This window comes from Triticum urartu, chromosome 5A, assembly GCF_056163025.1.
Source record: "Triticum urartu cultivar PI428250 chromosome 5A, HENAU_Tu73, whole genome shotgun sequence".
Lineage (NCBI taxonomy): Eukaryota > Viridiplantae > Streptophyta > Magnoliopsida > Poales > Poaceae > Triticum > Triticum urartu.
In genome coordinates, this window is record NC_141877.1 from 335,575,775 (window position 1) to 335,645,336 (window position 69,562).

The 69,562-nt window shown below is 47.3% G+C and overlaps 6 protein-coding genes and 2 pseudogenes across 6 annotated transcripts in view; 5 read left to right on the top strand and 3 right to left on the bottom strand.

The window, feature by feature from the left end:
• The first annotated feature begins 16,669 nt into the window (after positions 1 to 16,669).
• Positions 16,670 to 19,988, top strand: LOC125508822 (uncharacterized). The gene is made up of 2 exons (XM_048673616.2): positions 16,670 to 17,725; positions 18,124 to 19,988. Exons 1-2 carry the CDS (start codon positions 16,820 to 16,822, stop codon positions 19,861 to 19,863), a joined length of 2,646 nt encoding a protein of 881 aa, XP_048529573.1. The 5' UTR covers positions 16,670 to 16,819; the 3' UTR covers positions 19,864 to 19,988.
• Positions 19,989 to 20,001: 13 nt separating this feature from the next.
• Positions 20,002 to 22,597, bottom strand: LOC125508823 (THO complex subunit 4A). Its single transcript, XM_048673617.2, has 5 exons — positions 22,289 to 22,597; positions 22,046 to 22,198; positions 21,626 to 21,694; positions 21,322 to 21,509; positions 20,002 to 20,449 (listed from the first exon to the last, which is right to left on the bottom strand). Exons 1-5 carry the CDS (start codon positions 22,496 to 22,498, stop codon positions 20,239 to 20,241), a joined length of 831 nt encoding a protein of 276 aa, XP_048529574.2. The 5' UTR covers positions 22,499 to 22,597; the 3' UTR covers positions 20,002 to 20,238.
• Positions 22,598 to 22,607: 10 nt separating this feature from the next.
• On the top strand, positions 22,608 to 27,126 carry LOC125508824 (autophagy-related protein 8D). Its single transcript, XM_048673618.2, has 5 exons — positions 22,608 to 22,884; positions 22,973 to 23,028; positions 26,487 to 26,539; positions 26,625 to 26,743; positions 26,824 to 27,126. Exons 1-5 carry the CDS (start codon positions 22,692 to 22,694, stop codon positions 26,913 to 26,915), a joined length of 513 nt encoding a protein of 170 aa, XP_048529575.1. The 5' UTR covers positions 22,608 to 22,691; the 3' UTR covers positions 26,916 to 27,126.
• Positions 27,127 to 27,954: 828 nt separating this feature from the next.
• LOC125508821 (ABC transporter G family member 41) lies at positions 27,955 to 50,404 on the top strand. The gene is made up of 23 exons (XM_048673615.2): positions 27,955 to 28,791; positions 28,875 to 28,960; positions 29,031 to 29,115; positions 29,291 to 29,450; positions 29,578 to 29,654; positions 29,895 to 29,948; positions 30,028 to 30,118; positions 36,282 to 36,583; positions 36,807 to 37,088; positions 38,120 to 38,433; positions 38,782 to 38,942; positions 39,093 to 39,196; positions 39,276 to 39,429; positions 39,646 to 39,777; positions 39,857 to 39,930; positions 40,031 to 40,363; positions 40,749 to 41,039; positions 48,170 to 48,253; positions 48,555 to 48,688; positions 48,912 to 49,145; positions 49,236 to 49,407; positions 49,495 to 49,749; positions 49,835 to 50,404. Exons 1-23 carry the CDS (start codon positions 28,273 to 28,275, stop codon positions 50,102 to 50,104), a joined length of 4,368 nt encoding a protein of 1,455 aa, XP_048529572.2. The 5' UTR covers positions 27,955 to 28,272; the 3' UTR covers positions 50,105 to 50,404.
• LOC147971290 (uncharacterized) lies at positions 30,824 to 36,234 on the bottom strand (annotated as a pseudogene).
• Positions 30,832 to 31,728, top strand: LOC147971291 (uncharacterized; annotated as a pseudogene).
• On the bottom strand, positions 41,584 to 47,756 carry LOC147971292 (uncharacterized). The gene is made up of 3 exons (XM_087522405.1): positions 47,577 to 47,756; positions 45,869 to 47,341; positions 41,584 to 41,942 (listed from the first exon to the last, which is right to left on the bottom strand). The coding sequence occupies exons 1-2, from the start codon at positions 47,754 to 47,756 to the stop codon at positions 46,157 to 46,159; spliced, it is 1,365 nt and encodes a 454-aa protein (XP_087378531.1). The 3' UTR covers positions 41,584 to 41,942; positions 45,869 to 46,156.
• Positions 50,405 to 68,375: 17,971 nt separating the features above from the next.
• The window catches only part of LOC125508825 (ABC transporter G family member 41-like), a 10,358-nt gene continuing 9,171 nt past the window's right edge, over positions 68,376 to 69,562 (top strand). Inside the window, exons 1-4 of the mRNA XM_048673619.2 lie at positions 68,376 to 68,978; positions 69,087 to 69,172; positions 69,280 to 69,364; positions 69,521 to 69,562. The exon at positions 69,521 to 69,562 is cut by the window's right edge and continues 118 nt beyond it. Coding sequence (XP_048529576.2) covers positions 68,439 to 68,978; positions 69,087 to 69,172; positions 69,280 to 69,364; positions 69,521 to 69,562 — 753 coding nt within the window. The 5' untranslated portion in view covers positions 68,376 to 68,438. The remainder of the gene's footprint in view (positions 68,979 to 69,086; positions 69,173 to 69,279; positions 69,365 to 69,520) is intronic.

Genomic DNA, 69,562 nt, shown 5'->3' on the forward strand with positions numbered 1-69,562 from the left:
ATTACTTTTGCTACCGTTACCTTTTACTACCATTACCATTACTATCATATTACTTTGCTACTAAATACCTTGCTGCAGATATTAAGTTTCCAGGTGTGGTTGAATTGACAACTTAGCTGCTTATACTTGAGAATATTCTTTGGCTCCCCTTGTGTCAAATCAATAAATTTGGGTTGAATACTCTACCCTCGAAAACCGTTGCGATCCCCTATACTCTTGTGGGTTATCATCGGTCCTCCGCCTCGACAGCGGCCTACTCTAGGAGGGGCCATTCAACCTCGACCCCGGTGTCCTCCTCGCGCCTCAGTGCTCGGATTCAGGCGGCCAGGCCGGTGGGTAGTCCGGTCCTTCCTATCTCCGAGCAGGCCGCTCTCCGGGCTGCTGCCCGAAACCTCGAGTTAGGTACCACGATCATCCCGGCCACCTCTGCTACATGCTCCTTTTCTGTGTTGGAGTCGGCTCCGCTTGGCCACCTTGCCAAGGTGGCAGCGAACTCAGCCATAGTGTTCAGGGGGGAGGTTGCTCCCCCGCTAGTCCAGATCGAAGCCATCCGTGCACGGGAGATCCTCGATGGTCGTCTCACCAAGGCCCGTGCACGCCCCCTCCCACCGCAGGAGCACTGCTCGGGGCCACCCAAGCGCCCCTCCTCACGCGGCGGCCGCTCCGGCTGAGATCCGGGGCCGCACTCGGTCCCGTACCGCAGCCCTCCGCGCCCAGAGCGCCTCACGTGTCTTGGGGTCAAGTAGCCCCCCGATGGATGCGTGATGTTGATACGTCTCCAACGTATCTATAATTTTTGATTGCTCCATGCTATATTATCTATTGTTTTGGACATTATTGGGCTTTATTTTCCACTTTTATATTATTTTTGGGACTAACCTATTAACCGGAGGCCCATCCCAGAATTGTTGTTTTTGCCTGTTTTAGGGTTTCGAAGAAAAGGAATATCAAACGGAGTCCAAACGGAATGAAACCTTCGGGAACGTGATTTTCTCAATGAACGAGACCCAGGAGACTTGGACCCTACGTCAAAACACAAAAGAGGAGGCCACGAGGTAGGGGCGCGCCTACCCCCCTAGGCGCGCCCTCCACCCTCGTGGGCCCCCTGTTGCTCCACCGACGTACTCCTTCCTCCTATATATACCTACGTACCCCAAAACGATCAGATACGGAGCCAAAAACCTAATTCCACCGTCGCAACTTTCTGTATCCATGAGATCCCATCTTGGGGCCTGTTCCGGAGCTCCGCCGGAGGGGGCATCGATCACGGAGGGCTTCTACATCAACACCATAGCCCCTCCGATGAAGTGTGAGTAGTTTACCTCAGACCTACGGGTCCATAGTTATTAGCTAGATGGCTTCTTCTCTCTTTTTGGATCTCAATACAATGTTCTCCCCCTCACTTGTGGAGAACTATTCGATGTAATCTTCTTTTTGCGGTGTGTTTGTTGAGACCGATGAATTGTGGGTTTATGATCAAGTCTATCTATGCACAATATTTGAATCTTCTCTGAATTATTTTATGTATGATTGGTTATCTTTGCAAGTCTCTTCGAATTATCAGTTTGGTTTGGCCTACTAGATTGATATTTCTTGCAATGGGAGAAGTGCTTAGCTTTGGGTTCAATCTTGTGGTGTCCTTTCCCAGTGACAGTAGGGGCAGCAAGTCACATATTGTATTGTTGCCATCAAGGATAACAAGATGGGGTTTTCATCATATTGCATGAGTTTATCCCTCTACATCATGCCATCTTGCTTAAGGCGTTACTCTGTTTTTGACTTAATACTCTAGATGCATGCTGGATAGTGGTCGATGAGTGGAGTAATATTAGTAGATGTAGGCAGGAGTCGGTCTACTTGTCTCGGACGTGATGCCTATATACATGATCATACCTAGATATTCTCATAACTATGCTCAATTCTGTCAATTGCTCAACAGTAATTTGTTCACCCACCGTAGAATACTTATGCTCTCAAGAGAAGCCACTAGTGAAACCTATGGCCCCCGGGTCTATCTTTATCATATTAATCTCCTACTACTTTGTTATTTCCTTTGCTCTTTACTTTGCCTTTATTTTACTTTGCATCTTTATCACAAAAATACCAAAAATATTATCTTATCATATCTATCAGATCTCACTCTCGTAAGTGGCCGTGTAGGGATTGAGAACCCCTATTCGCGTTGGTTGTGACGATTTATTTGTTTTGTGCAGGTACGAGGGACTCGCGCGTAGCCTCCTATTGGATTGATACCTTGGTTCTCAAAAACTAAGGGAAATACTTACGCTACTTTGCTGCATCATCCCTTCCTCTTTGGGGGAAACCAACACAGTGCTCAAGATGTAGCAAGAAGGATTTCTGGCGCCGTTGCCGGGGAGGTCTATGCAAAAGTCAAACATACCAAGTACCCATCACATACCCTTATCTCCCACATTACATTATTTGCCATTTGCCTCTCGTTTTCCTCTCCCCCACTTCACCCTTGCCGTTTTATTCGCCCTCTCTCTCTCTCTATCCTCCATCTCTTTCTCTATGTGCTTTTTGTTTGCTTGTATGTTAGTTTGCTTGCTTGTCAAGATGGCTCAAGATAATACTAAATTATGTGACTTCACCAATACCAACAACAATGATTTTATTAGCACTCCGATTGCTCCTCTTACCGATGCTGAATCTTGTGAAATTAATATTGCTTTGTTGAATCTTGTCATGAAAGATCAGTTTTCCGGCCTTCCTAGTGAAGATGTCGGTACCCATCTAAATAGCTTCGTTGATTTGTGTGATATGCAAAAGAAGAAAGATGTGGATAATGATATTGTTAATTGAAGCTATTTCCTTTTTCACTTAGAGATCGTGCTAAAGCTTGGCTTTCGTCCTCCCCTAAAAATAGTATTGATTCATGGAATAAGTACAAAGATGCTTTTATCTCTAAGTATTTTCCTCCCGCTAAGATCATCTCTCTTAGAAACGATATTATGAATTTTAAGCAACTTGATCATGAACATGTTGCACAAGCTTGGGAGAGAATGAAACTGATGATACGTAATTGCCCTACTCATGGTTTGAATTTGTGGATGATTATACCAAAAATTTATGCCGGATTGAATTTTGCTTCTAGAAATCTTTTAGATTCAGCCGCAGGAGGCACTTTTATGGAAATCACTTTAGGAGAAGCTACTAAACTCCTAGATAATATTATGGTTAATTATTCTCAATGGCATACTAAAAGATCTACTAATAAAAAGGTGCATGCGATAGAAGAAATTAATGTTTTGAGTGGAAAGATGGATGAACTTATGAAATTATTTGCTAATAAGAGTTTTTCTTCTGATCCTAATGATATGCCCTTGTCTACTTTGATTGAGAATAATAATGAATCTATGGATGTGAATTTTGTTGGTAGGAACAATTTTGGTAACAACGCGTATAGAGGAAATTTTAATCATAGGCCTTATCCTAGTAATCCCTCTAATAATTATGGTAATTCCTACAACAATTCTTATGGAAATTATAATAAGATGCCCTCTGATTTTGAATCTAATATTAAAGAATTTATTACTTCGCAAAAAAAATTTAATGCTTTGATTGAAGAAAAATTGCTTAAGATTGATGAGTTGGCTAGGAACATTGATAGAATTTCTCTTGATGTTGATTCTTTGAAACTTAGATCTATTGCACCTAAGCATGATATCAATGAGTCTCTCAAAGCCATGAGAATTTCCATTGATGAGTGCAAAGAAAAAACCGCTAGGATGCGTGCTAAGAAAGATGCCTTTATAAGAGCGTGTTCTTCTAGTTCCTATGAAAATAATGATGAAGATCTAAAAGTTATTGATGTGTACCCTATTAAATATTTGTTTTGCAATATGAATCTTGATAATGATGGGACTGAATATGATCCACCTTTACCTAGAAGGTGTTCCAAGAATTCGGAATTTTTTGATCTTGATGCTAAAATTGATAAAAGTGGGATTGAAGAAATTAAAACCCTAGATGTTGCTAAACCCACTATTATGGATTTCAAGGAATTTAACTATGAAAATTGCTCTTTGATTGATTGTATTTCCTTGTTGCAATTCGTGCTAAATTCTCCTCATGCTTATAGTCAAAATAAAGCGTTTACTAAACATATCGTTGATGCCTTGATGCAATCTTATGAAGAAAAACTTGAATTGGAAGTTTCTATCCCTAGAAATCTTTATGATGAGTGGGAACCAACTATTAAAATTAAAATTAAAGATCATGAATGCTATGCTTTATGTGATTTGGGTGCTAGTGTTTCCACGATTCCAAAGACTTTGTGATTTGTTAGGTTTCCGTGATTTTGATGATTGCTCTTTAAACTTGCACCTTGCGGATTTCACTATTAAGAAACATATGGGGAGAATTAATGACGTTCTTATTGTTGCAAATAGGAATTATGTGCCCGTAGATTTTATTGTTCTTGACATAGATTGCAATCCTTCATGTCCTATTATTCTTGGTAGACCTTTCCTTAGAACGATTGGTGCAATTATTGTTATGAAGGAAGGAAATATTAGATTCCAATTTCCATTAAGGAAAGGCATGGAACACTTTCCTAGAAAGAAAATTAAATTACCTTATGAATCTATTATGAGAGCCACTTATGGATTGCCTACCAAAGATGGCAATACCTAGATCTATCATTGCTTGTTATGCCTAGCTAGGGGCGTTAAACGATAGCGCTTGTTGGGAGGCAACCCAATTTTATTTTTATTCCTTTCTTTTTTCTCCTATTTGGTAATAAATAATTTATCTAGACTCTATTTTGATTGTGTTTTTTGTGTTTAATTAGTGTTTGTGCCAAGTAGAACCGTTGGGAAGACTTGGGGAAAGTATTGTTACACTTGCTGTAAAAAAACAGAAACTTTAGCGCTCACGAGAACTACTGCCATTTTTATTTGAAAAGTGCTATTTAGTTAATTCTTTTTGAAGATGATTAATAGATAAATTCCTCACGTCCAGAAATTTATTTTAGAATTTTGAGGTTCCAGATCTTGCGCTAGATACAGATTACTACAGTCTTCTCTGTTTTTGACAGATTCTGTTTTTTGTGTGTTGTTTGCTTATTTTGATGAATCTATGGCTAGTAAAATAGTTTATAAACCATAGAGAAGTTGGAATACAGTAGGTATAACACCAATATAAATAAATAATGAGTTCATTACAGTACCTTGAATTGGTCTATTGTTTTCTTTCGCTAACGGAGCTCACGAGATTTTCTACTTTAAGTTTTGTGTTGTGAAGTTTTCATGTTTTGGGTAAAGATTTGATGGATTATGGAACAAGGAGTGGCAAGAGCCTAAGATTGGGGATGCCCATGGAAAACCCAATATAATCTAAGGACACCTAAAAGCCAAAGCTTGGGGATGCCCCGGAAGGCATCCCCTCTTTCGTCTACTTCTATCGGTAATTTTACTTGGAGCTATATTTTTATTCACCACATGATATGTATTTTGCTTGGAGCGTCTTGTATTATTTGAGTCTTTATTTGTTAGTTTACCACAATCATCCTTGCTGTACACACCTTTTGAGAGATCCATACATGATTTGGAATTTTTTAGAATACTCTATGTGCTTCGCTTATATCTTTTGAGTTATATAGTTTTGCTCTAGTACTTCACTTATATCTTTTAGAGCACGGTGGTGGATTTGTTTTATAGAAACTATTGATCTCTCATGCTTCACTTAGATTATTTTGAGAGTCTTAAATAGCATGGTAATTTGCTTAAAATCCTAATATGCTTGGTATACAAGATTAATAATAAAACTTTCTTATGAGTGTGTTGAATACTATGATAAGTTTGATGCTTGATAATTGTTTTGAGATATGAAGATGGTGATATTAAAGTTGTGCTAGTTGAGTAGTTGTGAATTTGAGAAATACTTGTGTTAAAGTTTGTGATTCTCGTAGCATGCATGTATGGTGAACCGTTATGTGATGAAGTCGGAGCATGATTTATTTTTTGATTGTATTCCTTATGAGTGGCGGTCGGGGACGAGCGATGGTCTTTTCCTACCAATCTATCCCCCTAGGAGCATGCGCGTAATACTTTGCATTGATAACTTATAGATTTTTGCAATAAGTATATGAGTTCTTTATGACTAATGTTGAGTCCATGGATTATATGCACTCTCACCCTTCCATCATTGCTAGCCTCTCTAATACCGCACACCTTTCGCCGGTATCATACACCCATCATATACCCTCCTCAAAACAGCCACCATACCTACCTATTATGGCATTTCCATAGCCATTCCGAGATATATTGCCATGCAACTTTCCCCCGTTCCGTTTATTATGACACACTCCATTATTGTCATATTGCTTAGCATGATCATGTAGTCGACATCGTATTTGTGGCAAAGCCACCGTTCATAATTCTTTCATACATGTCACTCATGAGTCATTGCATATCCCGGTACACCGCCGGAGGCATTCATATAGAGTCATATTTTGTTCTAAGTATCGAGTTGTAATTGTTGAGTTGTAAGAAAATAAAAGTGTGATGATCATCATTATTAGAGCATTGTCCCAGTAAGGAAAGGATGATGTAGACTAAGATTCCCCCACAAGTCGGGATGAGACTCCAGACGAAAAAAAGGGGGAAGAGGCCAAAAAAAGGAGAAAAGGCCCAAAAAATTGAGAGAAAAAAGAGAGAAGGGGCAATGCTACTATCCTTTTACCACACTTGTGCTTCAAAGTAGCACCATGATATTCATAGTAGAGAGTCTCTCATTTCGTCACTTTCATATACTAGTGGGAAATTTTCATTATAAAACTTGGCTTATATACTCCAATGATGGGCTTCCTCAAAATGCCCTAGGTCTTCATGAGCAAGCAAGTTGGATGCACACCCACTTAGTTTCTTTTTGAGCTTTCATATACTTATAGCTCTAGTGCATCCGTTGCATGGCAATCCCTACTCACTCACATTGATATCTATTGATGGGCATCTCCATAGCCCGTTGATACGCCTAGTTGATGTGAGACTATCATCTCCCTTTTTGTCTTCTCCACAACCACCATTCTATTCCACCTATAGTGCTATATCCATGGCTCACGCTCATGTATTGCATGAAGATTGAAAAAGTTAGAGAACACCAAAAGTATGAAACAATTACTTGGCTTGTCAGGGTTGTGCATGATTTAAATATTTTGTGTGGTGAAGATGGAGCATAGCCAGACTATATGATTTTGTAGGGATAACTTTCTTTGGCCATGCTATTTTGAGAAGACATAATTACTTTGTTAGTATGCTTGAAGTATTATTATTTTTATGTCAATATTAAACTTTTGTCTTGAATCTTTCAGATCTGAATATTCATACCACAGTTAAGAAGAATTACATTAAAATTATGCCAAGTAGCACTCCGCATCAAAAATTATGTTTTTATCATTTACCTACTTGAGGACGAGCAGGAATTAAGCTTGGGGATGCTTGATACGTCTCCAACGTATCTATAATTTTTGATTGCTCCATGCTATATTATCTACTATTTTGGACATTATTGGGCTTTATTTTCCACTTTTGTATTATTTTTGGGACTAACCTATTAATCGGAGGCCCAGCCCAGAATTGTTGTGTTTTGCCTGTTTTAGGGTTTCGAAGAAAAGGAATATCAAACGGAGTCCAAACGGAATGAAACCTTCGGGAACGTGATTTTCTCAACGAACGAGACCTAGGAGACTTGGACCCTACGTCAAGACACAAAAGAGGAGGCCACGAGGTAGGGGCGCGCCTACCCCCCCCCCCCTCCCAGGCACGCCCTCCACCCTCGTGTGCCCCTTGTTGCTCCACCGACGTACTCCTTCCTCCTATATATACCTACGTACCCCCAAACGATCAGATACGGAGCCAAAAACCTAATTCTACTGCCGCAATTTTATGTATCCACGAGATCCCATCTTGGGGCCTGTTCCGGAGCTCCGCCGGAGGGGGCATCGATCACGGAGGGCTTCTACATCAACACCATAACCCCTCCGATGAAGTGTGAGTAGTTTACCTCAGACCTACGGGTCCATAGTTATTAGCTAGATGGCTTCTTCTCTCTTTTTGGATCTCAATACAATGTTCTCCCCCTCTCTTGTGGAGAACTATTCGATGTAATCTTCTTTTTGTGGTGTGTTTGTTGAGACCGATGAATTGTGGGTTTATGATCAAGTCTATCTATGAACAATATTTGAATCTTCTCTGAATTATTTTATGTATGATTGGTTAGCTTTGCAAGTCTCTTCGAATTATCAGTCTGGTTTGGCCTACTAGATTGATCTTTCTTGCAATGGGAGAAGTGCTTAGCTTTGGGTTCAATCTTGCGGTGTCGTTTCCCAGTGACAGTAGGGGCAGCAAGGCACGTATTGTATTGTTGCCATCGAGGATAACAAGATGGGGTTTTCATCATATTGCATGAGTTTATCCCTCTACATCATGGCATCTTGCTTAAGGCGTTACTCTGTTTTTAACTTAATACTCTAGATGCATGCTGGATAGCGGTCGATGAGTGGAGTAATAGTAGTAGATGCAGGCAGGAGTCGGTCTACTTGTCTCGGACGTGATGCCTATATACATGATCATACCTAGATATTCTCATAACTATGCTCAATTCTGTCAATTGCTCAACAGTAATTTGTTCACCCACCGTAGAATACGTATGCTCTTGAGAGAAGCCACTAGTGAAACCTATGGCCCCCGGGTCTATCTTTATCATATTAATCTCCTACTACTTTGTTATTTCCTTTGCTCTTTACTTTGCCTTTATTTTACTTTGCATCTTTATCACAAAAACACCAAAAAATATTATCTTATCATATTTATCAGATCTCACTCTCGTAAGTGGCCGTGTAGGGATTGACAACCCCTATTCCCGTTGGTTGCGAGGATTTATTTGTTTTGTGCAGGTACGAGGGACTCGCGCGTAGCCTCCTACTGGATTGATACTTTGGTTCTCAAAAACTGAGAGAAATACTTACGCTACTTTGCTGCATCATCCCTTCCTCTTCGGGGAAAACCAACGTAGTGCTCAAGAGGTAGCAGATGCGAGCCCTATTCTGGAACATCCGCGGTTTCGGCCAAGATGGTCGCCACCGCCAACTCATTGAGTACATGCGAACCGAGCGTATTGACATTGTAGCCATTCAAGAAACGGTGCGTATGGAATTCTACCTGTCGGAACTTGAACATCTGAGCTCCGTCCTGTTCGCCTGGCACTGGCTCCCTTCTAGTGGGAGTATGGGCCACTCGGGTGGCATCCTCCTAGGTGTGAAGGATGCCACCCTTGAGGTAGGGGGCATGGACCGGGGCGAGTTCTTTGTCAGCATGGAGGTCTTCGAAAGGGCCTTAAATTTTAAATGGGAGATCATTGCGGTTTATGGTCTGGCCGACCACCGCAGGTCTGAGACCTTCCTTGCTGAGCTCCGAAGGAAGGTTGCGTCGACCCAGTTTTCGGTAGTAGTGGGCAGCGATTTCAACCTCATCCGGACGGTAGAAGACAAGAGCAATAATTTAGTGAACTTTCCTCGGATGCAATTATTCAATGATTGCATCGCTGATATGGGGCTGTGGGAACTCAATCGTGTCGGGGCCAGGTTCACTTGGACTAACCGCCAAGTTGATCCGACTCACTCGGTCCTCGATCGAGTCTTCGCCTCCCCTGAGTGGGACATTCGGTGTCCCCTAGCATCACTTCGGGCGATTACGCAGATTGGCTCTGACCACGTTCCCCTTCTCCTCTCTTCGGAGAATGAGCGCCCCCCTCTGTCGCCACGCTTCCGCTTCGAGACCTTCTGGATGCGTCAGCCAGGATTTACTGCCGCGGTGGTCGCCAGGTGGCGCGAGGCGAGGGATGCCCCCATAGGGCCCTGTCGGCTGTTGATTCTTGGCACTTCTGCGCCAAGCGGTCGCGGAAATTCATGAAAGGGTGGGGTGCAAACGTGGGTCGGGACATTCATGAGTGGAAGAAGTCCCTCCTTGAGGGTATCCAGGCCCTCGATATGCGGGCCGACGCCGCTGGCCTCTCGGCAGACGAATGTATGCTGAGATACGACTTGGAAGATCAGCTCACGATCATCTACACTGACGAGGAGGCCTACTGGCGCTTGCGGTGTACGCAGAATAGGGTCCTCAAGGGGGACGCTAATACTGCCTACTTCCAGGCTGTTGCTAATGGCCGTAGACGCCGTAACTCCATCCCCCTCCTGTGGGATGGACCGACCCTCCTTCAGCGGCCGGAGGACATCCGGGCACATGTCGATGGCTTCTACAAAGACCTATTATCTGCCTCCCCTCGGGGAGGTCTTGCACTTGCGCAAGACATTTGGCCTGCCCACTGCTGCGTCTCACCTGTGGATAACGCGACCCTCACGGCCCCGTTCTCGGAGGCTGAAGTTTGGGAGGCTATTAAGGGCATGAACCCCTCCTTGGCTCCCGGCCCGGATGGCCTCCCAGTGAAGTTCTTCCAGACCTTCTGGGAGGTGATCAAACCGGAGGTGATGGCCCTATTTGATGAGTTCATGGCTGGGACCATTGACCTCTCCCGACTGAACTATGGTGTAATCACTCTCATCCCTAAGGTGATGAGAGCCTCGAACATCTGGCAATTTTGACCGATTACAGTGATTAATGTCATCTTCCGCATCCTCGTGAAGGGGTACGCCATTAGGGTGGCCCCTATAGCTGACCGGAGCACCCACCCTGATCAGTCGGCCTTCATCCAGGGCCGCTATATCCTTGATGGAGTCTTGGTGTTCCACGAAGCTCTCCATGAGGTGCACGCCAAACACCTCAAGGCAGTCTTCCTGAAACTGGACTTCCACAAGGCATATGACACGGTCAGCTGGACCTTCCTTCGGGAATGTCTGCTTCAGAAGGGCTTTGATGATAGGTGGGTGACCAGAGTGATGCAGATGGTCTCATCAGGCCGCACCGCGGTGAACATTAATGGGGAGATCAGCCCATTCTCCCCCACATTTTGTGGGGTGCGCCAGGGCGACCCCTTCTCCCTGTTCCTGTTCAACATGGTTGTAGATGCGCTGGCGGCCATCCTCGATAAGGCCAAGGCGGCGGGTCACATTAAGGGGATTGTCTCGCATCTAGTTGGAGGCAATGGGATCTCCCTTCTCCAATATGCGGACGACACCATTATCATGGTGGAGGGGTCGGAGAGTGATATCTCAAACCTCAAGTTCCTCTTATTGTGCTTCCAGCAGATGTCCGGCCTTCGGATCAACTTCAACAAGAGTGAGGTTATGGTCTTGGGCTACGCCCAAGATGAGCGACAGAGCATAGCGGATAGGCTTAACTGCCAGCTTGGGTGTTTCCCCACGTCTTATCTGGGGATACCCATTAGTGACACCAGACTTACGGTGGCCGAGCAGCGCCCCACGGTGGGGAAGCTCTAGCACCGGATCGAGCCTTGGCAGGGTCGGTGGCTTTCGAAAGCGGCCCGTACGGTGCTCATTAACTCGTCCCTCTCTAGCCTCCTCTTGTTCATCATGAGCTTCTATAGCCTTCCGGAGACTCTACATCACGAGATTGCCACCGTTCAGGGGCGTTTCTTCTGGGCCGGCGAGGGTGATAAGCAGAAGTACCACATGGTCAGGTGGTCTAAGATCTGCAAACCTCGCGACCAGGGTGGCCTCGGGATCATGTCCTCCAAACGCATGAACATTGCCCTTCTGACTCGGTGGCTCTGGTAGATTAGCAACGGAGATGGTGGCCTGTGGCTACGCATCATTCAGCAGAAATACCTCCGAGGCCAGCCTCTAGCCTTCTGTCAGCGATATGGGGGCTCCCAGTTCTGGCAATCCATCATTCAGCTCCTCCCTGTCCTCCGGATCGGGACCTCGATCGAGATTGGCTCCGGCACCGCCATGCTGTTCTGGTTCGATTGCTGGACTGGTGACACGCCCCTTGCGGCCCGCTTTCCGGACATGTTCTCCATCGCGGTTGCCCCGCAGATCTCCGTGGCGACCCCACCTTATTGACATAGGGCGGCTTGCATTCCGAAGGCCTTTTGGTCCGGATGAGAATGCAGACTGGCAGGAGTTGCTTGACTGTATTGCACTCCATGAGCCAGATCTCACGACTGACGATGACCGCGCCAGATGGCGCCTCGAGCCGTCTGGTCAATTCTCCACCAAATCTCTCTACCTGGCCATCGCCCCCTCGCTCGGCCATGAGGCGCTTTCCTCCATTTGGGAGATTCACCTTCCCTTGAAAATTAGGATCTTCCTGTGGCAATGGATTCGCGGCCGCCTTCCTTCTGGCGCAGAGGTTCTAAAGCGCAATGGCCATGGTGATGGGCGTCGCCCACTCTGTGGGCCTAAATAGGATTCGAACCATATCTTCTTCACCTGCTTGTCCGCGCAGTTCCTATGAAGCTGTTTCGGCGAAATTGTGGGTGGAAGCTGGGACCATACCAACTTCTCCGCTCTCTTTGCCGAACTCCAAGCGACCCCCCGCGTTGCGCCACATTAGGTGGCTGACCATTGGGGTTCTTGCCTGGACGTTGTGGACTGTTAGGAATAAACTTGTGATTCAGCGTACCCCTCTTCGTCATGCTACTGACGCTTTGTTCAAATGGTCTGGTTACTTGCAGCTTTGGCGGCCACTTAGCCGTCCCAGGGAGAGAGACGCCATCACCTCCATCATCACCCAGCTTCGCGCGATGGCTCTCCGGTTGGCTCCACCGCTTCCCCCGCCACCACTAGAACCAGATTAGTTTGTCGTCTTCTCACCGCCGCCACCGTCATCCAGGGGTGTTTCGTGTGTGTCTGTGTTGGGTTTGTTATGCTGTGCCCACAGCGGAACTTGGGTCTCTTTGTGTTGGATTGTGTGTGGATGCTAGACCCTGTTTGCGGTGGCGTTGTGTTGGTATGTTGTGTGTTCCGTTGTGACCTGTTACTCTGTGCTTGGTGGTTGCTTTATTTATAAAGCAAGGCGAAAGCCTTTTTCGATAATTGCATGTTTTTGATGATGTAAAAAATTACTTTTGATGCTCTTACGAAAATCCAAATACAGAAAATAGTAATTGCCTAAAAAACTCGTTTAAATATTGGATCAAACCTGCATGCTAATTTCCCCTAACCACCGGTCTCAATTGTACACCCCAATCCACCGCATACCGTCGGTCCGTACCTGCTCCGTCCATCCCCTAAGGATGTGTTTGGTATGAATCATCAAGTGGAATGGAATGTGTCCCACTCGTGCTTGGGCCTCATTCTTGTGTTTGGTAGGAGCTCTACCATTTACTAGAAAATAATTTTTTCGTGATGGCACTAGAAACGAGATTAAAGGTCCTGAAAAACTAAATGAACTTTTGGACGTTGTACAAGACAAGTGGTCAGGGACGCTTTGATCATCAAGTGGCCGATCGAGCTAGGCCGGTTCAAACTAAAGAAGAAGACCAAAGTACATATTGGAGCATGGCATGAGCAATATACACATTTGTGGGCATGCATGCATACGCAGTAAATGCAACTGGGAAAAATATGGTGCATGCGTGCGTGTTGAAGGTGCACTAGAAAGAGAAGAGAGAAGGTCTGCCTTTAACCAACTTTGTTCTAGGTATGCTGGCCACCAGGCTGATTTAGAAGGGAGGAAATTAGGTAGGAACATCAGGTGCCCCTTCCGTGCAATCCAAGGGCCAAAGCTACCTCAGATATTCTTCCTGGCTCAGCCACTACACTGCTACGTGCTACGGGTGCAACTAGGGACGGCAGGCCGTACGTGGTCGACTGCACGGCAAACCAGATCGATCCCATCTCTCTCTCTCTCTCTCTCTCTCTCTCTCTCTCTCTCTCTCTCTCTGACTTGACTGTCTCTCTCTCTCTAGCAGTCACTTTAGAAAAACAGCTATATATGCACCATATAAAGCTAGAGAGACCAAAGTGGAATTCTTTCTTACAAATATAAATATAAATACATATGCTCGTTGGCCTAGCTAAGCGAACCCACTTTTAACCCTGCCATTCAACCTTTCATGGCCTCCTGAGGCCACTCCGGCCTTGCCAAGTTCGGTCACCAGCAAGCTAGAATCCTCTGGTCGCCACATCTCATGCTCCCTCTCCATCTGAATGGTTTGATACGTCAAACATTGTTGAAAGAAACGGGATCCACTTATATATGTTCCCCCCTGTATGTTGAGGTGGAACGCATTGATTCCTGTCATCGACTAACTATAGTACAGTAGCACTACCCTTTGAGCCTTGCCAAGCAATCTACTTCACAGCATGCATGCTTGTATGCATATGAACCAAGCATTAGTTCCATCTAGAACAAACACACATGCATGCTACTCCTTTTGAGCCAAGATATATGTATAAAACCTTCAGGACATTGATCTCCTTCCAGCTTCCACAATATCTATATTGAAGTCCTTCAGTGCATTGATACGGTCTCCCTACCCGACACTTGGATTGTCGGTGTTTTTGAAAAATATATTGCTTCACATAAAATAATTCATTATAAAAGTGAGTTCGACTGGAGTACTTAAGATATATTGTTGTCTATTCACTATATTGGCATAAAACAAGTATTCTTGAACGCATTTTCGTTTGATTCAATTATACTATCATGACAAATTTGTGCCTGAACCTAAAGTAAAATCTGAAGAGATATTTTACAATTTCTAAAACATCGTACATTTATAAAGAGAAGGATCATAGATTTAGGCATGTCTGTATGCATGTGCAACAATCATATGAGAAGAATGGAATTGATCATGCAGGACTTAGTTAATTGGTTAGAATTTTTTGTGGCCCTGCTAACATTGAGATTCCACCACAGAGTTGAGAGCTTGTGGTTGTAAGCGAATGGCATCTGTATATGTTAAGCCAATGGTCCCCACGGATGAATTAGTGCTAATTTCCTCTTCCATATATGGTGAAGACAGTACATGATCATATCACTCTTTTCTCAGCCTATTTAGAGTTCCAGATTGGGTGCACAAATACTATCGTGAGCAAACCAATTAAGAATTAAACCCAACCGACTATTATTCTGGTTTTGATGAGCTTCCATGCATCACTCTTTTCACAATATTGCATATAGTTCTTCAGTTTCTCTTTTCTGGTCATTTCAATGACTGCCAAGACATCCAGACTGAATGTACATGATCACCAGTTCACCGCCATTTGGCAGAAAACAGTTAAACCATCCGACTACCCATGCTGACATTGTTGGTAATACTTTCTTTGACATAGACCTAGTTACGCGTGTCATCCAAATTAATCTGATGTGAATTTCATGACTGAACCTCAATCATCCCATGTATATATGTAAAATATTGCTAACTAAGAATTTCCTTTGCACCTTTTGCCGGGTTCCCAAAAAGAAATTCTGCTGCAACTTGAAGGCATCTTCTAGTACCTATAGAATTGTATTCTGGTAACTAATTAAGACGCCCCTTCGAAGGGCTCATTTGATCCATTATTAGGTGGAAAGTTTTTTTGGTGACATATACCCATCCCATTGATTCAAAGGGGAGTAAGGAGGAAAAAAAAAGAGACAAGAACACTATCCTTTGATCTCACTTTCAGATATTTTCGTCCTTGCCGGCAGCACTATATAATCAATTTGACAAGTAAAAAAAGAACAATTTTCTTGTACCAGTTTCCGCCTATTAAGACCCTGATAAGTGTCACACGTGTGGCACGAACACATGACAACTCCGAACGTTTTTTATAACAAGTTTAGTGTCGCGAGAGTGGCAACTTTAGTTGTCAAGCATGACAACTTTCTTTTCAGATGGCAAGTTTCAGTTTTTTCTTAGTTTATTTTTTTTCGAATGGCAACTTTAGTTATAAAAAACATCAGGGCGCGATTGCTTCGTGCCACACGTATGACACTTATCATTTCAATTAAATTTGAGGATAGTTTCTCCTACGCTCAACTAATTTAATTCTATACCAGTTTCAAAGAAAAAAAACACAGAAGTTATATGATTTACACATATATACCTTTATGTAGAATTTCAATGCACATGAAAAACTCGATGAGGACCTGCAACATCTTTATTTCACTTATGTCTGTGATTTGATTTTAATTTGGCTGCTCTTATTACCATTCTTATGTCCCTCCTATTTCCGCTAATCTACGAAATTCATGTGTGTTTTCAGTTCTCTGTTTTGTACTCCTACATAAACTTCTACCCCCTTCGTTCTAAAATAAGTGTCACTGATTTGGTACATCTTTTACTAACTCTGCACTAATCATCGACACTTTTTTTTACTAACTTTACACTAGTCATCGATACTTATTTTGAACGGAGGGATTATATATGTCATAGTTAGGTGTTTTTCTCTTCTATTTATACGGTTTTGTAAGTCTGCGAATCTAAGAACTCTCAAGATGGGAGGGGAATTGGACACAAGTTAATAACTAGAGCACGCGCTCTCTCTATCCAAGCATGTATAAAAGCCAACTAATTCCCATATTTTGACATCACAGGATCATCCATGCATGTGTGATGTGTCTTTGCATACGGAAGTACTCTGCACACGACAGTGCATGGACGAGATCCGGACGATGTCCATCTTAAACGGTGCTGATTTGCTAAAAAATGCCATCCATCGATGATTTGATCCATCGTCCAGCTTTCGGCTGGAGATGTGTCGTCTCTGTAGCACTGCTCGCAGCATGCATGTCACATCCATGGCTGACGTCTATACGTAGTGAAAAGCAGTGGAGCAACCAGAATGGCCACTAGCACCAAGCGCCTACTTTGCAGCCCAGGCAGTATACAATGACGACCTCATGCGCGCGGTAGCTAACTAGCTATAGCTATATAAGCACATGCGTACATGTACTACCCACCAAGCTCTCCATCTGTCGTCTTCTCACTTCGCATGCACTCTGCGCGCGCGATCGAGCCGAGAATGGGCATGGCCGCAACCAACAACAACAACGTGAGCGCGGTGGCGCCGCCGCCGTCGTCCATGTGGACCAGCACGAGCCGGCGCTGGCGCCCGTCCCTCGCGTCGGGCCTCCGCGCCGCCCTGGCCTGCACCATCGTGGGCGTCGTGTCCGTCTACGCGCCGCCGCCTCTGCAGCGCCACCTCACCTTCCCCGCCTTCTCCTACGTCGTGACCGTCATCATCGTCACGGACGCCACCGTGGGCACCGCCCTGCGCGCGACGGCCAGCGCGCTCCACGCCACCGTCATGGGCGCCGTCCCCTCCGTCCTGGCGCTGTGGCTGGCGCACCGCACGGGCGCCGCCGAGTCGGTGCTGGCCACGTCGGCCGTGGTGGCGCTGAGCACGTTCGCGGTGGCGCTGCCGGAGTCGCCGGGCCCCGTGGCGAAGCGGATCGCGCTGGGGCAGATCATCATCATCTACGTGGCCAAGTTCAGGCGAGGGGACCGCACGAGCCACGAGCTGGTGCTGGAGCACCCCGCCAACGTGGTGCTGTGCACGGCGCTGGGGGTGGCGGCCGCCTTGCTGGCGGTGCTGCTCCCGTGCCCGCGGCTGGCCACCCGGGAGGTGGAGGACAAGAGCAGGGCGTACATGGAGACCGCGGCGGAGAGGGTGAGGGTGCTCGTCGACGCGTTCCTCCTCACCGCCAACGACACCGCCTGCGCGGATGATGGCCAGGAAACAGCCGCGGCCTCTGGTAGACGGCGGCGATGGTGCATGGCAGCGTGCATGTCACAGGCCAACCGTCTCGCGTCCGCAAGCGCCGCCCTCCTCCGCCGCATGGCCGCCGTTAAGGTAATTTTGTTTAACGATCGTGCATGAGAATAAGCACAAATCTTTCTTTTTAGCAAAGTAGTCATGCATGTCATGCGTATCATAGATTCATTCATTCATATCTAGTGCTAAATTCCTGCTTGCGTCAGTTGGGTGCATGCTTAGCTACCGAAAGAGCTTGCTAGATGCCAAAAGTAGACCAGCACTATGCACTGGAATGCAGCGCTAGTGCTACCTGGTACTATTGGAGTCCTCGTCAGAAAACGAGTAGTATGACTGGTCTTCGGCATGCCGCATGCATGCGAGTTAGTACTACTATAATTAGGCAGTAGAAGCATGCATGTGATCAGTTTAATTTGCACGGATCTGGTACGTACACACGATGAACTAAACTTGGATTATCACATGCACGCGTGCAGGGAGATTTGCAGTGGGAGAGAGTGCCAGCAGTGCTCAGGCGGTGGATGCCGCAGCAGGCGGTGGTAGACCACGGCCGCATCGAGATGCCCATCAAGGGAATGGAGATTGCGCTCACCAGCGCTGCCATCGCCGGCAGCAGCCCTATGATCTGCAGCAGCTGGTTGGAGCATATGAGAGACCAGATACGCCTCTCCATGCTCACTACACATCGCCACCACCACTGCAGCAGCACCGCCACCACCAGCGTCGCCATGACCAAGACGACCATCAACAAGCAATCACCATTAATGTTGACAAACGATACGATGACGACGTTGTTGCCGGAGAGGCACGAGGAGCTGTCTCCTTTCCTCTTCCTCTTCTCCATGCATCTCCTCCGTCATGGCACCCTGCAGCAGTTGGCCTCCTCCCATCCGGATCAGACCAAGACTACCAACAGCAAGGTAACTCCGGCAGCGACAAATGCCGAGGATTCGACCGACGATGACGATGTCTTCTACCTGTCCGAAGAAGAGGAGGACGAAGAGGTACAGGCCAGCAGTGGAGAAGAAGAAGAAGGTCAATTGCAAGAACATGGGGCGCCAAATAAGACTGGCCACATGGAGACGACATCCAAGAAGCAGGAGAAGAAGAAAAGCGTGTGGCTGAGGTGGGGGCTGGAATGGGAGAGAGTGGTGACGGCGGCCAAGTGCGCCGTGTCGCTGGGCCTCGCCGTCCTTCTCGGCCTCCTCTTCAACAACGACCACGGCTTCTGGTCCGGCCTCATCGTCGCCACCACCATGACCGCCGGCCGCGACTCCACATGGGCCGTGGCCATCGCGCGTGCCCACGGCACCGCCATCGGTTCCGTCTATGGCGTGCTGGGCTGCCTCCTCTCGCAACAGCCGCACCTCATGGAGCTCCGCTTCCTGGCGCTCCTCCCCTGGATCGTCCTCGCCACCTTTCTCAAGCGCAGCCATGCATACGGCCCTGCCGGCGGTGTTGCTGCCGCGCTGTCCGGCATCATCATCGTGGGACGGAGGTACGACGAGGCGCCCATGGCCTTCACGATCACCAGGCTCGTGGAGACCTTCATTGGCCTGTCCTGCACCGTCGCGACGGACCTCGTGTTCCAGCGCAAGGCAAGGCCGACCGCCAGGGCCAGGGCGCAGCTCCACCGCTGCATCGCCGCGCTGCGGGAGTGCGTGGTTGGACTCACACCCACGTCGTCAGCGAAGCAGCAGCAGCAGCAGCAGCACAAGACGTTGCTGGAGCAGGTGGCGCTGCTGAAGAAGTACGCGGCGGAGGCGGGCAGCGAGCCGAACTTTCTGTGGCTGGCGCCGTTCCCGACCAGCTGCTACGACAAGGTTCATGGCAGCCTGAGCAGGATCGCGCAGCTGATTGGGCTCTACCAGCACGCCCGAGCCGTTCTCATCGACAACGCCGGCGGCAGCCGGCAGCTAGGCGCAGACATGAAGCGCTTCCACGGCGCCCTCTCCGCATCCCTGGAGGCACTGCTGGAGGAGGAGGACGTCGACCTTGAGGCCGGCAAAGGAATCTTCTGCGAAGATATGGCGGTGGTCAGGTCCTTCCTCGGCCATGCAAGGGAGGCACTGTCACAGCAGCAACAGCAGGAGGAAGAAGAGCAGTTGGCTGCTGTTTGCCTGGGCTCGATTGGGTTTTGCATGGGTGAGATGATGAAGGAGGCACAGCAGCTGGAGGCTCACATGCTGAACCTCAGCCTCCAACCTAGTCGCTGATGCTGCCTACATTGTACTATGCTCGATTCTCAACACAAAAAAAAAAGTACTATGCTCATGTACATCTTACTATCAATGCACTGCATTGTTCAACGAAAAGAAAAACACTCATCTACTACTATCAACAGACAGCAAATGTAACACTTGTGATCACCCTTTATAAAAATCTCATCTTAGTCCAACCGTCTCAACTGCTACAACTCAGAGGAAGAGAAAAAAGAGCTACAATGGAACGCACCACCTTGATCATCACACAACAAAGACAGACGCTTCATTTGTCTCACAAATTACAATCTAATAAAATACATGGCCGCATCTTTTCCTACACAAGGCTAATGGCTGTGCGGGATGCAGGCGCGGCAGGGCCCAAGCCATTTAGCTGGTCTGCATCGCTTCCGAGTGGTACTTGTCCAAGTCTGCGTCTAGATCATTGGCAGAAACTGGCTGACTGCCGCGCCCTCCCCTCCCTCGCCCACGCCCAACATCACCACGCCCTCGACCACGCCCAGCAGCACTACGCCCGCCGAATCCACCTCTGCCCCGAGGCCATCCCCGACCACCATCACCGCCCCTTCCACGTCCGCCACTGCAAATATCCAGTACCACTAGATATGTCACTTGCTCAAAATCTTCCAAAAGAATTTGCGCAACACGATTGAAAATGCATATATGACAATGCAAATTGAACAGGGTGATTAATAGAACTAACTTTATTTTGACTCATACTTGTGAGAATCGCTAATTGAAGTGTAATCTTTTTGACAAGCATATTTGGTTCCTTTGCTAGCCCAAGAAATTTGCAAGGTTAGGAGCTTAGGGGGAGCTAAAAAAAAAGTCCTTGCTGCCATGGGCAAGGCAAAATATTTGCCTAATCGGCCCTCCCTATGGGCAAAGTCTGCTTGCTCTCCCTTTGGTCATGTTTTGGTCCTGGTCCTGGTCCACGTCCTGGTGCACACGCACGCACTCATTTTAAGCTCCCAAGGCAATAAGGACCAACACATACCCTTGCTTCTCAAAGTTATTGCTCATGTTGGCTAGTTTCGCTTGCCTCAGCCCTCAGATAGCAAGTTGGGCAAATAAACAAAACAATGCTGAACTTCGAGACACAGTAATGCATTAGAAGTACCACAACATACAAGATTTTACTAGAAATGAGGCAGGCAAAGGTAACTCATGCCTTGCTTGCACTTTGGACGATGAAGACGGTCCAATTCCGCAAATTGTCAAACTAATGACACGCTAAGTTAGTCACTAACTACACAACACATGAATACTAACCATGTTAATGAATCTTTAACAGCCAGTGGCAGCTGCTGCCTAATTGTGCAAACGCTAATCAACCCAAAGGGTAAGGAACTAAGGATTGTGCTTAGAAGACAGTTTTAGCTTGACAGTAATTTAGACAAGTAACAATTTTAGCAGTAAGAAAATTCAGTAAATGTGATATCTGCTACTAACCTGTAGGAAGGAATGAAGTTTCCTATCGTCGGGGTATTCAAAGTAAAAATAGCAGGTGGTGGTGGTGCCTCAATATTTGTTCCAATGACCTCAATTTTCATAGGTTTGCCGTCAAGCTGCACATTGTTGTACCTCTTTAGAGCAGCTAGAGCATCTGATTTCCTTGAAAATATAACCTCTGCAGTTCCCTGGCGAATGGAGTTACAGTAATGAGGTGATCTGTGAGCACTCAAACTACATGAAAGGTGTTCAAAGGCAGATACTGCAACAAAGTTGAGATGCGTAAGGGCTAAATAGTAAATACCTTTGATCTTCCACTCTTGTCGTAGTTAATGGAGTACCTCTTGAGATCGCCCACCTCAGCAAAGAGTTCCTGGGCAAATTAAGCAGCATGTTATAGAGTGACTTAAGAGAATCCCCTGGTTGCTCTAAAGGCGTGGAGCTAAATAATTCGGAGCCTTGTCTACTCCCAATGCTTTACGGTGGTATGGTTGGACAGTAAAAGAACAATATGAATAATGGAATTGGATTCCATAGATGGCGTCGAAAAAGAGCTAAATAATTGATAGCCTTGTCTACTACTTCTTCAGGATGAAGCTGTGGATTGCGATGTTATCCTACTGTCGAAACCAGGTTAAAGGTATGCTGAGATGGGTAACACGCACAGGAGAACAGGGACTGCTATTCCTAGGGTTCTAGGAGGAGGAGGGTCTAGTGGTCTTACCTTGATGTCCTCGTTGGAGACGTTGTAGTCGAGGTTGGAGATGTACAGCTTGGTGCCCGTTTCGACCCCGGTCGGCGGCGCCACCATGGCCATCACCTGGGCGTGGGCATGGGCATGGGCCTGCTGGGCAGCATATGCAAAAGCCGCCGGCGCCTGTGCTCCCCCGACCCCCCGGAAAACAGAAGGCAAGTTTAGATTGAGTGAGCTCCAGATCTCTGAATTAGGAGGAGTAGTTCACCATACCGGGGGCGGGAAGTTGAATTGGTGGTAGGGCGCGGCGGCAGCGCGAGTGGCGGCGCGAGCCTGGAAGCGGCGACCGGCGGGTGCGGGTCCTCCCGACGCCGAGCCCGAGCCCGAGCCCGAGGCCGGGTTGCGGCGGCCACGGCCGCGCTGGGAGGAGGACTTGTTCTTGGAGATGAGGTCGTCGAGGGACATGTCCAGGGCGTCCGCCATCTCCCCCAACCCGGAGATAGATTCGCACGGCGGCTGAGGCGGCGGCGGCGGAGGAGGAGGATGGAGTCGTGGGGACGGCAGCGATAATTAATTGGCACACGAGAGAGAGAGAAGAAGAAGAAGCCCGGTCTGCATTGGGCCGGGCCGATCTACTACCGCCGGCTCGAGACGGGCTGGGCTGGGCTTCTACCGTATGTATCGTGTCATCTTCTTCTTCCTCTTTCCGAGGGGTAGGGAAGGGATAACTTCTCCAGCTTCGCCATTGACAACAATCTATCCGCGATTCAATCAAATACGTAGGAAACAGCAGCAGCAAGACCAGCAATCGGCTCCTCGAGAACCAGCGAGGAGGAGGATGAAGTCCTTCAAGAAGGAATTCACCCTGGGTAGGCATGCTACCTCCTCCTTTTCTTTCTGAATTATTATCAGTCTGCGTCTCGTTCGGGCGCTGAATTTGCTGATGGATGGATGCAGAGGAGAGGGCGAATGAGTCGGCCTCCATGATCGCCAAGTACCCCGGCAGGATCCCCGTATGTACCTCTCTCTCTCTACTCGCTGCCCCAAAACTTAATATACTACTCCTAGCTGCTACAGTACTAATTAGGAATAGGGTTCCGGAGTCCCGGGCATACTAGATTCGCGAACGACCTCTTTGATTGATTGAATTGAATTGAACTGAACTGTAATTTGCTTCCTCCTGTACATAGTGTGGTCCTGTGGTCCGGCTCAAGATATAAGCTTGACAGGTGAGGGGAAAATTGAAATAATTCTACCAAATTAGCTTTTACTGTACTTGTCAAGTTTTTCAGCTGTGCTAAATTTCAATGGGGGGTCAGGAAGTTTGTTGGAGCCTCTGTAAACCACAAGGTTAAGTGCTTACCTTGAAATCCATAACCAGGGTGTTTGGAAAAAATAAAATAAAATAAAAAAGACCCAGATATTTGGATACATGCCTACTATTAAAGGGGAGTTGGTGCATTCTCCTGGACGAGACTTGCCTGCTCCCCGCGCGTGCGCCCATCCGTGCTCCCGCGTACGTGGCTTGATTTGATTGGAACAAAATAAAGGCCGGCCCCACCCCCTTAAAATCAGAGGGAGGAGATGATTAGATTGGAAAGGAAAAAGGAAAAAGACAGACGTAGGATGAAGTGGGAGCAGGGATGGGAGCATGGGGAGGGAGCAGGCAAGCCAGGTCCCATTCTCCTCACCTCCTTTCTCCTACGTTGGAGTTTTTCTGTCCATGCCCCCCCTCCTTGGTTTGGAATATTCTAAATCAAAACAGTACTTTCCTTTTCCTGTCCTACTAAAAACCATGTCCTGCATTAACTCAATCAAATCTTGCCAAAAGCATGTCCTGCATTAACTCAATCAAATCAAATCTTATCAAAACCTCAACTAAATTAGAACTTTCTTTGCCTTCTCTTATCCATATCTGTATCAATTATTACCAAAATCTCAACTAAATCAAAAAAAATCTTGCCTCCCCGTACACATACTCAAATCGAATTAAATCTTAACAAAATCTAGAATATGGTGGATGTAAGGTATGTGTCGGACATGATTTGTGTTGAACCATTAGAATATTTATGGCCCCGTTGCAACTCACGGGCAATTAGCTAGTACTAGTAAATGAGCACATGCAACACACGTTAATATTTAGGAATATAATAATTGCATGCGAATATTAGGTATGCTATTATTTGTGTGTTAATCTGTGATTAGTGCAACGCCATTGGAGCAGTCTAGGTCGTTGGATTAACTTAGTTCGATGGCCGAGATCAATTGGATCTGCCCCTTTGGGTCTTTTTATATTGGTATAGATGATATAGTGAAGCACCAAATTTGAGAACTGCACATCCATGATAGTACTAGCTAATTGCATGTGCGTTGCAACGGTGACATACATATTCTAGTGGTTCAACACCAATCGTGTCCGACATATACCTTACACCTACCATATTCTAATGCAGGATTTGATTTGATTGAGTTAATGCGAAAGATTTGATTTGGTTGGCCGTGTCCGACATATACATGGAACGATTTGATTTAATTGAGTTATGCAATTATCTCACACCCACCAACGGGGGTGCTCCAAAAGATTTGACTTGATTTGATTGCCTATGTCCGGCATATAGCTGGATTGATTTTATTTGGTTGAGTTAGTGCAACTACCTTACACCGACCAACACGGGCCCTGCAAAAGACTTGATTTGATTTAATTCAGTTAATGAAGAACATGGGAGAGGGGATGCTTCACCAACGGACGTATGACCACCAACTCTCCTTTAATAGTAGAGATTTATGAGGTTAAAGAATGCATATCCATGACACATATGTAAATGTTCATATGTGATAATAAAAGTAATAGGACCCTGCTTCGTTGGTAGCATCGTAGGTGTTTTGCCATTTGATTTCTTCATTAATAAGGTTGGTTCTGCCAAAGCTGGCCACATTTTAACAATTTGTCTTTCAGCTTGTTTTCCCATCGTAAGCTGATTTGTTCGGCATTGGTGCCTTCGGCATCGTGTGGAACACATATTAAGGTGGTGTGCATCGATTGATGCAGAGTCTGGGGTGATCCTACATGTGCCTTTGCATTTCTAAGTTGTAGTGATTGTGATTGTAATTCTTGTATTAAACAAGTTAATTGAGCTCAACTAAATCATCCCAAAGGCCAAATGCCTAATTCCACAATTCAGAAATCGCCATGCAAAGAGCAACACCCGAGCTACGAAGTCAAATCTCATATCACTAGTCACCACACCTCAAAATTGATGGGAATTGCAGCTAGCAAAGTGAGCAACGAAACGAGCAACTGGCGAGCGTGGTAGGGACCCAAGGACAGGAGAACTCGTTTCTGTCGGACTGTGGCCTTGTCTGTTGCCAACATGGAATGCGCCCTGTCCCTGAAGAAACCCATGAAATGACTATCTTTTGCCTGAGCAAAGCGGACTGCATGCATGGGGCCATGTCTGGCTAGATAAAGCCATCACCGCTCGATGCAGCACACCAGTGAGCCTGGGCAGTAATCACCCATGGTTGCCATGTGCTTGCTCCACCCCTGCTTTATTTGTTGTCGGTTGTCGCCAGACTTTGTAGTTGGGAGAAGTGCAGTGCTACTGTTCCATTTTATGCACTTCATTAAAGATACCACTGTGCTACTGTTCCATTTTATGCACTTCAGTAGTGATAGCTGAACACATATACAGCCCCATAAACTTAGAAACTGCAGTGTGCTTGTGCGAGGGTTTCTTTTGTCGGACGGAATTTCTGGTAGCCGGAACTGCCCTCCCCCTCCACAAGAAACATTGTTACCGGTCAAAAATATTTGGTTAAATTTGAATTTAGACGTTCAAAACTACATCAAATATGTTAGAGGTAAAAAAGAATAATGAGCTGCCACTGGGAGGATTTGAACCCATGACCTAGGCGATAGGGACGATTCCAGCTGACCATTGAATCGTCCTCTACTTCTCCTGCAATATATGGTAGAAATGTACTTGTTCTGTCCTTAAAAAAATGAATTCAAAGTTCATTTGAATTTTTTCTGGTAAAATATCTAGATTCCCTGTTACCGTCGGTAACCAGACCTACCGTTAACCCTCCAATAGGAAAAATATCGATCAGTAAAAAAAACCTAGTTTGTGCTGCTTTTATATGTGTGTTCTTGCTGTCAGAAGAGACTATATGCGTATGGAATTTGATGCCAAGACATCTTTGTTGGTTGTCATGATTTTTTTCATGCTTGGCGACATACTAAATAGACTTTGAGATGATGAATATGGAGAAGTAAAACAAAGTTGCTATTTCTCACCCAACCCACGAGTCATTCTACTCTCCAGAGATTTACTCAAACTGACGGGATTTGAGCAACTTCTAGACTCTGACAAAAAAACATGCATTTCCCTCTCCGTTGTTTCTCTTAATCAAATGTATCTCTGTTTGCATATATGCTGCTCCAACATTATGCTCATGTTTGCATTTGCAGGTGATTGTTGAAAGGTTTTCGAGGAGTAAACTTCCAGAAATGGAGAAGAGGAAGTAAGTGTATCTCAGAGACCAGATATATGCATGATATGTTAAAATTCTATGTACCAGATTGATAATTGCTTGTTTGTGATTGCAGGTACCTGGTTCCGTGTGACATGCCAGTTGGGCAGTTCATTTTCATCCTGCGCTCCAGGTTACATCTGTCTCCAGGGACGGCGCTTTTCGTGTTTGTGCGCAACACCTTGCCCCAGACCGGTGAGATTTAATTCATGCTGGTGTTGCACATAAATCCATCTGTTTGTAAGTTAATACTAATTTGTTAACAATTTTTTCAGCTAACCTGATGGGTAGCGTGTATGATTCGTACAAAGATAAGCAGGATGGCTTCCTCTACATGTGTTACAGCAGCGAGAAGACATTTGGGTGACATCTGCCTGACTGCAATTCAGCGTAGTGCACCCAATCCCAGTGTACATATGTGACATCAGTCTCTTGTTAAATGTTAAGTTGATCAGTAGCAGCCTCTGCCACAATCTCTAGTTTATTTTACTTGCACGTTTCATATCTGTATTGCTCCCGGCAAAAGAAAAAAAAACCTGTATTGTTGTATCACCGAAGTAAACTTATTTCCCTGTGCATGATGCTGCTTGCGAAGTCCTTTGGCAAGGATGGGCGTATATATGAATAGAAGTGTTGATTGTGATGAAGTAAACGCCTCCTGCTGAGCTGTTGACATTACAAAGCTCATGTGCCTACATGCGTCATTGCTTAGCTAACGAGCTCTGTCATCGTCATATTTACACGTTGTCCACTCGTTTCAAAATGAGTTTGCATGGAGTAGCGATTACTATAAGAGTTGTCTTGGAGACCGTGCACATGCCTACGATGGTCGTCGGCGTGGTAGGACGTGAATGGGGATTTGTAGCCCACGAGTAAGAAATGTGATGGCAATTCTAAAATTGAACTTCAAATGTGGTGGTTTTCTACGATTTTCACTTCAAGGCCGGAGTAGGGTAGCCCCTTGGATGGCTGATTTGGTCGGCATGGTATGGACTGAACCTGGATTTACAAAGAAAACATATGAGCTGCAAAACGTTTTATCTTCTAAAATCAGCTTTTGATCTAATACTGATGTCATCGTGGTTGTCCTCTTGGCGTGTGCACTTGTGAATCTCACTTCTCTGTGCATCACGTCGCCAACAGCGGGGCCGAGCTGACGCTAGCTCATTATGCTTTTAATTTAACTTTTTTTATATGTAGTGCGAGCATACTAGGATGTGATGGAGTTCCCTTTTCCTCTTTTGAGACACGGAAAGCCGTGGGGGTCGGATGCCATGTATAGGCCGGTCGGCCAACATGCGGTGCATGCATGTCGCCGGGAAGTTAGGACAAGACAACGAAATCGGTGCACTAGGAGGCGATCCATGGATGAAGAAGTGTATAGATACGAGATACGTACTCATCATTGACTAATCTAATCGCGGGAGCCTCGGCTTACCTTTGCGCTGAGCCAATCGTCGACTCATATTTTTATTGTCTTCAGTCAGTCATGTGCCCGCCTTGTCCTCGTGGACAAAGCAGAGCTGCAGAGATTCATACTACATTCATGATTTATAACTTGGAGAAATTTCGACTTCAGTAGAGTCAACGGCACCATAGGTCAAGCGAGTTTTTTTTTTATTGAAAAAGAGAGAGAATATATGGTCCGGTTGGCTGGCTGGTTCATCAGCGAAGGAGAAGAGGGTGGTGGCGAGGAAGCTGGCTAGCTGAGCTAGATCGAGGTGATGAGCAAGGTGGAGATGGGTGAGGAGGAACAAGGACAAGATGGTATAGCAGTGGATGATCCGGAGAAGAAGGCGTCGGCTGCGAGCGGCAGGCTGCAGCTGCCGTCGTCGTCGTCGTTGAGGGAGGCGCTCGCCTCCACCTCCTCCTTGTCCCTGCGAGAGCAGCACCACGACGAGGAGGCCGAGCTCAAGTGGGCGGCCATCGAGCGGCTGCCCACCTGGGACAGGCTCCACACCTCGCTCCCTCTCAATGCCGACGGCGCTCGTCCGCCGGAGCCGGTGGACGTGCGCCGGCTGGGGGCGGCGGACCGGCGGGAGCTGGTGCACACCCTCATCGCCGACATCCACAAGGACAACCTCCGCCTGCTCCGGCACCAGCGCCGCAGGATGCACAGGGTCGGCGTACGGCAGCCCACGGTGGAGGTGCGGTGGCGGAACCTGCGCGTCCAGGCCGAGTGCCAGGTCGTCGATGGCAAGCCGCTCCCCACGCTCCTCAACTCCGTCGTCTCCACGTTCTCGGTACGTGATTCATTCGTTCATCTCGCGGCTCTGCTCTCCGTCTCGCCACCTGTTCGCTCAAGTGCCACGGTTGCCATCTGCAGCTGCTCACCACCATGCTCGGCTTCAACCGTAACCAAGAAAGGATCCACATTCTAAAAGATGTCACCGGCATCCTCAAACCTTCCAGGTGAGCTTCCTTCCTTCCTCATCATCAGTATGCAAATGCAACACCAATCTGAATATGTGTGCACATGCAGGATGACCCTTCTCCTTGGACCCCCAGGCTGTGGCAAAACCACCCTTTTGCTAGCACTTGCTGGAAAACTCAAGAAAAATCTCAAGGTATATGGCTATATACTCCGAAGTTCTTTATCAAAAAATATACTCCGCAGCTTAGCTGACACTTATGAGCTCTATGTAGGTTTGAAAGTTCAGGCAGAAACAGAGAAAATACTGTGTGCTGTGTGTTTCAGTACTTCCTTTACTTACATAATAGTATGCATGTGTGGATGCGTAGTTAACAGGAGAAATTGACTATAATGGTGTCAAGCTGCAAGATTTTGTTCCAGAGAAGACAGCAGCTTACATTGGTCAGTATGATCTTCATGTCCCTGAGATGACTGTCAGGGAGACGCTCGACTTCTCTGCAAGATTCCAGGGCGTTGGCAGCAGAGCAGGTATTTTCCTTTTTCTGGGACCTGGTGAATTAAATGTTTTTTAGGGACAGCAGGCAACTAACTAATTGAAGTAAATTACCAATTCTATCTACTAAACCAAGTGCTCTCAATTTCTTGTACACAATAGAAATTATGAAGGAAGTCATTAGAAGGGAGAAGGAGGCTGGGATCACCCCTGACCCCAACATAGATACGTACATGAAGGTAAATACTGACCTATTTTGCTATAATGTTGTAACATATCTGAGTGCGCCCACTGGAACCCCTTTCTCTTGATAATATAGAATCAAACCTGATACAACATCTTTCTGCCAAGTGCCATCATAATTTTTCAGTGAGATTCTTTCCTATTGATTCTTAAGATAAAAACAAAGCATATCATGTGTGTACAGACCAGTTCAGTTTAGCTACAACATTTATAATTGCTATGCACTTTTTTTATAGGCAATATCCGTGGAAGGTTTAGAAAGAAGCATGCAAACAGACTACATTATGAAGGTAAACAATGTTCAAAGAATAATTCACTGGTTCCAGTGCCCGATGTTTTTCATGTGCATAATCTTTTCTTGCCTCGCAGATAATGGGACTCGACATATGCGCTGATGTACTAGTAGGAGATGCCATGAGAAGAGGTATTTCAGGCGGTGAGAAGAAAAGACTAACCACAGGTGAATCTACGATACATATGACATTTTTGTTAGATGTGTATAGTCCCTTTTCGGTATATCCTCATTGTATAAAGGGTTTTCTGCACTTTGACACACATGTATATGTAATGGCCTTTGGCCCTCAGTAAAGCTAAGTTGCTCATTCCTAACATGGTATCAGATGCTTAGGTTACTCTCCCTCTCCCGCACGATGCAACTCCGTGCGTGCTCCACCCTTGTCGCCGCCGCTGCTAGCCTCCGCCCCTAGCCTCCGGCCGTCCTGCTGCCCGCTTCCTTTCCAACTGCGCTTGAGCTGGTCCGACTACTGCCCGTGACTGCCTCGTTCCCGGGCTGCCTCATCCCAGCCCCGTTCGGCCGCCGCGTCCCCAGCCTTGTCCGGCCGCCGCCGCTGCCGCCTTGTCCGGCCGCAGCCGCCGCCGCCTTGTCCGGCCGCAGCCGCCGCCGCCCGGTCCGCTGCCGCCGCTGCCGGGTCTGCCGCCGCCGTCCGGTCCGCTGCCGCCCTTGCCCGGTGCCCGTTCAACCGCCGCCCGGTCCGGTCGCGGCCCCGTCCTCCTTGGTGCGGCCCGGCCCCGGCTCTCCTCCGACTCCCTCCGCGCCCTGCCTCCCTGGCTGCGGGAGGGATTCTCTTGATCTCGTTCGCTCTCTGGTTCGAGCGGTTCCCTCGATCCATATCGAGCTGAGGATGCATTGACCAAAAAAAAGGAGACTTTCCCATGTCGTCTCCGGGCTATGTCGCTGTCCCTCGGTGCTTGGTGATCTTCGATGGCACCAACTATGCTGAGTTTGTGGGCTTCATGCGCATTCATATGCGTGGCCTTCTTCTGTGGGGTGTTCTTTCTGGCGAGGTACCCTGTCCGTCATGCCCGGTTGCGCCAGTGGCCCCAATCCCACCAATGCCGCCGGTCCTTGCTGCTGATGCTTCTCAGGCTGATCGGGATGCTGCCAAGGCTCTGGATGATGCTGCGGTTGATGCTTATGATCAGCAGGTATCCGCTTATTCCGGATGCTCTTTTTGTGTACCGGGATGATCTGTCAGCTTACACTCAGTGGTGCAATGATGATGCTCGAGCTGCTGCTGTTCTCACTGCGAGTGTCCTCCCTCAGTTTGCTTCGGAGTTCATGGGACTTGGCACAGTTGCAGCGATGTGATCTTATCTCTGTCAGCGCTATCAGCCCTCTGGTGATGCTCTCTATCTATCAGTGGTGCGTTAGGAGCACGCACTCCAGCAAGGTGACTCATCTGTTGATGAGTTCTATTCACAGTGCTCTGCCATCTGGCGTTAGCTTGACTCTCTTCGGACAGTTGTGTGTGGCACCTGTCGTTGCTGTCAGACTACTCGGTCTGATCTGGAGTTTCAGCGGATCCATGAGTTCTTATCTCGTCTCCGCTCTGAGTTTGAGCCCAGACGTGCTCACTTGCTTCCTCGTGGTCGTGTTCCAATCTCGGAGGTGCTTCCGAGCTTCGTGCTGAGGAGACCCGCCTTCGCTCTGCTGGTTTGCTGGTGGTCCCGTCTGTGTTGGCTGCTCGGGCCCCTGTGTCGTCTGCTCGGCTCACCGCTCCACCGCTCCTCCCCACACCTTCAGGGGGTGGGTCGCCCTGCCTATACTGAGAGGGGCCGGTCGCGCCGTGACACCTTCTGTGGCTACTGCTCTCGGCCAGGTCACCCAGAGTCTGATTGCCGTGAGAAGAAGCGAGACCAGCGGCGCTCCTCTTCCAGTGGGACTCCCGGATCTTCCTCGACTCCGTCACTCACTGACCAGGACATTGTGAGGCTCAAACACCTCTTGGCTTCCTCAGGCTCTTCGTCGACTGGTTCAGCTGCTACTGTGACTGCATCCACTTCTCCACCACCGCAGCCGTCTACACAGTCAGGTACATCTTCGTGGGTTTTGGATTCTGGAGCCTCCTTCCATATGTCTTCTGACTCTTCTGTCTTGTCTTCTCTCCGACCTCTTGATTCGCCTGTTAATGTTCTGACCGCCGATGGCACACCTCTTCCGGTTGCTAGTCGTGGTCTTCTTTCCACTTCATCTTTTTCTGTTCCTAGTGTTTCACATGTTCCTCGCCTTACCATGAATCTGTTTTCCGCTGCCCAACTTACTGATTCTGGTTGTCGTGTCATTCTTGATACCGACTCTTGCTTCATTCAGGATCGTCGCACCAAGGCTTTGGTTGGTGCTGGCCCCCGGCGCCGTGAGTCAGAGGGCCTTTGGGAGGTTGACTGGCTTCGTGCTCCTTCCGCTGCCACCACTCCTGCCAGTTCCCATGCTCTTGCTGCCTCTTCTTCTGCGTCCTTCCAACAGTGGCATCATCGCCTTGGTCACCTCTGTGGCTCTCGCTTGTCTTCTTTAGTTCGTCAGGGCCTCTTAGGGTCTGTATCTGGAGATGTTTCTTTGCATTGTAATGGTTGCAGACTTGGCAAACAGACCCAGTTGCCTTACCCTACCAGTGAGTCGGTATCTCAACGTCCTTTTGACTTAGTTCATTTTGATGTTTGGGGTCCTGCTCCCTTTGATTCGAAAGGTGGTCATCGCTACTATATCTTGTTTATTGATGATTTCTCTCGCTACACTTGGCTCTACTTCATGAAATCTCATAGCGAGGTTCTCTCTATATACAAACGTTTTGCTGCCATGGTTCACACCCAGTTTTCCACGCCCATTCGTACCTTTCGTGCTGACTCCGCTGGTGAGTTTATCTCCCAGCTGTTGCGTGGCTTTCTTGCGGAACAGGGTACTCTTGCCCAGTTCTCGTGTCTTGGTGCTCATGCTCAGAATGGCGTTGCGAAACGTAAGCATCATCATCTACTTGAGACGGCTTGTGCGTTGATGATTGCCGCTTCCCTTCCGCCTCACTTTTGGGCTGAGGCTGTTTCTGCATCCACCTATCTCATCAACATTCAACCATCGACTGCTTTGCAGGGTGGTATTCCTATGGAGTGTCTCACTGGACGTTCTCCTGACTACTCAGCCCTTCATATGTTTGGATGTGTGTGCTATGTCCTTCTTGCCCCACGAGACCACACCAAACTGACTGCTCAGTCGGTTGAGTGTCTTCCTTGGCTACAGCGATGAGCACAAGGGCTATCGCTGTTGGGATCCTGTTGGTCGTCATTTGCGCATCTCGCGTGATGTGACTTTTGATGAGTCTCACTCTTACTACCCCCGTCCTTCTTCCTCAAGCTTCTCTGTGGACGATATTTCCTTTCTTCTTCTCCCAGATACACCCGCTATGTGCCTCATGTTTCACTTCCTCCTTCTGCACCTCTCATTCCTTCTTATTCCCCACCGACACCATCTTCTCCATCCTCCTCCTCCACATCTCCACCATCATCTCCCGTCCGTCGCCCTCTCTCACCGTTTCCTCTCCACTATACCTGTCGCCCTCGTTCTGAGGATGCTTCTCCTGACGCGCCTTCCACCTCTGGTGCTCCTTCTTTCACGCCTCCCCCGCTTCATAACCTCCGTGCTCGGCCTCGCCCCCCGCCTGATCGCTACTCTCCTGATCGGTACGGTCTCTCTGTTCTTGCTGAGCCCACTTCCTATCGGACTACCATGACTCAGCCTGAATGGCAACTTGCAATGGCCGAAGAGCTTGCTGCCCTTGAGCGCTCAGGCACATGGGATTTGGTTCCTCTCCCTTCCGGTGTTCGTCCCATCACCTGCAAGTGGGTCTACAAGATTAAGACTCGCTCTGATGGTTCTCTTGAGTGCTACAAAGCTCGTCTTGTGGCCCGTGGTTTTCAGCAGGAGTAGGGACGCGATTATGATGAGACTTTCGCTCCTGTGGCCCACATGACCACTGTCCGCACTCTCCTTGTTGTGGCTTCTGTTCGTCATTGGCCTATCTCTCAACTTGATGTCCAGAACGCCTTTCTCAATGGCGAGTTGCGTGAGGAGGTTTATATGCAGCCACCACCGGGGTACTATGCCCCTGATGGTATGGTCTGTAGACTTCGGCGCTTCCTCTATGGTCTTAAACAGGCCCCTCGTGCCTGGTTTGAGCGCTTCGCTTCTGTGGTGACTGCCGTTGGTTTCTTGCCCAGTGATCATGATCTCGCGTTGTTTGTTCACACGTCTCCTCGTGGTTGAATTCTTCTCCTTCTCTATGTTGATGACATGATCATCACTGGTGACGACTCTGAGTACATTGCCTTTGTTAAGGCTCGCCTTCACGACCAGTTTCTCATGACTGATCTTGGTCCACTTCGCTATTTTCTTGGGATTGAGATCTCCTCGACCTCTGATGGCTTCTACATCTCCCAAGAAAAAAATATTCAGGATCTTCTTGCTCGCGCTGCTCTCGGTGATGAGCGCACCGTTGTGACTCCTATGGAGCTCAACGTTCAGCTTCGTGCCTCTGATGGTGACCCTCTTCCTAATCCCACTCGCTATCGTCACCTCGTTGGCAGTCTTGTCTATCTTGCTGTTACGCGTCCTGACATCTCCTATCATGTCCACATCCCGAGTCAGTTTGTTTCAGCCCCCACCTCTGTCCACTATAGTCACCTCCTCCGTGTTCTACGATATCTTCGTGGCACGATCTCTCAGCGCCTTTTCTTTCCCCGCTCCAGTTCTCTTGAGCTCCAGGCCTACTCTAATGCTACCTGGGCTAGTGATAGGGGTGGACTAACGAGCAGCTCGGCTCATTAAGCTCATACTCGTTAAGCTCGTGCTCATTAAGGCTCGGCTCGTTAAGCTCGTTAAGATTAACGAGCAGAAAACCCTGCTCGGCTCAGCTCGTTTGAAGCTCGTTAAGCTCGTGAGCGCTCGCGAGCGCTCGTTAACAGATTATAATGTGTTACAATATACATGATGAATGTGTAGGTGTGGTTTTAAAGACGAAATCAGGTGACTATAAAAAGAAATGCAGTAGTCTGTTGCCTCATATGTCGATTAGATTGAATAGATGGGCTGAGGTGCTATGAAAGTTTGTCACATAAGATGAAAATATGTGTTGTGTTGTTACTAACGAGCTTAACGAGCTACTCGTGAAACTCGTTAGCTCGCTCGTTAAGCTTAACGAGCTGAAATCAATGATTGGCTCTGTTCATTAAGAAGCGAGCTACGAGCTCAACGAGTCGAACTATCGAGCGCTCATTAAGCTTGCGAGTTACGAGCTTTTGGTCCAGCCCTAGCTAGTGATCCCTCTGATCGACGCTCGCTGTCTGCTTACTGTGTCTTTCTTGGTGGCTCTCTTATTGCCTGGAAGACAAAGAAACAGACTGCAGTTTCTCGCTCGAGTACAGAGGCTGAGTTGCGGGCCATGGCTATGTTGACGGCTGAGGTGATCTGGTTACGGTGGTTACCTGAGGATTTTGGTGTGTATGCTACTACCTCGACTCCCTTATTGTCAGACAGTACTGGTGCTATAAGTATTGCGCGTGACCCGGTGAAGCATGAGCTCACCAAGCACATCGGTGTGGATGCCCATTTTGTGCGTGCTGTTGTGCAAGATCAGACTCTCGCTCTTCACTATGTGCCCGCTGAGTTACAGTTGGCTGACTTCTTCACGAAGGCACAGACTCGAGCGCAGCATACCTTTTTCCTCTCCAAACTCAGTGTTGTTGATCCACCATGAGTTTGAGGGGGGGTGTTAGATGTGTATAGTCCCTTTTCGGTGTATCCCCATTGTATAAGGGGTTTTCTGCACTTTGACACACATGTATATGTAATGGCCTTTGGCCCTCAGTAAAGCTAAGTTGCTCATTCCTAACAATTTTCACGATGGTTTTATTATCTCGACTATAATCTTGTAAATGATATTTTTGCAAGATAAATAAATAGTTAACTGTGCAATTCATTGACTAAAATTCCTTAACTGCATACCGGGAGATATGCACCTTTTCTGCTGGCTAATTTATTTTGTTGATGCTTTTTGTACTTTATTATTACCATGAAGTAATATGAAGCTCTCGCCACAGCAAAGGTAACAACAGGGTTATGGTAAACAATAAATTTCTGTTGTGATGAAAGCGCACAAGCCTGAACGAATCAACTTAGCATGATTTTTCTCTACTTTTTAGAATGTAGCTAGTAATGTGTTATATTCAGTTTATGTAATCCCAACCTCAATTTTGGTCTATATAGGATAAATAATAGCATAAATGATTCGATACTGGATGCTTAATTTTTTCCACTTGTAAAAATGTCTTACAAGCAGGAGAGATGATAGTAGGACCATCAAAAGCGCTTTTCATGGATGAAATATCAACTGGGCTGGACAGTTCTACTACCTTCCAAATTGTTTCTTGTCTCCAACAGCTAGCTCATATATCAGAGTCTACCATACTGGCCTCACTCCTTCAACCAGCACCAGAGACTTATGAACTTTTTGATGATATTATCTTGATGGCTGAAGGACAAATCGTTTACCATGGCCATAAGGGCTACATTATGAGTTTCTTTGAATCATGTGGATTTAAATGCCCCGAAAGAAAAGGGAGCGCTGACTTCCTTCAAGAGGTATTTAGGAAAATACTGATTTACATAGTCTGAATTACTCATGTCAAAATAAGCGTCAATAGCATCTAGGAGGTCAGGTAAGCATGTTTCACCTTGACATCTAACAAAGTGTAAGATTTATACCTATAGTTTTGATGTGAATTCAATGAAAGTAAACAACTTATTTGTACTCTTTCTTACAATCATAAGGTAGTCCACTCTTAACAACTTATATATTACATAGGTCCTGTCAAAAAAAGATCAGAAACAATACTGGAGCCGCAACGAAGAAGGATATAATTTTGTTACAGTTGATCAATTCTGTGATAAGTTCAAAGCATCTCAAAGTGGTCAGAATCTTGCTGAGGAGCTTTCGAAGCCGTATGAAGAATCTAAAGGACATAAGAATGCCCTGTCCTTCAGTATCTACTCATTATCCAAGTGGGATCTACTCAAGGCATGTTTTGCACGGGAGCTCCTTCTTATGAAAAGGAATGCCTTCATCTACATATCAAAATCCATTCAGGTAAGCAAGTTGAGGCTATCTTTTGGAAAAAAAAAATGTGATTGATGCATGGAAATTTTGTGCCTAGTTTTACAGTGTCAATTGTGTTCTAGTCTGTAAATGCAGAATCCTCAAATTACATGCATTATGCTCAATATTAGTTACCGATTGAAATATTAGCAAAACCTAGTAGCAATGTGATGTAATAAACTTCTTGTGTTACTAAGGAGGTCTGCAGGTCGCAATAAAGCTTTCGCATTAAAAGTTGAGATCTGTGTTACACTTTCAACTCTCAAGTGAACTGCAGCATTAATATATATAGTACCTCCTCGGTTCCAAATAACTTGAAGTTTTAGGTTTATCCTAATTCAAACTTCTTTAAGTTCGACCAAGCCTATATGAAAATATACCAACATCGACAACACCAAATTAGTTTCAGTAGATTCATCATAAAATTTATTTTCATTCCATAAAGAAGTTTGACTTAGGACAAACCTCGAACTTCAAATAATTTGGAACGGAGGGAGTAGACAATAAAGGTAAAGATTGATGTCGTATGTAGCTCTAGTTGTGTTCAAATGCGAAATATTGTAGGATTAGGCCATTAGGGACTATGCGCTTAACACAGGGTACATGGACTAGCCATCTTGTAGTACTTTCTTCTACACACTGAGAACATTGAACTCTCGGACCATATAGAAGTCTACAGAAGGAACTTTCCCAGTATGTCAGCATCTTATTCTACATTCAGCTCCTACTCAGTGTGCAACTTCAGGACTTCAAATGCTCGTGTGCTTATATCATTACCTACACTAGCGCCACAGCTATAGGGTTTTTGGTTACAGTATTACTCCCTCCGTCTCAAAATAAGTGACTCAACTTTCTACGTACTTTGTACTAAAGCTAGTACAAAGTTGAGTCACTTATTTTGGGATGGAGGGAGTATTTGTTACAGTTTTCATTATAAAAATCGATGGAATTTACAGCTATGTCATGTTGCACTTTTCTCAACATGCCCTCCATAAGCTAACGTATGTATTTGTGCACTGCAGCTTGGATTACTTGCTGTTATTACTGGGACAGTATTTCTGCGCACACGTATGGGTGTTGACAGAATTCATGCTAACTATTATATGGGTTCACTCTTCTATGCACTCCTGCTGCTGATGGTGAATGGATTCCCTGAGCTTGCCATGGCAATTAACAGACTGCCGATCTTCTACAAACAGAGAGATGACTACTTCTATCCTGCATGGGCTTATGCAATACCATCTTTTATCCTAAAGATTCCAGTCTCTTTAGTTGAGTCAATAGCTTGGACAACAATATCCTACTACCTGATTGGCTATACCCCGGAAGCATCCAGGTAAAGTTATAATTATGTTGTAGAAACTAATTACCTCGTGGGATGGGAGCACTAATTCAACTACAACAACATTTCCATTGAGGAATTATTACCATTCACCCAACTCGAGTCATTCAGATGCGGAGTATAATCACCCAGTGAAAAATAAAAGATTCTTGCCAGTGAAAATAGTCCAAAATACAACATTGTTTATATTGGTTTTGCTGTGATCTGGTGTACTGTAGTCAAACATGAAAATCCCTTATCTAACACTATATTTACTTTTCTTTTAGACTTTCTTTCAGCAAAACTTAGGTTTTTCAGCTGCAATACTTGCTTTGTGGTAACATGCACGATTCTTGTGTTTAGATTTTTCTGTCAGCTCCTCGTCCTCTTCCTCATCCACACAGTAACTTTATCAATGTTTCGATGTGTGGCCTCATACTGTCAAACAATGGTGGCTGGTTCAGTCGGTGGTACAATGGCATTTCTAGCGACCCTTCTGTTTGGGGGTTTCATAATTCCTCGCTGTAAGACACTCTCGTATTTTCTTCCCACAAAAAGAAAACTCTCCCATTTCATATTGCTAACAAGAGACGAGTCCTAATTTCTTGCAAACGTAGGTTGTCCTCAATTATTAAACAAGAATCGCTAACATTTTCAGTGCCGCATTGCTACAGCATTTATGCCTAATTGGCTAAAGTGGGGATTTTGGCTTTCTCCATTGTCATATGGTGAAATAGGCTTAACTGGAAATGAGTTTTTGGCACAAAGATGGTTGGAGGTACACTTTGGCATACCAAGTATGAATTAATTGAAGAAACATGCAATATCAAAGGACACTAAAATTTCTATGTTGATAGATCAAGATATCTGGTGTAGCACTTGGAAGGAGGATCCTAATGGATCAAGGGCTAGACTTCTCCAGCTATTTTTACTGGATCTCAATTGGAGCATTGCTTGGGTTTACATTGTTGTTCAATGTAGGCTTCGCCATAGGCTTGACCATTAAAAAGGGTAAGTGTGACATGGCCGATATTGCATTAAGCTAAACAACTTAAATACTAGTATAATTTTCTAGTGTAACAGTGTCGCATGAATTGTAAGCTCGATTAAGCATATGCTGGAGAAGTAAAACATTGGAAATGGAGCAAAAATAATTCCATTCATAAGAACATTCTGTTTTCTCTGGTTAGATATGCCACCTACTCTGACCTCCTATGAGCCTCTCAGTTCCAGGAACTTCTCGAGCCATTATCTCTCGCAATAAGCTTACCACATTTGATGGAAGAGACCAAGATAACAATGCGGAAAATAGGAGGCCTAAGTTACAAGCAGAGACTGATTTGTCTCCAAATAGGACTGGTTAGTTGAATTCTACACCACACAATAGTGTCAATGGAATATAATCTTAATTTGACCTCAATAATTAAATCTTGTGCAGGGAGGATGGTATTGCCTTTCACGCCCCTTATAATATCATTCCAGGATGTCAACTACTATGTAGACACCCCTGCGGTAATTCAAATATAGTTAGAACATCTGTGAAAGCATGACCGGAGAACTTAGAGCCATACCAAGGGCTGACCACTAATAGGTAAGTATTTCTTCATTGCAGGAAATGAGGGAGCATGGTTACATGGAAAAGAAACTACAGCTACTCCACAATATCACAGGAGCATTCCAGCCAGGGGTTCTCTCGGCACTCATGGGGGTTACTGGAGCGGGAAAAACAACACTCCTTGATGTTCTTTCTGGAAGGAAAACTGGTGGTGTTATTGAAGGGGATATAAGAATAGGAGGGTATCCTAAAATTCAGCAGACTTTTGCTAGGATATCAGGCTACTGTGAACAAACTGATGTCCATTCCCCACAGATCACACTGGGTGAATCGGTTGCATATTCAGCCTGGTTGCGCCTTCCACCAGAAGTTGATGCAAAAGCAAGAAATGTGAGCTATGTTTATCTCTCTTGTTGAAAATACAATATGGTATTGGAGCCAAGAGGTCTCGAGTTCAAGACCCTGCCAATGCAGTACTAAAATTTATATTTGTGGCCTACATCAATCCCATGTCTAAGGCCTAAAGGAGCCTAGACCCGAGAGGGAGTGTTGAAAATACATTGCCTGCCTTACTCCGTCAGTTTGGACTTTTGGAGTAACTAGTTCGAGCATTAATTCAATATCTCTAACGAAAGTAAAGCTACAAATACGTGAATCTATATAAAAAGAATAAATGTGTAGTGTACAGGGTTTGCATTCTTGTATTCTAGCCTCATATGTGGTTGGAACAGTTGAGACAAAAATGTGAGCTCACCCGTATTCCTTTCCCTCTCAGGAATTTGTGAACGAAGTTCTTGAAACAATTGAGTTGGACGAAATTAGAGATTCTTTGGTCGGAATACCAGGGGTAAATGGACTATCAACAGAGCAAAGGAAACGGCTCACGATTGCAGTCGAGCTCGTGTCTAACCCCTCGATCATATTTATGGACGAGCCAACATCAGGCTTGGATGCAAGGGCAGCTGCTATTGTCATGCGTGCAGTGAAGAATGTTGCAGACACAGGTCGAACGGTTGTGTGCACCATTCACCAACCAAGTATCGATATATTTGAGGCATTTGATGAGGTAACTACTTTATATATATACCCCTCTCCGGGATTCTCATTCTAGGCATCAAGAAATATATTTTTTATTACTCCCTCTGTTCGTTTTCATAAGACGTTTTGGACAGCTAGCTTTGAACTGTTTTGGGTACTGTCTGAATTGTCTAAAACGTCTTATAAAAATGAACAGAGGAAGTAATAGAAATGGTAATTTTCCAGGTATATTTAATCCAGTGTAGATCTATCACATGTAGTATTATAAGGTGATGCATTGGATAAGAATGTCAAAAATCAGTTTTGATTAAATCAAACATGAAGTAACCAAGTGCAATGGAACTGTGAAGCATTTGTTCACCTTATACTGAAATAATTGGAAGTAACTATGGAATAAGTTAACTATTAGACATGGAATAAAATTGGTTGCTACCTCAGATAGACCCCTTAACACTTTATCGGCTGGAACTGAAAGTTATCAAGCCATACTAACAGGCTACTTAAAGAACCCCAAATTAAGTCCAATACAGAGCCTGCCTCAGACTAAAGTTTTTGAGAAGCTAACAGTGATATTACCGAAAAAGGCTTTCGCCCCGCTTTATAAATAAAGCAACCACCAAGCAACAAGTACCAAGGTAACAACGGAACACAACACACACCGACACAAAGCCGCTGCAGGTAGGGTCCAACACACACAGAACAAACACACACAGATCCAAGTTCAGCTGTGGGCACAGCATAACAAGCCCAGCGCAAACTCACTACGAAACGTCCCAAGGCAGCGGCGGCGGAGCATGAAGGCGGCGATCTAATCTGGTTCCGGAGGTGGCGGGGGAAGCGGTGGAGCCAACCGGAGAGCCATCGCGCGAAGCTGAGTGATGATGGAGGTGATGGCGTCTCCCTCCCTGGGACGGCTAAGCGGCCGCCAAAGCTGCAAGTAACCAGACCATTTGAACAAAGCGTCAGTAGCACGACGAAGAGGAATATGCCGAATCACAAGTTTATTCCTAACAGTCCACAGCGTCCAGGCAAGGACCCCAATGGTCAGCCACCTAATGTGGCGTAACACGGGTGTGATCGCCTGGAGTTCGGCAAAGAGAGCGGGGAAGTTGTTGTGGTCCCAGCTTCCACCCACAATCTCGTTGAAACAGCTCCATAGGAACTGCGCGAACACACAGGAGAAGAAGATATGGTTTGAGTCTTCTTCGGTCCCGCAGAGCGGGCAAAGCCCATCTCCAGGGCCATTGCGTTTCAGAACCTCAACGCCAGAGGGGAGGCGGCCGCGAATCCATTGCCACAAGAAGATCCTAATTTTGAGGGGGAGGCGAATCTCCCAAATGGAGGAGAGCGCCTCATGGCCAGGAGAAGGGGCGATGGCCAGGTATAGAGATTTGGTGGAGAATTGACCGGAAAGCTCAAGCCGCCAATTTGCACGGTCGACGTCTGTCGTGAGATCAGGCTCGTGGAGTGCAATCAAGTCGAGCAGCTCCTGCCAGTCCGCGTTCTCATCCAGGCCAAATGGTCGCCGGAACGCAAGTTGCCCAAGGTCAGCAAGGGCGGTCGCCACCGAAATACGAGGGGCAACCGCGACGGAGAACAAGTCTGGGAAGCGGGCTGCAAGAGGCGTGTCTCCAACCCATCTATCGAACCAGAACAACGTGGCGGAGCTGGACCCAATCGTTATCGAGGTCCCGATCCGGAGGACAGGGAGGAGCTGAATGATGGATTGCCAGAACTGAGAGCCCCCAGATCGCTGGCAAAAGGCGAGAGGCTGGCCGCGGAGGTATTTCTGTTGAATAATGTGGAGCCATAGGCCACCATCTCCGTTGGCAATCCGCAAAAGCCACCGAGTCAGGAGGGCAATATTCATGCGCTTAGAGGACATAATCCCGAGTCCGCCCTGGTTATGAGGTTTGCAGATCTCAGACCACCTAACCATGTGGTACTTCTTCTTATCACCCTCGCCGGCCCAAAAAAAACGCCCCTGAACAGTGGCAATCTCGTGGTGAAGGGTCTCCGGAAGGCTGTAGAAGCTCATGATGAATAGAAGAAGGCTAGAGAGGGACGAGTTAATGAGCACCGTACGAGCTGCTTTCGAAAGCCACTGACCCTGCCAGGGCTCAATACGGTGCTGAAGCTTCCCCATGGTGGGGCGCAGCTCAGCCACCGTAAGCCTGGAGTCGCTAATGGGGATCCCCAAATAAGTCGTGGGGAAGGACCCGAGCTGGCAATTAAGCCTATCCGCAATGCTCTGCCGCTCGTCTTGGGCGTAGCCCAAGACCATCACCTCGCTCTTGGCGAAGTTGATCCTAAGGCCAAACATCTGCTGGAAGCAGAGGAGGAACTTGAGGTTCGAAATATCACTCTCCGACCCCTCCATCATAATGATGGTGTCATCCGCATATTGGAGAAGGGAAAGCCCGTTTCCCCCAACTAGATGCGGCACTATCCCCTTAATGTGATCTGCCGCCTTGGCCTTATCTAGGATGGCCGCCAGAGCATCGACAACCATGTTAAACAAGAGTGGGGAGAAGGGATCACCCTGGCGAACCCCACAGAATGTGTGGAAGAAAGGGCCGATCTCCCCATTGATGTTCACCGCGGTGCGTCCCGAGGATACCAACTGCATCACTCGGGTTATCCACCTGTCGTCAAAGCCCTTACGGAGCAGGCATTCCCGAAGGAAGGGCCAGCTAACTGCATCGTATGCCTTGTGGAAGTCCAGTTTCAAGAAGACTGCCTTGAGGTGTTTGGAGTGCACCTCATGGAGAGCTTCGTGGAACACCAAGACCCCATCAAGGATATACCGGCCCTGAATGAAGGCCGACTGGTCTGGATGGGTTATCCGGCCGGCAATAGGGGCCACCCTAATGGCGTACCCCTTCGCGAGGATGCGGAAGATGACATTAATCACCGTAATCGGCCGGAACTGTCGGATGTCCGAGGCCCCAGTCACTTTGGGGGTGAGTGTGATCACCTCCTAGTTCAGCCGAGCCAGGTCAATGGACCCAACAAAGAACTCGTCAAATAGGGCCATCACCTCAGGCTCGATTACCTCCTAGAAAGTCTGAAAGAATTTTACTGGGAGGCCATCTCTGGGCCGGGAGCCGAGGCGGGGTTCATGCCCTTAATAGCCGCCCAAACCTCCGCCTCCGTGAATGGGGCTGTGAGGGACGCGTTATCCTCAGGCGAGACGCATAGGTGGGCCGGCCAGATATCAAGCGCCAGGGCAAGACCTCCCCGAGGGGGGGCAGAGAATAGGTCTCTGTAGAAGCCGTCTACATGAGCTCGGATGTCCTCCGGTCGCTGCAGGAGGGACTCTCCGTCCCACAAGAGGGGGATGGAGTTACGGCGTCTACGGCCGTTAGCGATGGCCTGGAAGTAGGCAGTATTGGCGTCCCCCTTGAGGACCCAATTCTGCGTACCGAGTAGGCGCCAGTATGCCTCCTCGTCAGTGTAAATGACTGTGAGCTGGTCTTCCAAGTCATACCTAAGCATCCATTCTGCTGAGAGGCCCGCGGCGTCAATAAGTAGGTTGAGGGCCTGGATGCCCTCGAGAAGGGCTTTCTTCCTCTCACGGATGTCCCGGCCCATGTTGGCACCCCACCCTTTCATAAACTGCCGTGACCGCTTGGCGCAGAAATGCCAGGAGTCCACGGCGGACAGAGCACATGGGGCGCATTCCGCGCCTCGCGCCATCGGGCGGCCACCGCAGCGGAGAAGCCCGGTTGACGCAACCAGAAGGTTTCGAAGCGGAAACGCGCGGGGGGGGGGAGGACGCTCATTCTCCGAAGAGAGGAGAAGGGGGACGTGATCGGAACCAATCCGCGTAACCGCCCAAGCGACGCTAGGGGACAACGAATGTCCCACTCAGGGGAGGCGAAGACCCGATCCAGAACCGAGCGAGTGGGATCAACTTGGCGGTTTGTCCAAGTGAACCTGGCCCCGACTCGATCGAGCTCTCGCAACCCCATGTCTGCGATGATATCATTGAACATTTGCATCCGAGGGAAGTTCACTAAATTATTGCTCTTGTCTTCTGCTGATCTAATGAGGTTGAAATTGCCGCCCACTATCACCGGAAGCTGGGCGGCTGCAACCTTTATACGGAGCTCAGTGAGGAAGGACTCCGAGCGACGGTGGTCGGCAGGCCCATAAACAGCAGTGGTTTCCCATTTGAAGTTGATGGCCCTCTCGAAGACCTCCATGCTAACGAAGAACTCGCCTCGGTCCATGCTTCCAACCTCAAAGGTGGCATCCTTTAAGCCTAGTAGGATGCCACCCGAGTGGCCCGCACTCCCACTAGAAGGGAGCCAATGCCACGAACAAGTCGGAGCTCAAATGCTCAAGCTCCGACAGGGAGAATTCCGTACGCATGTTCTTGAATGGCCACAATGTCAATTCGTTCGGAGCGCATGTAATCGATGAGTTGGCGGCGCCGACCATCTTGGCCGAAGCCGCAGATGTTCCAGAAAAGGGCTCGCATCACGCATCCATCGGGGGGCTGCTTGACCCCAAGACACGTGAGGCGCTCTGAGCGCGGAGGGCGGCGGTGCGGGAGCGGGTGCGTCCCCGGATGACAGCCGGGGCGGGCGTCGCGAGGGGAGGGGCGCTCGGGGCAGCCCCAAAGGGGGTGCCCGAGGTAGGAGGGGGCGTGCACGGGCCTCGGCAAGGCGGCCATCAAGGATCTCCCGTGCACGGATGGCCTCGATCTGAACTAGCGCGGGGGGGGGGGGGCGACCTCCCCCCTGAACACTATGGCCGAATCCGCCGCCACCTTAGCGAGGTGGCCAAGCGGAGCCAACCCCAAAGCAAAAAAGGAACAAGTAGCAGAAGTGGCCGGGACGGATGGGGTACCTGGCTCGAGGTTCCGGGCAGCGGCCCGGAGGGCAGCCTGCTCGGGGACAGGTAGGGCCGGGCTGCCAGCCGGTCTGGACGCCTCAATCCGAGCACTGCGACGCGAGGTCACCGGGGATGAGGTCGACCTGCCCTGCCTGGAGTAGGCCGCAGTCCGGGGGGGAGGCGATGGGCCGGCCACCGGAGTGGTCACCACCACCGCCAGCCCCATGGCGGTGGCGCACGGAGTCGCCAGCGGGGGAGCAGGGAGCGCCGGGCAGGAACCAGGGGAGGGTGGCGGAGCCGGAGTCACGGCCACCGTCGGAGGTGGGGAGACCGGCCCCCCAACCGGGCTAGAAGCCACCCCCATGAGCACAGGAGGAGTCGGGGTCGCAACCGGGCCCGACGCCCCCAGAGTCTCCAGCTGGGGAGGGGCAGCCACGGGGGGGGGGGGGGGGGGGACGGGGCGGGCAGGGCCGGGTCAGCCAGGTCGGTTGAGCCGGGGGAGAGGGCGAAGATGCCGAGGGTAGTACCGTCGGGGGAGCGCAGCGAAGATGCCGGGAAGACCTGAAGGCTCACGTCCGAGGCGTCGAGGCAGTCGTCATCAGGGGGCAGGGGATCTGCTGCGCGGGAACGGCCGGCCCCGGTACCGCCCCTAGCAGTCGGAGCGGGAGGCTGGTCGTGCGGACTGTCCTTGAAGCCGTCGTCATCATCCTCCGAGCCAGAGGGGTGGCCGTGGCGAGGGTCACGGTCGCTGCGGTGGCCACCATCGCCTCCCCCAGCAGAGCCGCCCCCCAGAAAGCTATCGTCGGGGATGCGGGGGCGGCCAATGTGGTTGGGCGGCTCGGGAGAGATGCGGAAGTCGAAGCCCTGGTCGTTGAAGAACACACGAACCGTGCCACGGAGTCTGGATGAATCAAGGGATTTGACCTTGACCCGGACCTCCTCTTCCTTACGGAGGGAGAGCTCATCCACCACGACCACCTTGCCAAGGATGCGGGACATGTTCCGAATGACCCGCTCGGAGCGGGCAATGTCGGGGAGGCCGCCGATGAGGATCCATGTCGTGTCCAGGACCGCGACCGCCAGGGGGTCCTGCACCGGCACGGAGATGTCCACCACTAGCTTGTGGAGGGCTAGGGTGATGTCTCCGCTGCGAGTGCCGTAGCCGTGGCTGACCGCGTCCGGGAAGACGACCGAGATCTGACCTCCCGGCAGCATGGAGACCTGCCAATCCCAGGAGCAGTGGTAGAGGTGGTTGAGCTCGGTCTCGATCATCTCCGGCGAGGCCACCCCATCCTTCACGGTGACAACGGCCAAGAGCGATAGAGAAGGGGCGGGGATGTCAGGCACCTCGATGTGGAAGTAACCGAGGCCCTCAATCCCGTACTCATACATCATCAGCTCCTCAGCCACCGGGCGGTCGGGGCAAATGAAGGCTGGGTGGTCCGGATCGGAGCAGAGGTAGCAGCACTGAGGACGCGTGCACACAACCTGAGAGTGGCCGGAGAGGCCGCGATTGAAGCACTTGACGAGGTCGGCGGAGCGGTCGTCGGGTAGGAGGGCGGTCGTAGTCGAGGCAGCCGGATCGCGAGAGGGGCCAGTGGGCGGGGCAGCACCATTAGCCCGCGCAAGGCCACGCTTCTTCTTGCGCTTGCCCCTAGGGCGGCCGCGACCCGCACCATTGCCGGCCGGGGGGAGGTGCGGCTCCCCGCGGGGTGGCTGGTACCGGCGCACCTTGGAGGAGGCGGGCGGAGGGTCCAGCAGGCCCTGGGAGCGGGCGGGGGAGCGCGGGCGGCCGCCGCGAGCCAGGGAGCGGCTCGGCTCCCGCCGGCGCGACAGAGAAGGCGACCGACGACGCGGTTCGTGCCGGTCCGCGACCGGAGGAGGCGAGCGGGAGCGGGAGCATTTTTACAGAATGAAACGGTACCTCTGTTGTATTATTTAAATTGATGAAAACAAGCTGACACGTTCGTTCACAGGATAGAAACTCCCACATTAACTGGAGGAAAGAGAAAACTATGTACAGCAGTTATCCTGGTTGTGTTTTAGCAGTGCCAATTAAGTAAAAGAAGATCATGATAGCTGCATATGTTTTAATTTATGAGTATGAAAGTTCTGTAGCAAATGAAACTCTATTTCTGAAAATACATATGTATTTTCTAATGCATAATCGTGTAATCATGTGGGCAATTCAGATAAAGCCTACACCTTAGTTCCAAGTAATTTAGATGCACTATTAATCATAAGTTCATTAACCAAAATAAATCCATATATAAGTGAGGTGCCATATTTACTAATTAGCTTCTCATATGTATCTAGTTGATGCTGATGAAAAGGGGTGGAGAGTTGATCTATGCTGGGCCAGTTGGACACCATTCATGTGAAGTCATCCAGTATTTCCAGGTAATTATTAATCTTAATTTGTCCTTACACAAAATAACTAAGTACATGCACATATAATTTGTATCACACATTTATATGTGATGCAAGTCAATTTAAACATATCATTTACCTGACCTAATTATATTTTGTTTGCATCTCTTTCTATTATGTACTATTCTGAACCCATTCTCCAGTCCTCATGATTTTGCAATCTACATAATACATGAAGGGGCAAGCAATATTAATCACAGAAGGCTATACTCAGTTCACCACCTGCTTGTGTTATACAAACTAGTGAAATTATTTTCTTTATTCTTTCTAGGAAATACATGGGGTTCCCAGTATCAAGGACAAGTACAACCCATCAACATGGATGCTAGAAGTTACTTCTACATCTATGGAACTTCAACTGGGAGTAGATTTTGCACAAATCTACAGGGACTCATCAATGTGCAAGTAAGTCAATTTCGAAGAAACATTGCTTGTAAAACAGATTGAAAGTTTTGATCAGAATACCTGAGAAAAACAAAACAGGCTTGTGATCTCAAAAATGAGTTTTGACCAGAATGGAATATAAGCATGGGTTACCATAGCATACTTAACAGACATACCATTTAGTACTTAAATTTCTTTTAGCGCAATATTCATGCTAACCGGTATGTAAATTTTGTGACCAAAGGGACAAGGACATGCTGGTGAAGCGCTTGAGCATACCAGTTCCTGGTACAAGTGACCTCCATTTCCCAACCCAGTTTCCGCAGAAGTTTCGGGAGCAATTCAAAGCTTGCCTCTGGAAGCAGTGTTTGTCATATTGGAGAACTCCTTCTTACAACCTGGTGCGGATGGTATTCATAACAGTGGCCTGCATTTTCTTTGGTGTGTTATTCTGGCAGAAAGGCAACATCAACCACATGTACGTAAGCCATCTCTTAATTATGCCTCTTAACTGATGCATGTATGATGGAAGCATATGATTGAAGTTGCTTGTTTTGTTTGAGGGTAGAAACGACCAGCAAGGTCTCATCACCATATTGGGGTGCATGTATGGAACCACTCTGTTCAGTGGCATCAACAACTGCCAATCAGTGATGCCTTTTGTCTCCGTTGAACGCTCCGTCGTGTACAGGGAGAGGTTCGCAGGGATGTACTCTCCTTGGGCCTACTCCTTTGCGCAGGTCCTATTAATCACATGAAGATTACTATCTTCAGATAGATTTTATTACTGCTATGTTCAGATATTGACTTATCTTTTTTGGGGATAGGTTGCCATGGAGATACCTTATGTGCTGGTGCAGGTAGTGATCTTCATGTTGATAGCATATCCGATGATAGGGTACGAGTGGACAGCAGCAAAGTTCTTTTGGTTCATGTACACCATGTTGTGCACGCTGTTCTACTTCCTCTACCTGGGAATGATGATTGTGTCGCTCACCCCCAACATCCAAATCGCTTCCATACTTGCATCCATGTTTTACACCCTACAGAACCTCATGTCTGGGTTCATCGTGCCTGCGCCTGTAAGTAAAGCCATCTTAACTCTAGTACTAGTATTAACCATTACAAAATAATGGTGCTTACAAAAAATACATAAACATATGGCAGCAAATACCAAAATGGTGGATATGGCTCTACTACATCTCCCCAATGTCATGGACGCTCAATGTCTTCTTCACCACGCAGTTCGGAGATCACGACGACAGGATGATCGATGTATTTGGAGAGACCAAATCCGTCGCAGCATTCATGAGGGACTACTTTGGTTTTCGCCGTGACCTACTGCCACTGGCAGCGGTGGCCCTGGCAGCATTCCCTGTCCTCTTTGCCGTCCTCTTTGGTTACAACATCTCAAAACTCAACTTCCAAAGACGATAGACAAACACATTTTCATAGTAGTAAAACAGTAGCACGATATAGAATAGATATTGCAAACACACATATCTCTGTGTGTTAAAAGAAAGCCCGCTTACCAACACGAAGAGGTCAGTGTATGTACTTTTGTGTAAATGGGATATATAGCAGAACAAAATTCCAGTAGTAGCTAGTATTCGAGAAGATGTGCGATATTGTCGTTAACAGACACTTAGGCACTTTCACTCTAGCCTATCTCATTTAGTATTATTATTGTAAATCATTTGTTATTATTGTGAATATATTTGCAATACAAGTTTTGTAGTGATGAAAAACCACAACGCACAACCCTGACAATTTTCATGAGCAGAATAGAATTGGTATTTTGCTGGGACGGAGGAAAAGCCCACCCCACTCCGCCCCCGAGTCGCTCCTGCGGGCAACTCCGGGCGGCAACCCTAGCGCCGTCGCCCCCCGCTCCTCGCCTCGGCCTCCCCTTCCTCGCCGTCGCAAGGCCGCATGACGTAGGCGGCGGCGGGGCGCCCCTCCTGTCCGCCAACGTCGGGAGGCAACCCTCTCTTGCTTCGACTCCCTTCCCTTCCCCCGGCGTCATGGTGGCCCGCCGGAGTGGCCTCCCCCCCCCCCCCCCCCGTCCAACGACGGCTTGTGGGGCTCCGGGGCATTGGGGTGCTCTGGCGGCGGATCTGGGTGTGTCTGCCCAGATCAGGTTGGTGGTGGCGGTTGGTGGCGGTGGGGACGGCTAGCAGCCCTGCTAAGGTGGTGGTGTTGCTGCTGGTGGATGTGATGCTCTGGTGGGGTGGTAGGGCTCCCGGTGGTGTTGGCTAGGGCGTGGAGGCGCATGATCTGTGGTGGTGGTTAGCGTCCCGGTGGCTTCTTCTTGGGGCCGGCGGGTGGTGCGGGTTAGGGCAGCGGCTTGGCGTGGCGGCTGCTCTGGCCGTGGGCAGTAGTGCCGCGGTGAGGTCCGGACGGTGGCCTCTCTGCTGCGCGGTGCTACACGGTAGCTTGGCGAGGAGCGTGCCCGGCAGATCCGACGCTTGGAGCTCGGCGGGCAGCGCGGGTTGGGCAGTGATACGTCTCCATCGTATCTATAATTTTTTATTGTTCCATGCCAATATTCTACAACTTTCATATATACTTTTGGCAACTTTTTATACTATTTTTGGGACTAACATATTGACCCAGTGCCCAGTGCCAGTCCTTGTTTGTTGCATGTTTTTTGTTTCGCAGTAAATCCATATCAAACGGAGTCCAAATGGGATAAAAACTAACGGAGATTTTTTTTTGAAATATATGTGAATTTTGGGAAGTGAAATCAACGCGATACGATGCTCGAGGAGCCCACGAGGCAGGGGGTGCGCCCCTGACCCTTGTGGACACCCCGTAAGGCGGTTGGTGCCCTTCTTTCGCCGCAAGAAAGCTAATATCCGGATAAAAATCGTGTCCAAAATTCAGCCCAATCGGAGTTACAGATCTCCGGGAATTTAAGAAACGGTGAAAGGGCATAATCAGGGAACGCAGAAACAGAGAGAGACAGAGAGACAGATCCAATCTCGGAGGGGCTCTCGCCCCTCCGCCACCATGGAGGCCATGGACCAGAGGGGAAACCCTTCTCCAATCTAGGGGGAAGGTCAAGGAGGAAGAAGAAGAAGAAGAAGAAGGGGGAATCTCTCCCCCTCTCTCCCGGTGGCGCCGGAACGGTGTCGGGGTCATCATCACCGCAATCTACACCAACAACTTCACCGCTATCATCACCAACTCTTCCCCCCTCTATGCAGCGGTGTAACCCCTATTTTACCCGCTGTAATCTCTACTTAAACATGGTGCTCAACGCTATATATTATTTCTCAATTATGTATGGCTATCCTATGATGTTTGAGTAGATCTGTTTTGTCCTATGGGTTAATTGATGATCATGATTGGTTTGAGTTGCATGTTTTATTATTGGTGATGTCCTATGGTGCTTTCCATGTCACGCAAGCGTGAGGGATCCCCGCTGTAGGGTTTGCAATATGGTCATGATTTGCTTATGGTGGGTGGCGTGAGTGATAGAAACACAGACCCGAGTAAGTAGGTTGTTTATGTATGGGAATAAAAAGGACTTGATGCCTTATAATGCTATGGTTGGGTTTTACCTTAATGATCTTTAGTAGTTGCAGATACTTGCTAGAGTTCCAATCATAAGTGCATATGATCCAAGAAGAGAAAGTATGCTAGCTTATGCCTCTCCCTCAAATAAAATTGCAATAATGATTACCGGTCTATTTATCGACTGCCTAGGGACAAATAACTTTCTTGTGTGACAAAAAGCTCTCTACTAAACATAACTTAGTTGTGTCTTTATCTAAACAGCCCCTACTTTTTATTTACGTGCTCTTTATTATCTTGCAAACCTATCCAACAACACCTACAAAGTACTTCTAGTTTCATACTTGTTTTAGGTAAAGCGAACGTCAAGCGTGCGTAGAGTTGTATCGGTGGTCGATAGAACTTGAGGGGATATTTGTTCTACCTTTAGCTCCTCATTGGGTTCGACACTCTTACTTATCGAAAGAGGCTACAATTGATCCCCTATACTTGTGGGTTATCAAGACCTTTTTCTGGCGCCGTTGCCGGGGATCTATAGCGTGGGGTGAATATTCTCGTGTGTGTTTGTTTGCTTTATCACTAAGTAGTTTTTATTTTGTGCTCTTGTTTTCTATCTTTAGTTATGGGTAGGAAACGCAAAATACCAAAAAAATTAGTGGTACCTACTGAATCAATGGTTGAACAACCACTCAAAATCTATCACACTACTGAAGCTTTTTACTTGGATCATCTTCGATCTCTATGTGCTCGGGCTGAAACCCCAACTAGCTTAGTTGAGGGCAAATCTTTAGATGAGCATGCTTGTTATGTGCGACACCGCATATCTGAAAAGGGAAACTTTTATTGGATCAAATTCACCGTTTGCAGTGCTATGCTTGGAATTTATGTGAAATATATGATTGTACTTGTTGTTCTAAAGACCCTAAGAAACACCTTCCTTACCAATGTGGGTTTAGTGATAATGGAATCGTATCTTCGCATACTAAGGGTGTTTATAACTACTATGATGTTCAACAAATTGAAGAATTTGTTGCTTTTAGGGGTAGTTGTGAAATTGCTTCTTTTATTGAAGAGTGTGATACCGCTCTCTACAAATCTGAAATTTTGGCCATACTTAAATATTGCTATGATAATTATGCTTCTAATCCTTATATTAAACCATATATTGAGGACTCCTCCGCTGTCCAAGAAGAGACTAATATTTTACAGGAGTCTGGAAGAAGAAATTAATGACATTGTGAGCTCATTGGATGAAAAAGATGAGGAGAGCGAACAACAAAAGGAGGAAGAGCGAATTGATCACCCATTCCCACCATCTAATGAGAGTAACTCTTTATCCCATATATTGTTTAATTTCCCTTCGAATCTACCGAAGGATGAATGCTATGATGATTGTTATGATCCCGTTGGTTCTTTTGAAATATCCCTTTTTGATGATGCTTGATATGCTTGTGGCCAAGATGCCAATATGAATTATGCTTATGTAGATGAACTTGCTATAGTTCCTTATGTTAAACATGAATTTTTTGCTATTGCACCCACGCATGATAGTCCTATTATCTTTTTAAATTCTCCCGCTATATCGAAGAAGTTTGCACTTATTAAGGATTATATTGATGGGTTGCCTTTTACCGTTGCACATGATAATTTTGATGACTATAATATGCATGTGCTTGCTGCTCCTACTTGCAATTATTATGAGAGAGGAACTACATCTCCGCCTCTTTATGTTTCCAACACGATAGAATTGCAAGAAACTGTTTATACTATGCATTGGCCTTACTATGTGTGCATGAATTGTGCTTTTATGACATGCCGATGCATAGGAAGAGAGTTAGACTTCGTTGTTGCATGATATATGTTACTTTGTGCTCACTACTAAATCACAAATCATTGTTAATTAAAATTGGCTTTGATATACATTGGGATCCGAGTGGATTCATTACTTGAGCACTTTATGCCTAGCTTAATGGCTTTAAAGAAAGCGCTGCCAGGGAGACAACCCAGAAGTTTTAGAGAGTCATTTATTTCTGTTGAGTGCTTCCATTAAGTTTAAAAACAAAAATAAAATAAAGAGGGAAACCCAAAACTTTTCAAAAAGGAAAGTGAAAATGAGAGAGACAAGCATTGTTGAAGTGGGGGAGCTCCTTGAACTTTGTTCATGCTCACGGAAACTTTGTGAATCTTGATTACAGAAACTTTTCAACAAAAATAATTATCCCCTTGTACAATTCCATTGTATTATAAAATTAATGTGCCAAGATTTGCCTTTAGGATGTTTACATTGCTTGTTGGTTTGTGCGGTGCAAAACAGAAACTTTGGCTGTAGTGCATGATTTTACATTTTTTTTACTGGAATGTCAAACGGTTCTGAAACTTCTTGCACTGTATTTCTATACAAATTGTTTATTTTTACTAATTATTGCAGAGTTTTTGGGGTATCAGAAGTATGGTGAATGTTCAGATTTCTACATAGTGTCCTGTTTAAGACAGATTTTGTTTTTGATGCATAGTTTGCTTGTTTTGATGAAACTATCGATTTATATCAGTGGATTAAGCCATGGAAAATTTATATTACAGTAGCTACAATGCAAAAACAAAATATGAATTGGTTTGCAACGGTACTTAGAGTAGTGATTTTCTTTATTATACTAACTGATCTTACCGAACTTTCCGTTAAGTCTTGTGTGATTGAAGTTTTCAAGTTTTGGGAGAGATCACGATGGATGAAGGAATAAGGAGTGGCAAGAGCGTAAGCTTGGGGATGCCCGAGGCACCCCAAGTAAATATTCAAGGACTCCCAAGCAACCAAGCTTAGGGATGCCCCGGAAGGCATCCCCTCTTTCTTCTAACAATCATCGGTAATTTTACTTGGAGCTATATTTTTATTCGTCACATGATATGCGTAAATCTTGGAGCGTCTTTTGCATTTAGTTTTCATTTTTATTTTATGCAACATTCTGGTATGAGATAGTCCATGGTTGATTTATAGAATGCTCATTGCACTTCACTTATATCTTTTGAGTATGGCTTTATAGAATGCTTCATGTGCTTCACTTATATCTTTTGAAGTTTGGATTGCCTGTTTCTCTTCACATAGAAAACCGCCATTTGTAGAATGCTCTTTTGCTTCACTTATATTTGTTAGAGCGTGGGCATATCTTTTGTAGAAAGAATTAAACTCTCTTGCTTCACTTATATCTATTTAGAGAGATGACAGGAATTGGTCATTCACATGGTTAGTCATAAAATCCTACATAAAACTTGTAGATCACTGAATATGATATGTTTGATTCCTTGCAATAGTTTTGTGATATAAGGATGGTGATATTAGAGTTATGCTAGTGGGTAGTTGTGGATTGTAGAAATACTTGTGTTGAAGTTTGTGATTCCCGTAGCATGCACGTATGGTGAACCGTTATGTAACGAAGTTGGAGCATGAGGTATTTATTGATTGTCTTCCTTATGAGTGGCGGGCGGGGACGAGCAATGGTCTTTTCCTACCAATATATCCCTCTAGGAGCATGCGCGTAGTACTTTGTTTCGATGACTAATAGATTTTTGCAATAAGTATGTGAGTTCTTTATGACTAATGTTGAGTCCATGGATTATATGCACTCTCACCCTTCCATCATTGCTAGCCTCCTCGGTACCGTGCATTGCCCTTTTTCACCTCGAGGGTTGGTGCAAACTTTGCCGGTGCATCCATACCCCGTGATATGATACGCTCTGTCACACATAAACCTCCTTATATCTTCCTCAAAACAGCCACCATACGTACCTATTATGGCATTTCCATAGCCATTCCGAGATATATTGCCATGCAACTTCCATCATCATCAGATACATGACTTGAGTATTTATTGTCATATTGCTTTGCATGATCGTAAGATAGCTAGCATGATGTTTTCATGGCTTGTCCATTTTTCGATGTCATTGCTACGCTAGATCATTGCACATCCGATACACCGCCGGAGGCATTCATATAGAGTCATATCTTTGTTCTAGTATCGAGTTGTAATATTGAGTTGTAAGTAAATAAAAGTGTGATGATCATCTTTATTAGAACATTGTCCCATGATAAAAATAAAAGTGGCCAAAGAAGCCCCCCCCCCAAAAAAAAGATAGAGGCCAAAGAAGCCTACAAAAAAAGAAAAAAAGAAAAAAAAGAAGGGACAATGTTACTATCCTTTTACCACACTTGTGCTTCAGAGTAGCACCATGTTCTTCATATAGAGAGTCTCTTGAGTTATTACTTTCATATACTAGTGAGAATTTTCATTATAGAACTTGGCTTGTATATTCCAATGATGGGCTTCCTCAAATGCCATAGGTCTTCATGAGCAAGCAAGTTGGATGCACACTGTGATAGCCTGGCTTATTAGGGATGATAGACTACTCATATCAATAAGAAATTCCTTCTTATCCGGGAGCCCATTCGGACAGAACTCCAAAGCTAAGCGTGCTCAGCTTGGAGTAGTTTCTGGATGGGTGACCGAGCGGGAAGTTGCTCCTGGGTGCGCACAAGTGAGGACAAAGTGTGCAGAAAAGACAAGTATTGATCTGTGGGGCTAGTCTAGATCCCGCCAGGAGTAACGACCACCGGCGGGTGTGTCCGAGGCGTTATAAGTTGGTATCAGAGCTGACCCTCGCGGTTACACGCATGTTTGCGGACAGGTGTGCGGTCATGTTGTTCATGACGTTTGTGACCCGTCGTGGCACACGGAATGGCACATGTACTGGACTGGATGCACAGACGTATGTGCCAAGAGGGAACGTTCATGTGGCCCGACGAGGACGTGGTTCCTCTGAGTGGGGGTGTATGTGATAGCCTGGCTTATTAGGGATGATAGACTACTCATATCAATAAGGAATTCCTTCTTTTCCGGGAGCCCATTCGGACAGAACTCCAAAGTTAAGCATGCTCAGCTTGGAGTAGTTTCAGGATGGGTGACCGACCGGGAAATTGCTCCCGGGTGCACACGAGTGAGGACAAAGTGTGCAGAAAAGACTAGTATTGATCTGTGGGGCAGTCTAGATCCCGCCAGGAGTAACGACCACCGGCGGGTGTGTCCGGGGCGTCTCCATAGCCCGTTGATTAGCCACGTTGATGTGAGACTTTCTCCCTTTTTGTCTTCTCCACACAACCTCCACCATCATATTCTATTCCACCTATAGTGCTATATCCATGGCTCACGCTCATGTATTGCGTGAAAGTTGAAAAGGTTTGAGAACGTCAAAAGTATGAAACAATTGCTTGGCTTGTCATCGGGGTTGTGCATGATTTGGATATTTTATGTGGTGAAGATGGAGCATAGTCAGACTATATAATTTTGTAGGGATAACTTTCTTGGGCCATGTTATTTTGAAAAGACATGATTGCTTTATTTGTATGCTTGAAGTATTATTATCTTAATGTCAAATGATAGACTATTGCTTTGAATCACTCGTGTCTTAATATTCATGCCATGATTAGATTACATGATCAAGATTATGCTAGGTAGCATTCCACATCAAAAATTATCTTTTTTATCATTTACCTACTCAAGGACGAGCAGGAATTAAGCTTGGGGATGCTGAGTCTCCGTCGTACCTATAATTTTTGATTGTTCCATGCCAATATTGTACAACTTTTATATACTTTTGGCAACTTTTTATAATATTTTTGGGACTAACATATTGATCCAGTGCCTAGTGCTAGATCCTGTTTGTTGCATGTTTTTTGTTTCGCAGTAAATGCATATCAAACGGTGTCCAAACGGGATAAAAACTGACGGAGATTTTTTTTGGAATATATGTGAATTTTGAGAAGTGAAATCAACGCGATACGATGCTCGAGGGGCCCACGAGGAAGGGGGCGTGCCCCTGACCCTCGTGGACACCCCGTAAGGCGGTTGGTGCCCTTTTTTCACCGCAAGAAAGCTAATATCCGGATAAAAATCGTGTCTAAAATTCATCCCAATCAGAGTTACGGATCCCCGGGAATTTAAGAAACGGTGAAAGGGCAGAATCAGGGAACGCAGAAACAGAGAGAGACAGATTCAATCTCGGAGGGGCTCTTGCCCCTACGCCGCCATGGAGGCCATGGACCAGAGGGGAAACCCTTCTCCAATCTAGGGGTAAGGTCAAGGAAGAAGAATAAGAAGAAGAAGGGGGGCTCTCTCCCCCTCTCTCCCGGTGGCGCCGGAACACCGCGGGGGTCATCATCACCGCAATCTACACCAACAACTTCACCGCCATCATCACCAACTCTTCCCCCCTCTATGCAGCGATGTAACCCCTCTTTTACCCTCTGTAATCTCTACTTAAACATGGTGCTCAACGCTATATATTATTTCCCAATGATGTATGGCTATTATATGATGTTTGAGTAGATCCGTTTTGTCCTATGGGTGAATTGATGGTCGTGATTGGTTTGAGTTGCATGTTTTATTATTGGTGCTGTCCTATGATGCTCTCCGTGTCGCGCAAGCATGAGGTATCCCCGCTGTAGGGTTTGCAATATGGTCATGATTTTCTTATGGTGGGTGGCCTGAGTGATAGAAACACAGACCCAAGTAAATAGGTTGTTTACGTATGGGAATAAAGAGGACTTGATACCTTATAATGCTATGGTTGGGTTTTACCTTAATGATCTTTAGTAGCTGCGGATGCTTGCTAGAGTTCCAATCATAAGTGCATATGATCCAATAAGATAAAGTATGTTAGCTTATGCCTCTCCCTCAAATAAAATTGCAATAATGATTACCGGTCTAGTTATCGATTGCCTAGGGACAAATAACTTTCTTGTGTGACAAAAAGCTCTCTACTAAACCTAACTTAGTTGTGTATTTATCTAAACAACCCCTACTTTTTATTTATGTGCTCTTTATTATCTTGCAAACCTATCCAACAACACCTACAAAGTACTTCTAGTTTCATACTTGTTCTAGGTAAAGCGAACGTCAAGCGTGCGTAGAGTTGTATCGGTGGTCGGTAGAATTTGAGGGAATTTTTGTTCTACCTTTAGCTCCTCGTTGGGTTTGACACTCTTACTTCTCGAAAGAGACTACAATTGATCCCCTATATTTGTGGGTTATCAAGCAATGGCCTAGTGTGGCTGCTGCTCCGACCGTGGGTGGCTCCACGATAGCTTGGCGGGTCGGCTACAGTGGCGGCTGACATTTTCGGCGTCGGCTCATCTATAGGCGGTTTGTGTCGGCGTTCGATCCCTCTCCTCGTCTCCCAGGACGCTACTTTCATTGAAGGGTTGGTCCTCTCCCAGCTGCAATCCATCGCTCGTCTCGTGCCCAGTGCAGCAAGACTGATCTCGTCTCGCGCCCAGTGCTGCAGGACGGGTCGATGGAGGCTAGTTTTGGCCGGCTTATTGGGTCTCGGCACTAGGGGACACCCAAGGGTGTGGAAGGCGGGGCCTTTCCGCTCGTCTCTTTGGTTGGGATAGCGGCGGCTCTCGGGTGAGGTGGTGTCAGGGTCTTGGATGCCGGGTGCGGCGGCCCTGGTGGTGGTAGAACGATGCTCATGGGTAGAGCCCGTGGCTCGATGCTGTCCGGTGGTCATGGTCGTGTGGGCGGCGTGGTTGCCGGGGTGTGGCGTTCGGTGGTGGTGAGTGTTGGCCAGGGTGAAAACCTGTTCTATCTTGGGATGGGTCGGCGGTGGCGAAGCTCGTTCGCTTCTTGAAGGCGTCGTCGTGTCTCTCATTGCTCGTCATGTTGCTCTGGGGGAAACTCTGATCCTCGGATCGGGCGGTGGCGGCGCACCGATGTCGTAACCTTCCTGAAGGCGTCGGCTTGGAGCCCATGGTTCGTCGTATGCGGCTTCATCTCCTCACGGTAGTGTTAGTGCTAGAGATGGTGTTGCCGCGCTCAGCGCCTTTGTATCCTACCTTGGGTGTGTGCGTGTGTTGTGGTCGCGTGCATTTGTACCGGGTTGTTGTTGATCGTTGCTTTATATATAAAGTGGGGCGAAAGCCTTTTTCGGTAACAGAACTGGTATCAGCTAATCTGTGAAGATTTTTATTGAATCTATTATTAGCCATACAGTTTGAGATTAGATGCATCAAAGATGTGTGGTAATCACTCAAATTATTAAATATTCTTTTTGTTGTATGTGTGGCCCATATGGTCAAGGCCCATATAGCCATGTGGTTAGCTGATCTAGTGAGAAGATAGAAGGGGATCGTATAGTGTGTGAGGAGAAACATGAGAGACACTATCGCCGATGCTCTTGGATCGCTTATCCTCCAAACTCAAAATGGTATCAGAGCCAGGTTGTGGTGGCGGTCCTGGACGTCAGTAGGTCACCGGCGAGGCGGCGGAGGGCCGGCGGGGATTCGGCAGCTACACACGTCCTGCGCATGCGCGCCCGACACAAGTATGCGGGCGAGCAGCGGCATGGCTGTGCAAGAGGTGGAGCTGCTGATGTTGTGCGGCAGGAGGAGGAAGCTGAGGAGCGGCTTGGTCTCTACAGGAGAGTGGGGTGTGATGCGGTTGCTGCTCCGCGGGCTGTGGTACTGCGTGAGGAGAAAAGGAGAAGGGAAGCTGCTTGTTGTGCTGTTGTGCATGTGTGTGCAGGGGACCGGGAGTTGGAGAGCTGTTGTGGGGGTCGGCAACTATTGGAGGCCGAGATCCTCTACTCGTCTGCAGCTGCTGCTGCTAGTTGCTCTGGAGCTACTGCTAGAGGAGAAGTGTTGATGTGGTTGTTTGCAGAGGAGAGTAAGGCTGTGAAGGATGCTTGTTGCTGCTGTTGTTTACAGAGTTTGAGGGATAAAGATGACATGTGTTGAGGTCAGGGTCATGGAATCAGTGTAGTCGGATGATGGATGTTCATGTGGTGCAGAGGAAGAAGGAAGGCATGTGGGAGTTGAAGTGCTGAGGGGAGGCGGCGATGTAGCTAGGTGTGCCTCGGTGAGCAGATACTTGGAGGATGCCCTACTCGCCGCCATTCGGGAGGAAGCTGTGTTGCGTGCATGTCTGGCATCCGCCGAAGCGTCCTTAGATGTTGCGCGAGCAAGGGTGGCTCGCATGATGTACATGTCAATATTCATTAGGGATGTCAAAGAGGCAATTGTCATCGAGGAGGAGAGGACAAGTTTGGCCCTCTTTATCTGTACTAATGAACATGGCACTGAAAAGGCCGCAACTGCTACTCATAGGACTGATCTGGAGTGGGTTCTAGACTCTGGTGCTTCTAAACATGTTGCACGATGATCAGCTCACTCCCTCTCAAAGTAACACGACATGTACTGCTGACGGAATATCACAACCTATTAAGGGCATTGGGACAGTTCAATGTACACCTTGTTGCGAAACATTGCATGGAAAACAAAAATATTTGTATGCACACACAAGATCTACAAGGAGATGCATAGCAACGAGAGGAGTGTGTCTACGTACCCTCGTAGACCGTAAGCGGAAGCGTTTGACAATGCGGTTGATGTAGTCGAATTTCTTCATATTCCAATCGATCGAGCACCAAACGTATGGCACCTCCGCATTAAGCCCATACACCTATCGGGGGGGTGTCCCCTCCTTCTCCTTGGCCCATTAAGCCCATACACCTATCGGGGGGTGTCTGAAACCTCTTCCGGTGACCCGATGACTACCCGGTGCATCCCGAAACTCTTCCGATGTCCGAATACCATCGTCCTATATATCAATATTTACCTCTCGACCATTTCGAGACTCCTCGTCATGTCCGTGATCTCATTCGGGACTCCGAACAACATTTGGTCACTAAATCATATAACTCATATAACATTATATCGTCAATGAACATTAAGCGTGCGGACCCTACGGGTTCGAGAACTATGTAGAAATGACCGAGACACCTCTCTCCGGTCAATAACCAATAGCGGAACCTGTATGCCCATATTGGCTCCTACATATTATACAAAGATCATTATTAGTCGAACCATTATGACAACATACGTAATTTCCTTTGTCCATCGGTATGTTACTTGCCCGAGATTCGATCGTCGGTATGTTCATACATAGTTCAATATTGTTACCGGCAAGTCTCTTTGCTCGTTCCGTAATACATCATCTCGTAACTAAGTCCTTAGTCATTTGCTTACAAGCTTATGATGTGTATTACCGAGAGGGCCCAGAGATACCTCTCCGATACTCGGAGTGACAAATCCTAATCTCGATCTATGCCAACTCAACAAACATCTTCGGAGATACATGTAGAGCATCTTTATGATCACCCAGTTATGTTATGACGTTTGATAGCACACAAGGTATTCCTCCGGTATCTGGGAGTTGCATAATCTCATAGTCGGAGGAATATGTATTTGACATGAAGAAAGCAATAACAATAAACTGAACAATCAATATGCTAAGCTAGCAGATGGGTCTTGTCCATCACATCATTCTCCTAATGATGTGATCCCGTTATCAAATGACAACACATGTCTATGGTTAGGAAACCTTAACCATCTTTGATCAATGAGCTAGTCTAGTAGAGGCTTATTAGGGACACGATATTTGTTTATGTATTCACACATGTATTTAAGTTTCTGATTAATACAATTCTAGCATGAATAATAAACCTTTATTATGAATAAAGAAATATAAAATAACAACTTTATTATTGCATCTAGGACATATTTCCTTCACACCTGATATTAAGTTATCTTCAGTCCTACACGTGCCATCTTTCCTGGTCAATATGTTGTCTTTTAGTGCTCTAATTGACCAGGTGGACTGTAAGATAACAATTGACAGAGAAATGTGCTTGATTGTAGATAGGGCCGACTGGAAGGAGGATGGGGTCTAGAATATGGCGTAGGGGACTATGGTACATGGACCGTGAGGGGCTTGGTTAGACGGGAAACCTGATGTTTGTGTCAATTGTGGAAGAAAGAGAGTCTGTGGCGGTGAAACATAACCGCAGAATGGGGCATGTATCCTTCCATAAAATGTACAAGTTGTTTCCTGATGTAATGCATGGTGTAAATAAGAACAATGTGAAACGTGATGCATGTGAGTTTGCAAAACACACGAGGACGTCTTATGTGAGTAAGGGACTTAGAAGTATATCCCCATTCATGCTTGTTCACTCGGATGTCTGGACAACTCTTGTGGTGTCCGTTAGTGGTGCAAAGTGTTTTGTGACCTTTATTGACTCCCACACACGCATGACATGGATCTATTTGATGTGTCATAAGGATGAAACTTTTCAATGCTTCAATACTTTCTATGCCTATGTGAAAAATCACTTCGATGTTCCGGTACAAGTGATAGAAGTAATAATGGCATTGAGTATGTGAACAAAGTCTTTGGGACTTTCTTATCAAAGCAAGGGATTTTGCATCAAACCTCATGTCCAGACACTCCTCCTCAGAATGGAGCGGCAGAAAGGAAGAACTGACATATTCTGGAGGTTGCTCGATCACTGATGTTTACTATGAATGTGCCAAAATTCTTGTGGAGTGAAGCTATGATGGCTGCAGCACACCTGATCAACCGCACATCATCGAGAGTATTGGGTATGAAGTCACCTTCCGAGTTACTTCTGGAAAGAATGATTTCGTGGTTCTTCCCAAGCTGTTCGATTGTGTCTGCTTTGTCAGGGATCACAAGCCATCTGTAGGCAAATTGGATCTAAGGGGCGTCAAGTGTATTTTCACTTGGTACTCTTCTGGGCAGTGCAGCTACAAGTGTTGGAGTCCTTCTGAACGGAGGACCTTTTGTGAGCATGGATGTCACCTTCAGGGAATCCGAACCATTTTATGGTGAGAAAATTGATCTTAGTGGATTATTTGAAAGTCTTGACCCTACCCAGTCTACTGTGACAACTTAAGAGGGGGAGAGTGGTGATGGTGCTGATTCAGGTGCCGATACGGTGTTGCAGCAACCAAATGAGGGTGATATTCGGGTACAGCCAAGCGAGCAGAAGCCCCCCAAAATGAGAACACCATAGAGTGAAGGACCGATTGTGACTGATGGAGCACCGAGTCAGGCAGGTAGTGATCCCATCCAAATCAGTTGTGTACCAAGGTGGACGACAGAGCAAGAGGAGCAGCTAAATGTGTATTCACTAAAGCAAGGTCACACTTCTCATAGGTGGCAGAAGGTGAATGAGGAGCGCAATCCTCAAGTATATTCAAGACGACACCATCATGTTCAGGGGGAGTAGCCAGCACAGGTGCAGGGCGAGTAGCAAGGTAGCAATGCAAACTCATCTGACGTAGAGGACTTTCCAATTGCTTTGAGAAAAGGTACTCGAGAAAAAACAGGTATACCAAAGCCAAAGTATGGGTTCGATACAAATGATTTTGGAAATTATGTCTCCTATGAAGCATTATCTTCGGCCTACAAAGCATTTGTTGCTTCTCTTCAGCTGGTGTCTCTTCCAACCGATTGGAAGGCGGCAAAAGCGGATCCAAATTGGCGAGCAACTATGATAGAGGAGCCAGAGGCATTGAGTAAGAACAAGACATGGGTACTAACACCTCAGGAAAGAAGGCAGTGCAACTACAAGTGGGTATACACTATGAAGCAGAATGCACAAGGGAAGATTGAAAGATACAAAGTAAAGCTTGTGGCGAGGGGGTACAGCCAGACCTACGACATTGACTATGATGAGACCTTTGCTCCAATAACAAAGATGAACACTGTGAGGATCCTGATCTCCTGCGCAGCGAATTTCGGGTGGTCCTTACATCAACTTGATGTGAAGAATGCTTTCTTGCATGGGGATCTGAAGTAGGAGGTCTACATGGAGATCCCACCGGGCTTCTCTACGCCTGAGACTGTTGGCAAGGTATGCAGGTTAGGGAAAGCTCTTTATGTTCTGAAACAGTCTCTGAGAGCATGGTTCGACAAGTCCAGACGTTTTGTAGGTAGTGTGGTGCATGGGCAGTGTAAAGGTGATCATACACTGTTCTATACATAAATAAGGGAAAATCATTATACTTGCAATGTATGTGGATGATATAATTATCACATTGGATGACAAAGAAGAAATAGCAAGACTAAAAGAGTGTTCGGGTAAGGCCTTTGAAGTCAAAGATCTGGGCCGACTCAAATACTTCCTTGGCATAGAGGTGGCCAAGTCTGCCAAGGGGATTGTGCTATCTCGGGGGAAGTATACTTTAGATCTCATAAGCGATGTATGATTGCTAGGATGTCAGGCAGCATCAACTCCAATTGAAAAACCAAAAACTGACAGCTCAGTCAGGAGAGCCCGTGAATAAGGAGAGATATCAAAGATTAGTTGGGAGGTTGTTGCATTTATGTCATACACGCCTGACATTGCTTTTGCAGTAAGTGTGATAGGCAAATACATGCATGAACCTAGGAGTGAAGAGTGATCATCTTGAAGCAGTGTACAGAATTCTGAGGTACTTGAAGGGGACTCTAGGAAGGGGACTGTTATTTGAGAGTAACAAGCATCTCGTGGTTGATGGATATTGTGATGCAGATTGAGCAAGTTGCCTAGATGATCGTAGATCAACCTCAGGATTTTGTGTCTTTATTGGTGGGAACTTAGTATTATGAAGAAGTAAAAAACAGACTGTTGTTTCTAGGTCGACTGCCGAGGCCGAATATAGAGCTCTGGCTCATGGATTAAGTGAGATGCCATGGACCAGAAATTTATTAGAAGAATTGAAGATATTGAAGACTAGTTGTATGAATGTGTAGTGTGATAACAAACCAGCAATCAACATAGCGCATAATCTAGTACAACATGGTAAAACCAAGCATGTGGAAATAGAAAGATTCTTCATCAAAGAATCAAAGATTGAGCATGTGAGTTCTGAGCAAAAGATTGCAGACTGATTTTTTTAGAAAAGGAGGATATACCCCCGGCCTCTGCATCTGGACGATGCATGCAGCTATATTATTAATTATTCACAAAGACCATACAAGGTGATACATCAATAAGCCTGAAGCCATCATCTTGGCAACACCGTTGCTACTCCTATCCACTTGATGAAGGCATGCCGAATGTCCGGGCCTAATACCAAATAGACATTGCATCAAAGCCTAACATCTAAAGCCGGGTGTCCCATCCAAGACACTACCTGGATTGGGTCTCACACCGGTCTGGCACACTCCCAGTGAGCACCGCACGCTGCAAGGGCCGTCACCTCCATCATCCCTCGGTCCATCCTCAGAGCAGAACTGAAGCACCGACCTTGCCAGGCCTATCTGCCATCAAGGCCACCATGACGCCAGACAGATTCCTCCTCCTGCACGAGTCCATCTCCGCGCATCAGACGCCGAGTCTCCACAGCGCCACGCCGCCGAGATCTGCCACCATCAATGTGTAAGATGAAGCATCGCTCCACCAAAGTCGCCGTCCTCTAGTCCCTCGAGCCCGTGTGCACCTCCAAGAATGACGCCCTCATGGGGGGAAACGACACCAGAGAGCCGCCGTCATCCGATCTACTGATTTAGGGTTTCCCCCGAAGGTAGCAGAGAGTGGCCTTGAACCTCTCCACGGCGATGCCTTCAGGAAGGGAACGGCGCAGACAGCGTCGCCATCACCGGCCTTGGCAATAGCCAAAAGCAGGTTTTCACCCAGATCTGATCGAAGACCTTCATCTCTCGTGCACGGGTCACCGCCATCATTGCCGTGATCTGGATGATCCCGCTGCCAGATCTCAGTAAGGAGAAGCCCCCCCACTGAGACCCGCCGGCCGAGCAGGGGAGGCCGAGACCGCGCCCGCAGACCAGATCCGCGATGGATCCGTGCCTGCGCTGCCGCCCCGGAGTCAGCCCCGCGCGCAGCCGGCACCGCCTGCCGAGGCCTGCCACCTCGCGCCAACCCGCGAGCGCCGCAGGACACCGCCGCCTACCGCCTAGATCCGCCGCCCGCGGAGGAAGGGGAGCCGGGAGAGGGAGTTCCCCCGCCGCCGCCATCTGCCACGCGGGTTTCACCCGGGGGCGTCATCCGGCAGCGGCGCGAGGAGGGGAGAAGGAGAGGGTGGCGGCGGCGCCTAGGGTTGGAGAGTCCCCGAGTCGCCCAGGGCGGAGGCGACACGAGGGACGCGAGGGTTGAGATGTTGGTTGGGATGGGCCTAGTGTGCACCAAATTGCAGACTGATTGACTAAAGGATTGAGATCTAGAGAATGCAATCTGTCGTGTGAGAAGATTTCTTTTTGAGACAATGCCGTGTGAGAAGATGAGAATGATAGATATTTATCACCCCTCTTAAGGGTTAGTGTTGTATGTGTGGCCCATGTGGCCCAGGCCCATATAGCCATGTGGCTGGCTGACCTAGTGAGAAGATAGAAGGGGATCATGTAGTGTGTGAGGAGAAACATGAGAGACACTGCCGACACTTCTACTGTTTCGCTTCTCCTCCAAATTCAACATTTTTTGAGAAAAATACCATCATGGCTAGCTTTAGTTAAGATTTAAATAATGTTTACATTGTTAATGAGGATTGGTAAGAGAAATCTGGAAGGATTGTTCAACCATTCAGTTGGTGGATCAAACCTAGTCTGATCAGCAAACACATGTGCTGCTTGACGATGATAATGAGGGATCCTTGCCCCCCCTCAAACCCATAGTATCTCCAGGGGGTCAGGGTAGGCCGAAGAGCCGGAGCAACCATTGGCGTCGGTGATTTTTGTTGTTACTGGCGTCGGTGATTTTTCGCTGCAATTGGCGTGGTTTTTTTGCTTGGAACGGTGACGAGGCAAGCGGGCGAGGACGGCCGGCGAGCTGGCTGGTGTTTGGGAGGCGAGTGGCTACAATCACGCCAACTGGACGTGCGCGGTGCGGCCGGCTATCACTGCACTTTAACTGTAGTGCAAGCATACTAGGATGTGATGGAGTTTTGTTTTTCTTGTTTTGAGACACGGAGAGCTGTGGGACTCCGCCAGCATGCAGTGCACGTCCCCAAGAAGTTAGGACAAGACAAGGAAAAGCCAGTGCACTAGGAGAGAGGCACGCGGCGGATGAACAAGTGTATAGATACGAGTACCCTTATCATCGAGTAAACTAATGGCGGGAGACTCGGCCGGCTTGCGATAGTGTTGAGCCAATCGATAATTTTACTGTGAGTGATGTGCTTGCAGCCTTGCACCCGCCTTGTCCTTGTGGACATAGCATAGCTTGCAGAGATTCATACATTTGTAACTAGGAGAAATTTCTAGTTGAGTACAGTCAAACGGCATCCAGTCAAGCGAGCTCTTTTTTTTTAATTGAAAAAGGGAGAGTATATAAAGTCCCATGCATTGGCTGGCTGGTTCATCAGCGAAGGAAAGAAACCGAGGCAGCTACGAGGAGGTGATCGATGAGCAAGGTGGAGATGGGTGACGAGGAACAAGGACAAGATGTTCTTGCGGTAGATGATCCGGAGAAGAAGTCGTCGGCTGCGAGCGGCAGGCTGCAGCTGTCGCCGTCGTCGTTGAGGGAGGCGCTCTCCTGCACCTCCTCCTTGTCCCTGAGAGAGCAGCAGTACGACGAAGAGGGGGAGCTGAAATGGGCGGCCATCGAGCGGCTGCCCACCTGGGACAGGCTCCACACCTCGCTCCCGCTCCATGCCAACGAAAATGGCAATGCCAACGGCAATGGCGTTCGTCCGCTGGAGCCGGTGGACGTGCGCCGGCTGGGGGCGGCGGACCGGCGGGAGCTGGTGCACACCCTCATCGCCGACATCCACGAGGACAACCTCCGCCTGCTCCGGTACCAGCGCCGCAGGATGGACAGGGTCGGCGTGCGGCAGCCCACGGTGGAGGTGCGGTGGCGGAACCTCCGCGTCGACGCCGAGTGCCAGGTCGTCGATGGCAAGCCGCTCCCCACGCTCCTCAACTCCGCCATCTCCACGTTCTCGGTACGTAATTCATTCGTTCATCTCGCCGCTCTGTTCTTCTCTTCTGTACTAGTATTAGTCGATCGACTCGCCACCTGTTCGCTCAAATGCCACGGTTGCCATCTGCAGCTGCTCACCACCATGCTCGGCTTCAACCGTCACCAAGAAAGGATCCACATCCTCAAAGATGTCACCGGCATCCTCAAACCTTCCAGGTGAGCTTCCTCCTGCTATTTGTCCATGTACTTGCTGATCGACATCCCTCTTTTCTTCCTCCCTCATCATCAGTATTTGTCCAATCTGTGTGTACATTCTGATGCAGGATGACCCTTCTCCTTGGACCCCCGGGCTGTGGCAAAACCACCCTTTTGCTAGCACTTGCTGGAAAGCTCAACAAAAATCTCAAGGTATCCCCACTCTTTTCCATCGACACATGTACTTGGTCATTCAAATAATGGGCATGCACTCCACAGTGTAGGCCTGAAATTGCACGCAGAAAACAGAGAAAATGCTGTATTTCAGTACTTCCTTTACTCACATAGTATGCATGTGTGGGTGCGTAGGTAACAGGAGAAATTGACTACAATGGTGTCAAGCTGCAAGAT

What these genes read in the sequence shown, in the direction of transcription:
- LOC125508821 (XM_048673615.2), top strand. Translation starts at nt 28,273, where the DNA reads ATGAGCAAGGTGGAGATGGGTGAGGAGGAACAAGGACAAGATGGTATA. An exon ending in GGCATCCTCAAACCTTCCAG is followed by an intron (nt 28,961 to 29,030) that starts GTGAGCTTCCTT and finishes GTGCACATGCAG; the next exon opens with GATGACCCTTCTCCTTGGAC. An exon ending in GGTTCATCGTGCCTGCGCCT is followed by an intron (nt 49,750 to 49,834) that starts GTAAGTAAAGCC and finishes AACATATGGCAG; the next exon opens with CAAATACCAAAATGGTGGAT.
- LOC125508823 (XM_048673617.2), bottom strand. Translation starts at nt 22,498, where the DNA reads ATGGCGGACGCCCTGGACATGTCCCTCGACGACCTCATCTCCAAGAAC. An exon ending in ACAAGAGTGGAAGATCAAAG is followed by an intron (nt 21,510 to 21,625) that starts GTATTTACTATT and finishes TCCATTCGCCAG; the next exon opens with GGAACTGCAGAGGTTATATT. An exon ending in AACTTCATTCCTTCCTACAG is followed by an intron (nt 20,450 to 21,321) that starts GTTAGTAGCAGA and finishes GGATATTTGCAG; the next exon opens with TGGCGGACGTGGAAGGGGCG.
- LOC147971292 (XM_087522405.1), bottom strand. Translation starts at nt 47,756, where the DNA reads ATGCTCCCGCTCCCGCTCGCCTCCTCCGGTCGCGGACCGGCACGAACC. An exon ending in GCCTCCTCCAAGGTGCGCCG is followed by an intron (nt 47,342 to 47,576) that starts GTACCAGCCACC and finishes GGCCACTCTCAG; the next exon opens with GTTGTGTGCACGCGTCCTCA.
- LOC125508824 (XM_048673618.2), top strand. Translation starts at nt 22,692, where the DNA reads ATGTATCGTGTCATCTTCTTCTTCCTCTTTCCGAGGGGTAGGGAAGGG. An exon ending in CCAGAAATGGAGAAGAGGAA is followed by an intron (nt 26,540 to 26,624) that starts GTAAGTGTATCT and finishes TTGTGATTGCAG; the next exon opens with GTACCTGGTTCCGTGTGACA. An exon ending in CAACACCTTGCCCCAGACCG is followed by an intron (nt 26,744 to 26,823) that starts GTGAGATTTAAT and finishes CAATTTTTTCAG; the next exon opens with CTAACCTGATGGGTAGCGTG.
- LOC125508822 (XM_048673616.2), top strand. Translation starts at nt 16,820, where the DNA reads ATGTACTACCCACCAAGCTCTCCATCTGTCGTCTTCTCACTTCGCATG. An exon ending in GCCGCATGGCCGCCGTTAAG is followed by an intron (nt 17,726 to 18,123) that starts GTAATTTTGTTT and finishes GCACGCGTGCAG; the next exon opens with GGAGATTTGCAGTGGGAGAG.